This window comes from Bidens hawaiensis, unplaced genomic scaffold (assembly GCF_021521415.1).
Source record: "Bidens hawaiensis isolate Kalapana, Puna unplaced genomic scaffold, B.hawaiensis_p1.1 tig00018138_1, whole genome shotgun sequence".
Lineage (NCBI taxonomy): Eukaryota > Viridiplantae > Streptophyta > Magnoliopsida > Asterales > Asteraceae > Bidens > Bidens hawaiensis.
In genome coordinates, this window is record NW_027492743.1 from 348,272 (window position 1) to 420,360 (window position 72,089).

Below are 72,089 nucleotides of genomic sequence, written 5' to 3' on the forward strand. Positions count from 1 at the left end.
CTAATGTAACAACTCAGTTTTACAGTATATATAATCATGCTAGCATAACCCCTAAACTTAATTATATTATCGTGTCCGTTTGATTTTTGTTCTTGATCCCTCCTTGGCCGGCAACTTCAACGAGTAATTAAACGACCAACGATCGTTGTTACATGTAATCAGTTCACTCGTATTGTGAAAGTTTAAAGTAAAATAAAAGACAAGTAAAAATAAAGAAACAAAGTTTTGGGTTTAAAGTGAAATAAATCTTAAGTTAATGATATGACGGTTTAAAAGTAAGGTATCTCGAAATCCAGTCTCGGTGTTTTATCCATAAGTTTTACTTAACCATTGTTAAGTAAATGTGTATGGATTGGTTAATGCAATAGGTTCACCACCCTTTTTAGATAAATACCGAAACGGATCTAAAGATTGTCCGGCTTAGTCGGTTCGGGTCTTGATAATTGATCGAGTGTGAGTCCGATATTCCAAAATGAATAAATGTTATGGGATAACCCATTAAAACAGAAAAAATAACTAAGTTAGAAAGTTCTATTATGAAGAACGCCAAACGTCGATGTTAAGCGGGTGTTCGGTTTTATCGGTCCAAGCTTGTTATAAGATCAAGTTAGTTCTGACATACCAATTACTTTGAGAAAAACTTTATAATCAGTTTATAAAAAGATCTTTAAAGAAAATATGAGATTCAGTGGCCCGAAATGTTTTAAGCTAGTGAACTCGGTTTGGTTCGGTTTGTATCGTTTAGTCAAGACTTAGTATATGACCAAGTTTGGGTCCCAAATGACCATATAATAATAACAAATACAAACAGTAAATAAAAGAACTTAAACATTTGAATCTTATATGCAACTTGTTTTAAAACAATGAAATAAATAGTTAAACGAGAGTTCGGTTTCGGTTCGGTCCTTGACTTGGTATGAGACCGAGGTTGGTTTCAAAATACCCAAATTATAGAACTAATATAAACTCTTAAAACTCAGATATTAAACACAAACTGAAAGCTTAAATGAATCAAAACGTTAAAATGGACTAAAATAGCCTTTTCATGCATATTTGCCTTAAAATGGCATAAACACCTAATCCAACCATTGTCGAAGAAGGGAAAGTAAAGAAGAAAGAGTTAAAATATAAACAAACTGAAAATACTAGATTTAATTACCAAAAACGGATTCAAATCTAAGATTAGCTTCTGTTGCACTTTAGAAAGTCAAACTATCAAGAACATGGGAAAGAAGCTTATATAACTCAGATTTGAGAGAGTGTTAGGGTTGAGCAGCTGAAAACGGGTGAAAATGAGTTGGTATTTATAAGTAAAGGGTTAGGGAGTTGCCACCAAGTTCTACCAATAAGATTTCATGCATTTAAGATGGTTGGTTGGGGTTTAGATGAAGTTATAACATAAAAAAGAATAATGAAAATGTGCAGATAAGTGGCCGCCACCCGCGACCACCCTGCCCTTAATTACCGTGCGGTGTGGCGCCCAAAAGGGTGGGTTTGCCTCCAACTTTGGTTATTTGGCGAGTTAGGACCCTGAAGTTCGTTTTAAGTCATTTTTTATTATAAAAGGGTGTTTTAAAGTTTCGTAAAGGGGTTGATCCAACAATTGTATATCATAAAACCTAATATTTTATTAATAACGAAAGATCCGAAAGACAAAATGGGTCAGGTTTTTCAATACGAATTAAAATAAAAATGATGAATGTCACAGTCTTCCCTACTTTAGAAAATTTCTTCCCGAAATTAAGAAGAATCCATAACGAACAGGTGCAGGTACTTTTCCTTAATAGCATCTTCTCATTCCCAAGTAAATTCAGCGCCACGATGTGATTCCCAACGGACTTTAACTAAACAGATGTTACTACGTTTGGTTCGTCTCTCATCGTGGTCCACGATTTCAACGTGTTTTTTAATCATTTGCAAGGTTTCGTCGATACGCACTTTGTCGAGAGGTATATGGAGATTACCTTCGGCTAAGCACTTTTTGAGATTCGAGACATGAAAGGTTGGATGAACACCGGTAAGTTCTAGCGGTAATTCGAGTTTATAAGCCATTTTTTCAAACCTTTCGAGGATTTTGAATGGGCCTGCGAAACAGGGTGCATGTTTTCCCTTCTTTCCAAACCAGACTACCCCCTTCCAAGGGGATACTTTGAGAAGGACAAGGTCGTCAACAATGAACTCGAGAGGCTTTTGCTGTTTGTTGCCATAGCTCTTTTGACGACTTCTAACGGCGAGAAGAGTTTTGTGGATTTGATCGATACGATCGTTAGTGTCTTGGACCATTTAAAGACCGGTGATGTGGGCTTCACCAATCTCGTTCCAACAAATCGAGGAACGACACTTGCGACCATAAAGTGCTTCGAAAGGAGCCATACTAATACTAGAATGATAGCTATTGTTATATAAGAATTCGATAACCGAGATACGAGAATCCCAATTTCCATCAAAATCAAGAACACAAGATCGAAGAATACCTTCAAGGGTTTGGGTTGTACGCTCAGATTGGCCTTCGATTTGAGGGTGATAAGCGGTACTAAAATCTAGGCAAGTATCCAAAGCTTCTTGAAACGATTTCCAAAAATGGGAGTTGAAACACACATCAAGATCGGAGATAATGGTCAATGGTATACCATGGCAGCATACAATTTCACGAACATAGATTTGAGCGAGTTTTCCGACAGAGTACATCTCTCGGATCTAGATGAAGTGAGCCGATTTGGTTAATCGATCGATGATTACCCAAATACTATCATTTTTTCTTTTGAGTGGGGGGTAATTTGGTGATAAAGTCCATAGCAATGTATTCCCATTTCCAAACAGGAATAGGAGGTTGCTCGAGTAAGCCAAAAATGGTTTTGATGTTCAGCCTTGTCTTTTGCGTATGTAAGGCATTTTGAGACGTAAGGTGCCACATCCTTTTTCATACCCGGCCACCAATAAATAAATCAAAGATCGAAGTACATTTTATTCACACCGGGATGCATGGAATATTGCGACATATGAGCTTCTTCGAGAATGAAAGTATAAAATTCATCACCATCAGGAACCATTAACGGTTAAGGAAATAAATCAAGCCATCGAGTTTGGTCTCGAGTTGAAGTTCGGCTCCACATGACATTTCTTCATACGTGTTGCCTTCATTCATGGAGGTGCATTGGGCTCGATAGAGGCAGTCTTGAAGATCGGTTTGGATGATGATGCTATGAAGCAAAACGGATTTGACATTAACTTTGTGACTAAGGGCATCAGCCATGACATTCGCTTTACCGGGATGGTAGCGAATTTCGCAATCGTAATCACTAAGTAATTCGTCCCATCATCGTTGTCTCATTTTGAGATCTTTTTGGTCAAAGATGTGTTGATTTTAAGATCAATGAATACAACACATTTCGTGCCAAAAAGCTAATGTCTCCAGATTTTGAGAGCGAGAACAACGGCACCAAGTTTGAGATCATGATTCGTATAATTCATTTCGTTAACCTTAAGTTGCCTTGAGGCATATGCAATAACTTGACCTCGTCGCATGAGAACGCAACCGAGACCTTGCGATGCATCGCAAAATACCACAAAGTCATCGTTGTCATTTGAAGGGTTAAGACGTGAGCATTGCAAAACATATGCTTTAAGGTTTGGAAAGCTTCCTCTTGTTTCGGTCCACATTCATAGGGTTTTCCCTTATGAGTTAGTACGGTGAGGGGTAACACAATTTTGGAGAAGTTTCAAATGAATCGTCGATAATACCCAGCCAAACCAAGGAAAGATCGGACTTTCATAGTGTGGGTTGAGTTTTCCAATCTTTTACGGCCTCCATTTTGGCGTGATCAACAAGAATACCTTTATCATTGAGGATGTGACCCAAAAATTGAACTACTTTTAACCAGAATTCACATTTTGAGAACTTGTCATAAATTTGTTCTTTTCTTAGGAGGTCGACAATGGAACGTAAATAATGCCCATGCTCGGCTTGGGTCTTGGTGAAGATGAGGATGTCATCGATAAAGACAATTATAAATTTGTGTAAGAATGGTTTGGAAATGCGGTTAATGAGGTCCATGAATACCGCAGGTGCATTGGTTAAACCGAATGGCATAACCATGAACTCGTAATGTCCATACCCAGTGCGAAAAGCGGTTTTTGGAATGTCATTTTCATGAACGCGCAATTGATGATAACCCGATCAAAGATCGATTTTCGAAAAAAAAGTTGCGCTTTGAAGTTGATCGAAAAGGTCGTCGATTTAAGGTAAAGGATAACATTTTTTTATGGTGAGTTTATTGAGTTCACGGTAGTCGATACATATACGAAACGAGACATCTTTCTTTTTCCCGAAGAGAACGGGAGCACCCCAAGGGGAGAATCTTGGACGGAAAATCCCTTATCGGAGAGTTCTTGAAGTTGGTTCGATAACTCTTGCAATTTCGAAGGAGCTAAACGATATGGAGCCTTGGCTACGTGAGTCACGCAGGGCAGAAGGTCGATTCGAAATTCAACCGTACGAATGAGCGGGAGACCGGAGACGCCTTCGGGAAAAATGCCGCGAAATTCACAAACAATGGGAATGTCTTGAATTTTCTTTTCTTCGGGGTCTTTGGCCATCGCTTGGGCTAGAAAAGGAACATACCATTGGCGCAAGTACTTTTGGGATTGAGAGCATGTTATGAGTTTAAGTTTTTTTTGATTCGTTTTGCCAAATACTTTGAGGGTTTTGCCATTGACGAGCGGGATTTGAATGAACTTGTCATAACAAACGACTTCGGAATGGTGCAAAGCTAACCAATTCATACCTACTATGATGTCGAAACTTCCCATTTGCATTGGGATGAGGTAGACTGAGAATTCGTGCTTGCAAAGAGTGAGGATACAATCGCGACCAATTGAATCGATGGTGATGGAACTACCATTGGCTCCGGTATCAAATAAAATTGAAGCTAAATGCTCATTAACTAAAAACGTACCCTTCACCACGTCATTGGCAAGTTGAGCTTGGTTGGCGTTCATCATTAAAAGTACGCCCTTGGTTGTCATGGTTGACTTGTTGAGCTGGAGGAGGAGGAAGATCTTGCATTGCTTGTGGGAGTGGCAGAGGAGGAAGGGCTTGCATCGCTTGTAGCGGTTATGTTGGAGGAGCCAAGAGTTGCGGGACTTGAGGTTGATAAGTTTGAACTTGGTAGGCTTGGGTTTGGTAGTATGGTGTGGGCATGATTTGAGCTTGGTTAATAGACGCAAGTCGAGGACAAGCATTGCGGAAATGATTCGGATCTCCACGATTGACACAAGCTCTAGGTTGAGGGGGAGTTTGTGCAAAAGGCGTAGGACAGTTTTAGTTAGATGGAGAAAACCTTCGTTGAGCGGATTGCCGATGGGAGGTTTCCTGGCACACGTTGCTAAGGTGACTATAACGGTTACACTTCGTGCAATGGCGACAAGCGGAGTAAGCGGGATGATGGTGTTAGCAAGTGTTACACAAGTGATGCGAGCCGGAATACAGTTTTCGGTTTTGAGGTGCTTAGGATTGCGATTGAGGTTGAGATGGGTGAGTGACGGTATAGTATCGGTGGTTGGGTTTGCTTTTCTTCTCGGAGTGGTGGGATGAGTTGGAGTAATATATGGATTGAGGTTGAGGGTCAACTTTGGTAAGGGTCAATGGTTCAGGTGTACTCTTTTCGTTAGGCTTCTTGGAGCTCTTGATAGTGAGAGTACTGGCTTTGGCATGGTTCTCTCAAAAAGCACCAGCTAAGGTAATTGCATCATGGAGTGTTTGTGGTTTACTACTCATCATCGAGTCTCGAATTTTCATAGGCAAACCATCGACATACTTGTCAATCGTCCTTGTGAGGGGAGTGACCAAGTGAGGAACCAAGAAACTAAGCTCATGAAACGGTTGGAGTATGAGGAACCAAGAAACTAAGTTCCCAAAATTCGGATTCGAGTTTTTGGAGTTCATACTTTGGGCAAAATATCTTCATCTTGACTTCTTTGAGCTTGGTCCATGAGTATGCCATGGCTACTTCCGCCCCATTCGCGTATATTTCTCTATTCCACCAAGTGCGAGCGGTTTCCTCAACATGCTTGAGGCGTACGTGGTTTTCTTGGATTCGGGGCATTCACAAAGATTGAAAACACTTGCAAAAGGTAGTGGCACAATTCTTGCCGTAAAACGAATATGGGTTCGAACTGGTGAATTGTTTCAAGGAGAAAGGTGCGGGGTTAGGCATGGCTTGGGTAACTGCAGGTTAGGTGGCTTGAATTTAGGTTATCAGTCTGGGAATCAGAGCGGCGATCACTTTAGCAACCATAGCGGCCATCCGATGACCGGAGTTAGGCTTGCGAGTGTGGTGACGAAGGGGAGGCATTCTAAAATAATAAAAGATAAATGATATAAGTTTGGGGTAATTGGTACATGTATGAGGATAATGAGTAAACATGGGGTTTTTATGATTGTGCGTCCTAGAGTTATGAGGATGTTAGAAAAAAAATATTTTCTTTTGTTAATAAATCAAGTAAATAAATATAATGTTAAGTAATTTAAATCTTTGAAATTTGAAAATAATGTGTTAGGAATTAAAAGCGGGAAAACTTGCATGAACCACCATGACTTGTTGTCCCAATATTAAATCTTAAATAAAATGAGGTAAAGTGTGGAGTTGAACATATGCATGTATCATTGTGTTTTACACGTTTTGTCCAAAAAATCGTTACAAAAACAATAACAAATAAACAATGAGGAAGTTGAGATGTTGAAAACACTAGTCCACGTATCACGTGGCTTTTATGCTTCCAACAAAAAAAATATAAGGAGGAAACCGGAACGCTTGCATTCAATAACTTAAAGTGCTAACACGTATAACATGGTTTGTTTAGCCTAGAGGAAAACACTTTGATTCAATCATCCCTGGAAAGTAAATCACCTTCGATTCTTGGAATCTTTTTGTCAAATGTTCGTTTCAAAGTGTTTCGCCTCCTACTGTTTCTACAAACACGTTATAAATTCAACCTTTAAGGGATCTTAAATAAGGGGATCCAAATTAATTTTGTGATCCATAAAAACATCATAAACCTACTTTTTGTGGTAAAGTAAGGATACCTTGGAATACTATGACACTGTGTGGATGCGTATATTTTTGGGATTAAACGAAGTAAATAAGTAGATAAATATATAAGTGCAATGAACAATCAAGTAGGGAAAACACGTATAGGCAACACGTATAAGGACCCTAAAGCATAAACTATACTAAGCTGTTACGTCTAACTGCCTATCCTATAGTCATGGCTCTGATACCAATCTATCACACCCAGACCAAAGGCCGCGGAACATGCTGGGGCACGACGGATTGCTCAAGAACACAAGGCACTATTAAAGTGACAATATTTAAACAACTCATTCATTTAATTTAATAATCAAAAGTAACACAACTCGTCCATACAAAATTACACAAATACAAGAAATAAATTGTTCATTTCTCTAATAACCTAAACGATCTCAAAATAACATAACGTCTTCGAACTACAATCAACCAATAATCAAACCTGTAACAATGCATAAAATATATTTTTTTAACATGAATGTTCGTGAGCAATTTCATAGTTTTGAGTATATATAATATGAGGCAAAAATCCACCACTTGTATATGAAACTATAAATAGAAGCAACAAGTACGTTATATAAATCATAAATAAACGAGGATCCTTTCTAATTGGTAACAACCATCATACTCGGATAATGAGGCCCTATTCTACTAGCACAAGGCTAAAGTAGTTAGGGGTACGTATGATCATAGTTATTAAGGCTCAACAACAACAAAAATAAAAACTCGTGGACGTAAAACATATGAGGCGTATAACACACAATCGGGAAAATATTCAAAGTATCATACACCCTAGAGTTGTGGTTTAAGGATCTATTGTTGTGAATAGGTATGCATTTTACCCCCAAAGTATAAAAATGAAAACGGGGGATGAAATGTACTCACTTGGAATAAGTGACTTGAAGATGAACTTGTCAAAAAGATAGCTTGAGAAAAGGGCTCGACAAGTTAATGGACGAATCCTAGATTAAAAAGGTCCTTAAGTTAGTTGGATGTATTGTGAAAGCTTAAAGTAAAATAAAAGGCAAGTAAAAATAAATAAACAAAGTTTTGGGTTTAAAGTGAAATAAATCTTAAGTTAATGATATGACAGTTTAAAATAAATTATCTCGAAATAGAGTCTCGGTGTTTTATCCATGAGTTTTACTTAACCTTTGTTAAGTAATGTTTATGGATTGGTTAATGCAATAGGTGCACCACCCTTTTTTGATAAATACCAAAATAGATCTAACGATTGTTCGGCTTAGTGGGTTCGGGTCTTGATAATTGGTCGAGTCCGAATCCGATATTCCAAAATGAATAAATGTTATGAGATAACTCATTAAAACAGAAAACTTAACTAAGTTAGAAAGTTCTATTAGGAAGAACTCCAAACGTCGATGTTAAGCCGGTGTTCGGTTTTATCTATCCAAGCTTGTTATAAGATCAAGTTGGTTCCGACATACCAAGTACTTTGAGAAAAATTTATAATCAGTTTATAAAAAGATCTTAAAAAAATATGAGATTTGGTGGCCCGAAACACAACTAATGTGTTTTAAGCGAGTGAACTTGGTTTGGTTCGGTTTGTATGGTTTGGTTGGTTCAAGACTTAGTATATGACCAATTTTGGGTCCAACATTACCATATAATAATAACAAATACAAACCATAAATAATAGAACTTAAACATTTGAATCTTATATACAACTTGTTTTAAAACAATGAAATAAATAGTTAAATGAGAGTTCGGTTTCAGTTCGGTCCATGACTCGTTATGTGACCGAGGTTGGTTGCCACATACCCAAAACTGTAGAACTAATATAAACTCTTAAAACTCATATATTAAACACAAACAGAAAGCTTAAATGAATTAAAACGTTAAAATGGACTAAAATAGCCTTTTCATGCATATTTGCCTTAAAAAGCATAAACACCTAATCCAACCGTTGTTGAAGAAGGGAGAGTAAAGAAAAAAGAATTTATAATATTAACACACTGAAAATACAAGATTTAATTACCAAAACCGGATTCAAATTTAAGATTAGCTTCTGTTTGACTTCAGAAAGTCAAACTATCAAGAACATGGGAAAAAAGCTTATAACTCAGATTTGGGAGAGTGTTTGAGGGTTGATCAGCGGAAAATGGGAGAGAATGAGTTGGTATTTATAAGGAAAGGGTTAGGGTGTTGCCACCAAATTCTACCAATAAGATTTCATGCATTTAAGATGGTTGGTTGGGGTTAGATGAAAGTTATAACATAAAAACGAACTTTGAAACTGTGTAGATAGGTGGTCGCCACCTGCGACCACCATGCCCTTCATGGCCGCACTGCCCCAGAAGGGTGGGTTTGTCTCTAACTTTGGTTATTTGGCGGGTTAGATCCCTGAAGTTCGTTTTAATTCGTTTTTAATAATAAAAGGGTGTTTTAAGGTACCGTAAATGGTGTTTTTTTATCCAACAATTGTATAACATAAATGAAACATAAAATCCAATAGTTTATTAATAATGAAGGATCCGAAGGAAAAAATGGGTTAGGTTTTCAATACAAATACAAATACGAATTGAACCAAAAATGACAAATGTCACTGTTTTGGTTTTGGTTTTGGTTTTGGTTTTTTTCATCATTAAGCTTATATACAAGTTGTCCTAAAATTTGTATAAAAAATATGGTTTTGTTTCACAGTTTAAACACATTTTTGTAATCCTTTTTTTAGGAATTCCTCCGTCCATGCTTGCTATTAAACTTGTTTTATATTTTAGGTATTTGAACTAATCACACTCTTTTTGTTTTAACAAACTTTGATTGAGAGTGTAAGAAGCATGCTTGCAGATGCTTATTTGCTTGTGAGCAAATGAAGAAGTCAATAAAGATAAAGTTTAGTAAAAAACTAATAGTTTAAATCTAGTACAGGCAAAAGTTAGTTATTTTAAATTAATAGTCGGTTAAGGTTGTTATCTTTTGTTAAAAGTCAATAATTATATACTTGTGATATAAAACATATATAAAAATATGTGCTAATATTACGTCCAGTTCAGTTTTATAGGCCAGTTTCGGTAAAAATCATAAACCAAATTATTCGCTAGGGTTTTTTGGAACCGACCAACCAAAAATTTGATAAAAAAAAACAGACCATGAGACCAAACTGACGACAGGCCGATTTGTACGGTTTCACAGTTTTCAACTAAATTGTGTACACCCCTATGTGTGGTGAATCGAAACTAGGTAGTAAATGGTTTGGGTTGGACGTCGACCCGGACTCCTTACCGGGTCAAACGGCGGACCGACTAGAGAGGGCGAACGGGTGTTTGACCCGGATGATGTCATAAACAATTTAAATATGTACTTACACATATATATAATTCATATACATATAAAAAATAATAATAACCAACAATAATAACAAACTTTAATGTATATTTATGTTTTATACATTGTTTTTTAAATATATACGATTTATGTTGGATCAATGAGACATCAATGAAGTTTGATTGGTTGGCTCGTTTAATAATTTTTAAAGCTTCTATCACAAAAATGACCCAAGTTCGAATCTCGGAATGCAGATTTCATTTTGGATTTAATATAAAAATGGGTTTAACCGGTTTACCTGCCGGGTCAACCGGATCGGGTCGATCGCCACCAGCAAAACCCGGTCGGATTTTTAGAAACAGCCCGAATACACTGACCTGACCCGGTTTTGGGACTTGGTCCCGGTCGGACCAGTTCGACCGGCCGTGCCGGGTTTCAAAACATCGGATTTGAACTAATCACACCCTTTAAATAGTTGAATTGCAAATGAGGAAGTCAATAAAGATAAAATTTAGTCAACAACTAGTAGTTTAAATCTAGTACGGGCACATGTTATTTTTTTTATTAAAAGTTGGTTACGGTTGTTATATTTTGTTAAAAGTCAATAATTATATCAGTGTTGTAAAAATCGGATTCTAAAGTCCTTGGACATCAACCTTGTCGCCTTTTCCCAACTCGGCAAGTACTCGGGATTACTCGACCTCCAAGGTCAACTCGGCAAAAAAAATTTATTTTTTTTGTTTTTTTATTTTTTGGTAAAAAATTAAAAATAACAACAAAACATGAATTTTCTTAATTAGGTTTTTTTTTTCAAATGATTTATGCTTATTTTGACGTGAATTATGCTTATTTTAACATATATATAATTTCCAATAATTAGTTTATGTTATATTTATCATGTCTAAGTACAGGCCAAAAATATTACAAAAAAAAAAAAAAAACAGACCATGAGACCAAACTGACGACACGCTGGTTTGGACGGTTTCACAGTTTTCAACCGAATTATGTACACCCCTTAGTGTGGTGAATCAAAACGTGTTATTAAAGGGTTTGGATCGTTTTGACCAATTTAAACAAAAAGATAGATTTATTAAACACATCAAATGGGTTGATCGATCTTAAGTACAAGATTGATATACTAACTATACTAAAGTGGGTCCGGGTCTTTTTAAACCCATTCAAATGACCCGGGGCACTTTAATAGACTTAAAATATCCAACTTTTAAATTAAATGAGTCAAACAAATCCAAACTCACGTTAAATGACTTAATCTATGTAACTTCTAGTTTAAATGGGTCAAAAGGACCTGAACTCATTTTAATTTAATTACCAAATAGTGTCAATATTGTTTCAACACGATAGTTAACTATTTAACTAAAATAGTAGGCGGTCAAAACTAAGTAAAAAATTTAACATATGTTTACTTTTGTATGTAGGAAAGGATTCAAAATATGACCGGAAAATGCAACTCGACAAAACATATGTATGTCGCCGCTAAAGGTCTCTGCTGCTGCTCAAACCGTCGCCTCTAATGTTCAAACTATGGATGCCGTTGCCGGAGTTTGTGCCGGAAAATTTTTTACATATAGATTACCAGATTTTCTTATGAATAGAATCATAATTAACTAACTTGAACAAGAGTTTGAACCAACACACTATTAAATTAGCATTAAATCGGTCAAAACTTTACATAACTTTTACAAACAAATCGGTCTAATAACTAAACATAATTTGTAGAATATATATGAGAGAGAAACTAGCGTTGCCGGAAAAATGCAGGTGCGCCGGAGATGATGTTTATGTCGAGTTGCAGCTAAGCCAGAGCTAAAGTGGTCTTCGAGTTACTGATGCGCCGCTGTGTTGGCTGGTTGCAGGTGATGCCAAGGTGTTGTATGGTTGCGGCCGGTTACAGCTAGAAGAAGTTGGCGAGGAGATTAATTTGGAGGTGGGTTTTGGTGGGTGTGATTGTTTGTGAAGAAGTGTATTAATGTGGAGGAGATGGTAGTGTGTCTGTTTGGAAAGATTATGGCAATTAGATCTTGTGCTTATCAATGGTCAGGAGATTAGAAGATCTATAACCCGGATCAAGAGTTTTAGCGGCGACACCTGGCACTAGCGATGACGGTGTTGGTCGTCGTCGGTATTGACGTCACCGCTAAAACTTGAATTTCTTGTAGTGTACTCGATAATATAATTAAGAAAATATTTATGTAATAAGCATGACAACTTGATCTCGTGTAATGTTAGAATGCCTCAGTTGTTGTTCTTTTACGTTACTTGGTATGATAATTAAAAAAATACTTATGTAATTAGCTATTACTCTAGATGGCGGTTTTGTTTCACATAAGCTATGCGGATGACATGTCAGTCAGAAAAGTCACCATAAGAGCATCTGCAGCGGGCAACATTCCCCGATGTCCGGATCTACATGGCAAGCAAACAAACAGACTTGGGATAAATGACAAGCACTGTTGTGGGGCTGAAGTCTGATTGTACAGTTCGTGAAAGCAAACGACTGACAAACTTGCTGGGTGGGCCATAACCATCTTCCTTTCGTCCCAAATCATCATACTCGAAATTAAAATACCATCGCCGAATATATTCGTTCCCTCAAATTCCATTTCTTTGAAATCACTGATTCAACAAGATCCGTGTTTTCACCCAAATATCAAGTTTTGTATTTAACCCAGAAATTCGTTATCAATATAAGAATAAGAAAGAAGTTGAAACACTTACTTGATTTCCTCTAAACGAATCAAAAACGACAGTCTTCGATCAGATTGTAAATCAACTTTTGGTTGGAACGATAATCGCTAAAATAGTTGCAGGCACCGCTTTACAAAACCAAGGAGAAGATAAAGGGAATTAGATTTATAATAAATATAAATATTATTTTAGTTTTTGGAAGAAATAAACTAATAATAAAAAAATCATTTTATATGTTTTTAAGTCGTTAATTCTTCACAAATTTCTTATCTATTAATTTTTTAAATTATATTATATTATTTTAAATGTATTTAATTTTAAAATATCAACATATAAAAGTATTTATTTTTTAAAGAAAAAAGCATTAATATATTGTAAAAGTAATTAAGTTATATATAAATTAATTATAAAGGTAGGTGATGATGTGGTTGTTTGTGAAGGTTTGTTGTTGTGGAAGAAAGTTGAGGTGCTTAAGAAAAGTTTAGAATATGATGTGACGGTTTGCGAATGTTTGTTGTTGTGAATGCTGTAACGTTATAGTTTTAAAGAGTCTATGTCAACAATATATCATTGTTAAAAGGTGACCTAAGCCGCCAACTAGGTGTCGTTTATATGTATTAATGAAGTGTTGTTTGTTGTTAAAAAATTAATATTAATGGCACGTGCAGTACAATGATCTCTAGTCTCTTACTAGTCATTACAATGGTGTAATCTCTTTGATGTTTCAAATATAGGAAAAAAAATTTCCTCCGAATTGTGTACATCCGTATGTGTGGTGAATCAAAACCTGTTATTCAAGGGTTTGGGTCGTTTTGACCAATTTAAACAAAAAGTTGGATTTCATAAATACATCAAAATGGGTTTACCGATCTTAAGTACAAGAATGATATACTAACTATACTAAAGTGGGTTCGGGTCTTTTTAAAACCATTCAAATGACCCAGGGTACTTTAATAAACTTAAAATATCCAACTTTTAAACTAAATAAGTCAAACTAACCCAAAAACACATTAAATGACTTAATCTATGCAACTTTTAGCTTAAATAGGCCAAACGGACCTGCTAAATTTAATTTACTAAATGTTGATATTCGGTTATAATAGTGTCAATATTGTTTCAACACGATAGTTAACTATTTAATTACAATAGTTAGGCAGTCGAAACTAAGTAAAAAATTTAACATATGTTTACTTTTGTATGTAAGAAATGATTCGAAATATGACTCGGAAAATGCATGTCACACCCCAAACGAAGACGGAAATGTCGGGGCGTGAGCTGATTGCTCACAACTCTCAAGGTACTATTATGCAATAATTTAAACAGAGATAATATCTATTAAATTTAATTCATTATTCAAATAAATCAAATACAAGTACATAATTCATATAAACAAAATAATTCAAAATCTAAATTTATCTAAGTCTTGATAATCTCTTCTCTAACATAGCAACTCCTATGTTCTTCACCAAATCATGCAACTAAATCAAATGATAACATGTATATGCGTTCAAAATACAATAATTTTGTTAACACTAGGTTGAGTGAGTAAAACACCAGATTAAGACACTATACTAATAATATAAAAGAGCAAACTGTGCCAAGTGAGATAACCAATTTAACTAATGAGCAAGTAAATAATGCTGTCTGTAAGCTCAATGTCGATGAACTGAACGATGGCTAACACGATGGGCGTATGATCGTACTAGTCTGAAAATATGTTGGACCTCTTCGACGTGTATTCAAGTAAAACATATATAAAAATATGTACTAATATTACGTCCAGTTCAGTGTTTTACAGGCCAGTTTTGGTAAAACCATAAACCAAATTATTCGCTACGGTTTTTTTGAAAACGACCAACCAAATATTTGTTTAAAACAACAGACCATGATACCACACTGACGATTAGCCGGTTTGGATAGTTTCACGACTTTCAACTGAATTGTGTACACCCATCTGTGTGGTGAATCAAAACGTGTTATTAAAGGGTGGGTTTGGGTCATTTTGTCCAATTTAAACTAAGTTTGAATTATTAAATACATCAAGATGGGTTGATCGATCTTAAGTACAAGATTGATGTACTAACTTTACTAAAGTGGGTCCGGGTCTTTTTAAACTCATTCAAATGACCCGTGCCACGTTAATAAACTTAAAATATCCAAGTTTTAAATTAAATGAGTCAAACTAACTCAAACTCACATTAAATGACTTAATCTATGCAACTTTTAGTTTAAATTGGTCAAAAGAACCTGAACTCACTATAATTTACTAAATGTTGATATTCGTTTATTATAGTGTCAATATTGTTTCAACACGATAGTTAACTAATTGATAACAATAGTTAGGCGGTCGAAACTAAGTAAAAAAAAGTTAACATATGTTTACTTTTTTATGTAGGAAAGGATTCAAAATGAGACTCGGAAAATGCATAGCGTGTCCGATGAATCACCACCACCGAAGATACCGTAGTGAAGCATGAAACAATTGTTGCGTGAAAGGAATTACAAGATAAAGGGTGTTGTCGTATTGTGTAAAACCAACCCCCAATGTGTCCTTGAGGAAATGAAAGAACATCTTACAAAAGTACTTCAATGCCAAGTAAATGAACAATGTGACTGAATGTAACAAGACTTGCAAAGATAGTTTGACCAGCGAATGGCGCAAATGCACAAAGATTTTGAAAGAATTGTCGATGTGGTTATCATACTTGTGATTGTTGTAGTGACACTAAACATGATTAATTAGCTTTTTGTATTGGTTTGGTTTGGCTTATAGTTTGGTTTGCAATTCGGAATAGTTTGGTTTGCAAAGAAAGTTGAGGTGTTTAAGAAAAGTTTTAAAAGTTGACCTAAGCCGCCAACTAGGTGTCGTTTATATGTACTAATGAAGTGTTGTTTTCTGTTAAAAAAATTAATATTAATGGCGCGTGCAGTACTATGATTTCTAGTCTCTTGCCAGTCATTACAATGTTGTAATCTCTTCGATTGTATAAAATTTAAGCAAGCTTGTAAAATTGTTGCACTAATTACATTACTTGGATCCCAAGATACACATTTCAAATATAGGAAAAACAAATAAGTTAAAAACGTTAGATGATAAAAAGTTTGTTATTTGTCCTCATTAAGAACACCGATTTTATCTCGATCTTACAATTACTTCATCATCAAGTTTCTTTAAATATAATCATTCACATACACCACTACTCTCTATAACCAATTTCAAGTTTACAAAAACCCTTGGAAACTAAAAAACCTAATTCGATCGATGGAAGAAGAACTAACATCAGCAGCAGTGATGAACTACATTCGGAGTTCCAACATCAACGTCTTCGAGTTTGAAAAGAAGAGAGATATCATTATCTCCGGTGATGGTCGGTTTATGAATTCGGAAGACGAAACAACGGTGGTTGCTATGGTTTTCAAGTTGAAAGACGTTCTTGATAGCGGTGATGAGTCGGAAGCGGTGTTGTTCGAATCATTATTGAAGCTGCAACGTATGGTGATGTCGGTGAACGTACTGAAGTTAACGGGGGTTGGAATATCCGTTAACCGTCTCCGGAATCACGTGTCAAAACGCATTGCCGAGGCTTCAAGAAAACTTGTGAAAGAATGGAAAGGTATCGTTGATGAGTGGTTGAAAGATAGCAATAATAATAATAATAATAATGAAAACAATGTGCAACGACCGATCAAAGGTGAGTCTGTTCAAAACCCTCCACAAACCGAGAAGCCCCGGTCGTTGATCGTAAGAATAAAGCAGAAGAAAGATGTTCATCCGAAGAGTCCAGTTACTCCGGATCATGAAGGTGATGGGGTTTCGAAACCGGTTCCTGACGAAACGTTAAAGAAGGTTGAAAAGATAAGTTCATCTATGGAAACGCTAAAGGAAACGGGAACTGGAAGATCGGTTATTAGGGTTCCTGTCAAGAAGCTTGGTTCCCAAGAAACATGGTTGAAAGACGGAAGACGAAAGATGGATTCGGGTTTGAATACGGGAAGAAAGAAAAACCAGGTTCGTTCGGGAAACTTGAAGAAACGGCTGATTGATTATGCGGGTGATGGTGTTGAAGAAAAGCTTAACACAACGGTTACAAACTTGAAGAAATCTTATTTGGAAGATGAGAACATGAAGAAAAAGAGAAGAATCAAACTGTTATCGTGCGAGGAACAAATCAGTTTAGCGGTTTCACGTCAAGAGCTTAAGTCGCCACGCAAAAGGCAAATTAGAAGAAGATGGTAGAGTGCATGGAATGGTTTTAATTTGCTAGTTGACATGTTTTTGTGTAATCAAACATATATGATTCAAGTATTATAGTACTTTGTTAATTGAGATTTACATGTTTATTTTTTCAGAATGTTAATGTTTTAGGTCATTTGAAACCATGACAAATGTGGCTAACAAGTCCTGTTGGTATTTGTTTCTCTTTGAATCGATTGTTTGTAACTTCGTATGGTTTTTAGAACATGACCGACAAGCCCCAAACACACCCCGGTAAGACTAGACCCACTGGTCCGGTCCTTAGGTTTTCTAATATTTGAGAATTGGTTCCCGTTTCGAGCTGGCCTGGTTTTTCTACCAGAAGCCTGTTTACTTTCTATAAACACTTGTCTATCCAAGTTCCAGATCAGTTCGACACAAAAATACTCCAAACCTTTCACAAACCTTCGGTTCCAGCCAATCCCAAACAAGTTCCTACCAAACCGATATTGATATCGGTTACTGTTCCTATACTAGTTTTTGTTTACCTCCACCTAAAATACACATCGTATCATGTCAAATCAACCAACATTCATCATACAATTTAACTTATGATCACTTAGTTCACGAGACAGATTATAGCATTTTAAAACTGATTTTATTAACTAAAAAAAGATTAAGTATAAATTTTACAAAATTTACCACAATAGAATATATGAATTAGGTTTCTTAAACAATTTTTATTATATTTTTCTCATGCATAAAAAACTCATTATAATTCAACCATTACATATATGTACCAACAGTTAAGCACATTGCGCAACAAACACTTGTTTAATAGCTCTATCATCTCATTAATCCAAATTGTGCAAGACCAATTGGGTTGTCTTCAAAACGCAAAATACAAATTTTCAGAACTGGAACCAGTTTGGTTTTTTTATTAGGGAGTTATGGTGTCGGAAAGACAGACAAGAATATAACTCCCCGAATCAGCTTTGACCAGTGTTTTTATGAAATCATAAAAAATATTCAAAACTCGTCCAAAAATTACAAATTTTACCTTTCTAGAAACTAGACTCATATTAATATATCCTAGAATCAACAATAGTTCAATAATCATCGTTTAACATCAAGTTACATACCAATAAATAAACAAAAACGAATCTATCAGCAAACTATTGTCATCAAAACTCAAACACTAACATATTTATGACATCTCTAGGGGTCTAATTCATCAATTAACATCATAATTAACAATATTATAGAACTTTGAACATTTAGGGTTTATCAAGAACTCATGCAAATATTAAATTGATGCATAAAAACTTACCAATTAGTGTTATGAATGACGTGAATCGCTCATAGGCACCACCAATTTCAATAATCAAGCTTATATTGAAGATGAATTATAGTTGGGTTGGGGTTTGTGAAAGTAAGAGAGGGAGAGGGGAAGAAACGACAGTTATGGCTGGGAATTAGAGGAAGACGAAGATAAAAACCTGCTTGTGGTTAAGCCCTAAATAGTAACTGATGATTCATGAAAGGAAATGTTATAGTCAAATTAGATTTAAGAATGGGAGGGTAATTCAATAATTTTTTGAAGAAAATATGGGGTGAATTTAATTTGAAATTTTGAGTTAAGTGAAATTAATAGGAACTAAATAGAATTAAATATTTTTATTTTAAATAATTAAAATAAAGTGTTGTTAGTGTTATATATATATATATAACAACTAATTAAACCTTAAATAATATAAGAAATTGTATTTTAAATATGAAAAACATATAAAATAAATACAAGTGATATTTATAGTTGCTCTAAAAGAGTTGTATAAGAGTGTAGTAATCAGTGTTAACGCCCAATAAACCATACGTTCATTAGTGGGTCATACTAGTTCTTGATCGATGTTAGTGTCCCATTATAGCATCTATCATGTCACGGTTGCTCTAAAAGAGGTGTACATGAGTGTCATTAGTCATGGTTAGGTATTAACGCCTGAAACACACCATACTTTCATCAATATACCTTATTTGGCCTTGATTGGTGTCAATGGCCCATTATAGCCTTGGTTACATCATAGTTGCCTTAAGAAGTTTTTATAGGACTATCATTAGTCATATTTAGATGTTAACGCCCTATACATTCATCAATGGGCCTTGATTGATATTACTGGCCATTATAGCATCTATCATGTCCTCGTTGCTACAAGAGGGTTGTATATGAGTGTAGTGAGCCATAGGCATGTGTCAACGCCCAATAACATGTCGTACTTTTATTAATGGGCCATATTGGGCCTTGATTGTTGTTAATGGCTAGTATGGTCTCTATCATGTCATAGTTACGTTAACAGGTTGTATAGGAGTGTAGTGAGTCATAGTTGGTCGTCATAATTTGCATTAATGGGCCGTCTTGGGCCTTGATTGTTGTTAGTGACCCATTGTAGTTAGTCTCTATCATATCATAGTTGCTCTAAAAGGGTTGAATATGAGTTTAGTGAGTCATAGTTTGGTTAACGCCCAATAATATATCATACTTTTCATCAATGGGCCTTATTGGACCTTAACTGGTGTTTGTGGCCCATTATAGCCTTTATTACATCATAGTTGCCCTAAGAAGGTTGTATAGAAATGTCATTAGTCATAGTTAGATGTTAATGGCCGATAACATGTGATACTTTCATCAATAGGTCTTATTGGGCCTTGTTGGTGTTAGTGACCCATTATAGCATTTTTAATGTTATAATCACTCTAATGGGCCATATTAGGGCTTGAAATCTCTTAGTGGTCTATTATGGAATGTGATATGTAATATTAGATATTTAAGGGTTATATCGTGTTATAGGGAGTCATATTAGACCATAATAGACAAAAACAAGTCATACATGTCCAAATGAACCATATTGGGCTTTGAAACTCTAATGGCCCATTATGCATATAAAATTAAATTGTGTCTTAAGAGGTACAACTCGCCAAACCCATCGATATACATTGAACATAGGGGTGGCAAATGGGTTGGGTTGGGTCGAAAAGGGCTATGGTTCGGAACGGGTTATGGGTTGAAACGGGTCAGGGTAGGAACTAGTCAATTAAAAAAAGGGTTGTTATGGTTCGGGTCGGAACGGGTCAGGGTCATAACGGGTCCGGGTCAAAATGGGTCAAGGTCGGAACGGGTCAAAACGGGTTTCGGGTCGTTTTTTTTAACAAGGACAACGGAGGAAATGTTTTAGTTTTTTTACTTTTTCCGTTTTTTATTTATTTTTGACTTATAATTTTTTTTATTATTATTTTTGAATTTTTTTTAAGTTGTGTCTTAAGAGATACAACTCGCCTAACTCGTCGATATACATTAAATATAGAGGGTGCAAATGGGTTGGGTTGGGTCGAAACGGGTCAGGGTCGGAACGGGTCAATTAAAAAAGGGTTGTTATGGTTGGGGTCGGAACGGGTCAGGGTTAACTCAGGTCATAACGGGTCCGGGTCAAAATGAGTCAAGGTCGGAACGGGTCAAAACGGGTTTCGGGTCAATTTTTTTTTTGAACAAGTACAACGGATAAAATGTCATAGTTTTTTTACTTATTCTGTTTTTATTTATATTTTGACTTATGATTTTTTATTATTTTTTTGAATATTTTTTTAAAATTGTGTCTTAAGAGGTACAACTCGCCTAACCCGATATACATTAAACATATGGGTGACAAATAAGTTGAGTTGGGTCAAAACGGGTTATAGGCAAACCATCGACATACTTGTCAATCGTCCTTGTGAGGGGAGTGACCAAGTGAGGAACCAAGAAACTAAGCTCATGAAACGGTTGGAGTATGAGGAACCAAGAAACTAAGTTCCCAAAATTCGGATTCGAGTTTTTGGAGTTCATACTTTGGGCAAAATATCTTCATCTTGACTTCTTTGAGCTTGGTCCATGAGTATGCCATGGCTACTTCCGCCCCATTCGCGTATATTTCTCTATTCCACCAAGTGCGAGCGGTTTCCTCAACATGCTTGAGGCGTACGTGGTTTTCTTGGATTCGGGGCATTCACAAAGATTGAAAACACTTGCAAAAGGTAGTGGCACAATTCTTGCCGTAAAACGAATATGGGTTCGAACTGGTGAATTGTTTCAAGGAGAAAGGTGCGGGGTTAGGCATGGCTTGGGTAACTGCAGGTTAGGTGGCTTGAATTTGGGTTATCTGTCTGGGAATCAGAGCGGCGATCACTTTAGCAACCATAGCGGCCATCCGATGACCGGAGTTAGGCTTGCGAGTGTGGTGACGAAGGGGAGGCATTCTAAAATAATAAAAGATAAATGATATAAGTTTGGGGTAATTGGTACATGTATGAGGATAATGAGTAAACATGGGGTTTTTATGATTGTGCGTCCTAGAGTTATGAGGATGTTAGAAAAAAAATATTTTCTTTTGTTAATAAATCAAGTAAATAAATATAATGTTAAGTAATTTAAATCTTTGAAATTTGAAAATAATGTGTTAGGAATTAAAAGCGGGAAAACTTGCATGAACCACCATGACTTGTTGTCCCAATATTAAATCTTAAATAAAATGAGGTAAAGTGTGGAGTTGAACATATGCATGTATCATTGTGTTTTACACGTTTTGTCTAAAAAATCGTGACAAAAACAATAACAAATAAACAATGAGGAAGTTGAGATGTTGAAAACACTAGTCCACGTATCACGTGGCTTTTATGCTTCCAACAAAAAAAATATAAGGAGGAAACCGGAACGCTTGCATTCAATAACTTAAAGTGCTAACACGTATAACATGGTTTGTTTAGCCTAGAGGAAAACACTTTGATTCAATCATCCCTGGAAAGTAAATCACCTTCGATTCTTGGAATCTTTTTGTCAAATGATCGTTTCAAAGTGTTTCGCCTCCTACTGTTTCTACAAACACGTTATAAATTCAACCTTTAAGGGATCTTAAATAAGGGGATCCAAATTAATTTTGTGATCCATAAAAACATCATAAACCTACTTTTTGTGGTAAAGTAAGGATACCTTGGAATACTATGACACTGTGTGGATGCGTATATTTTTGGGATTAAACGAAGTAAATAAGTAGATAAATATATAAGTGCAATGAACAATCAAGTAGGGAAAACACGTATAGGCAACACGTATAAGGACCCTGAAGCATAAACTATACTAAGCTGTTACGTCTAACTGCCTATCCTATAGTCATGGCTCTGATACCAATCTATCACACCCAGACCAAAGGCCGCGGAACATGCCGGGGCACGACGGATTGCTCAAGAACACAAGGCACTATTAAAGTGACAATATTTAAACAACTCATTCATTTAATTTAATAATCAAAAGTAACACAACTCGTCCATACAAATAACACAAATACAAGAAATAAATTGTTCATTTCTCTAATAACCTAAACGATCTCAAAATAACATAACGTCTTCGAACTACAATCAACCAATAATCAAACCTGTAACAATGCATAAAATATATTTTTTTAACATGAATGTTCGTGAGCAATTTCATAGTTTTGAGTATATATAATATGAGGCAAAAATCCACCACTTGTATATGAAACTATAAATAGAAGCAACAAGTACGTTATATAAATCATAAATAAACGAGGATCCTTTCTAATTGGTAACAACCATCATACTCGGATAATGAGGCCCTATTCTACTAGCACAAGGCTAAAGTAGTTAGGGGTGCGTATGATCATAGTTATTAAGGCTCAACAACAACAAAAATAAAAACTCGTGCACGTAAAACATATGAGACGTATAACACACAATCGGGCAAATATTCAAAGTATCATACACCCTAGAGTTGTGGTTTAAGGATCTATTGTTGTAAATAGGTATGCATTTTACCCCCAAAGTATAAAAATGAAAACGGGGGATGAAATGTACTCACTTGGAATAAGTGACTTGAAGATGAACTTGTCAAAAAGATAGCTTGAGAAAAGGGCTCGACGAGTTAATGGACGAATCCTAGATTAAAAAGGTCCTTAAGTTAGTTGGATGTATTGTGAAAGCTTAAAGTAAAATAAAAGGCAAGTAAAAATAAATAAACAAAGTTTTGGGTTTAAAGTGAAATAAATCTTAAGTTAATGATATGACAGTTTAAAATAAATTATCTCGAAATAGAGTCTCGGTGTTTTATCCATGAGTTTTACTTAACCTTTGTTAAGTAATGTTTATGGATTGGTTAATGCAATAGGTGCACCACCCTTTTTTGATAAATACCAAAATAGATCTAACGATTGTTCGGCTTAGTGGGTTCGGGTCTTGATAATTGGTCGAGTCCGAATCCGATATTCCAAAATGAATAAATGTTATGAGATAACTCATTAAAACAAAAAACTTAACTAAGTTAGAAAGTTCTATTAGGAAGAACTCCAAACGTCGATGTTAAGCCGGTGTTCGGTTTTATCTATCCAAGCTTGTTATAAGATCAAGTTGGTTCCGACATACCAAGTACTTTGAGAAAAATTTATAATCAGTTTATAGAAAGATCTTAAAAAAATATGAGATTTGGTGGCCCGAAACACAACTAATGTGTTTTAAGCGAGTGAACTTGGTTTGGTTCGGTTTGTATGGTTTGGTTGGTTCAAGACTTAGTATATGACCAATTTTGGGTCCAACATTACTATATAATAATAACAAATACAAACCATAAATAATAGAACTTAAACATTTGAATCTTATATACAACTTGTTTTAAAATAATGAAATAAATAGTTAAATGAGAGTTCGGTTTCAGTTCGGTCCATGACTCGTTATGTGACTGAGGTTGGTTGCCACATACCCAAAACTGTAGAACTAATATAAACTCTTAAAACTCATATATTAAACACAAACAGAAAGCTTAAATGAATTAAAACGTTAAAATGGACTAAAATAGCCTTTTCATGCATATTTGCCTTAAAAAGCATAAACACCTAATCCAACCGTTGTTGAAGAAGGGAGAGTAAAGAAAAAAGAATTTATAATATAAACAAACTAAAAATACAAGATTTAATTACCAAAACCGGATTCAAATTTAAGATTAGCTTCTGTTTGACTTCAGAAAGTCAAACTATCAAGAACATGGGAAAAAAGCTTATAACTCATATTTGGGAGAGTGTTTGAGGGTTGATCAGCGGAAAATGGGAGAGAATGAGTTGGTATTTATAAGGAAAGGGTTAGGGTGTTGCCACCAAATTTTACCAATAAGATTTCATGCATTTAAGATGGTTGGTTGGGGTTAGATGAAAGTTATAACATAAAAACGAACTTTGAAACTGTGTAGATAGGTGGTTGCCACCTGCGACCACCATGCCCTTCATGGCCGCACTGCCCCAGAAGGGTGGGTTTGTCTCTAACTTTGGTTATTTGGCGGGTTAGGTCCCTGAAGTTCGTTTTAATTCGTTTTTAATAATAAAAGGGTGTTTTAAGGTACCGTAAATGGTGTTTTTTTATCCAACAATTGTATAACATAAATGAAACATAAAATCCAATAGTTTATTAATAATGAAGGATCCGAAGGAAAAAATGGGTTAGGTTTTCAATACAAATACAAATACGAATTGAACCAAAAATGACAAATGTCACTGTTTTGGTTTTGGTTTTTTTCATCATTAAGCTTATATACAAGTTGTCCTAAAATTTGTATAAAAAATATGGTTTTGTTTCATAGTTTAAACACATTTTTGTAATCCTTTTTTTAGGAATTCCTCCGTCCATGCTTGCTATTAAACTTGTTTTATATTTTAGGTATTTGAACTAATCACACTCTTTAAATAGTTGTTTTAACAAACTTTGATTGAGAGTGTAAGAAGCATGCTTGCAGATGCTTATTTGCTTGTGAGCAAATGAAGAAGTCAATAAAGATAAAGTTTAGTAAAAAACTAATAGTTTAAATCTAGTACAGGCAAAAGTTAGTTATTTTAAATTAATAGTCGGTTAAGGTTGTTATCTTTTGTTAAAAGTCAATAATTATATACTTGTGATATAAAACATATATAAAAATATGTGCTAATATTACGTCCAGTTCAGTTTTATAGGCCAGTTTCGGTAAAAATCATAAACCAAATTATTCGCTAGGGTTTTTTGGAACCTACCAACCAAAAATTTAATTAAAAAAAAAAACAGACCATGAGACCAAACTGACGACAGGCCGATTTGGACGGTTTCACAGTTTTCAACTAAATTGTGTACACCCCTATGTGTGGTGAATCGAAACTAGGTAGTAAATGGTTTGGGTTGGACGTCGACCCGGACTCCTTACCAGGTCAAACGGCGGACCGACTAGAGAGGGCGAACGGGTGTTTGACCCGGATGATGTCATAAACAATTTAAATATGTACTTACACATATATATAATTCATATACATATAAAAAATAATAATAACCAACAATAATAACAAACTTTAATGTATATTTATGTTTTATACATTGTTTTTTAAATATATACGATTTATGTTGGATCAATGAGACATCAATGAAGTTTGATTGGTTGGCTCGTTTAATAATTTTTAAAGCTTCTATCACAAAAATGACCCAAGTTCGAATCTCGGAATGCAGATTTCATTTTGGATTTAATATAAAAATGGGTTTAACCGGTTTACCTGCCGGGTCAACCGGATCGGGTCGATCGCCACCAGCAAAACCCGGTCGGATTTTTAGAAACAGCCCGAATACACTGACCTGACCCGGTTTTGGGACTTGGTCCCGGTCGGACCAGTTCGACCGGCCGTGCCGGGTTTCAAAACATCGGATTGTAAAAATCGGATTCTAAGGTCCTTGGACATCAACCTTGTCGCCTTTTCCCAACTCGGCCACCATTATTCGCCAAGGTCTGAGTCGGTCAAAAGTTGGAGTACTCGGGATTACTCGACCTCCAAGGTCAACTCGGCAAAAAAAATTTTATTTTTTTTGTTTTTTTATTTTTTGGTAAAAAATTAAAAATAACAACAAAACATGAATTTTCTTAATTAGGTTTTTTTTTTCAAATGATTTATGCTTATTTTGACGTGAATTATGCTTATTTTAACATATATATAATTTCCAATAATAGTTTATGTTATATTTATCATGTCTAAGTACAAGCCAAAAATATTACAAAAAAAAAAAAAAAAAAACAAACCATGAAACCAAACTGACGACACGCTGGTTTGGACGGTTTCACAGTTTTCAACCGAATTATGTACACCCCTTAGTGTGGTGAATCAAAACGTGTTATTAAAGGGTTTGGATCGTTTTGACCAATTTAAACAAAAAGATAGATTTATTAAACACATCAAATGGGTTGATCGATCTTAAGTACAAGATTGATATACTAACTATACTAAAGTGGGTCCGGGTCTTTTTAAACCCATTCAAATGACCCGGGGCACTTTAATAGACTTAAAATATCCAACTTTTAAATTAAATGAGTCAAACAAATCCAAACTCACGTTAAATGACTTAATCTATGTAACTTCTAGTTTAAATGGGTCAAAAGGACCTGAACTCATTTTAATTTAATTACCAAATAGTGTCAATATTGTTTCAACACGATAGTTAACTATTTAACTACAATAGTAGGCGGTCAAAACTAAGTAAAAAATTTAACATATGTTTACTTTTGTATGTAGGAAAGGATTCAAAATATGACCGGAAAATGCAACTCGACAAAACATATGTATGTCGCCGCTAAAGGTCTCTGCTGCTGCTCAAACCGTCGCCTCTAATGTTCAAACTATGGATGCCGTTGCCGGAGTTTGTGCCGGAAAATTTTTTACATATAGATTACCAGATTTTCTTATGAATAGAATCATAATTAACTAACTTGAACAAGAGTTTGAACCAACACACTATTAAATTAGCACTAAATCGGTCAAAACTTTACATAACTTTTACAAACAAATCGGTCTAATAACTAAACATAATTTGTACAATATATATGAGAGAGAAACTAGCGTTGCCGGAAAAATGCAGGTGCGCCGGAGATGATGTTTATGTCGAGTTGCAGCTAAGCCAGAGCTAAAGTGGTCTTCGAGTAACTGATGCGCCGCTGTGTTGGCTGGTTGCAGGTGATGCCAAGCTGTTGTATGGTTGCGGCCGGTTACAGCTAGAAGAAGTTGGCGAGGAGATTAATTTGGAGGTGGGTTTTGGTGGGTGTGATTGTTTGTGAAGAAGTGTATTAATGTGGAGGAGATGGTAGTGTGTCTGTTTGGAAAGATTATGGCAATTAGATCTTGTGCTTATCAATGGTCAGGAGATTAGAAGATCTATAACCCGGATCAAGAGTTTTAGCGGCGACACCTGGCACTAGCGATGACGGTGTTGGTCGTCGTCGCTAATTCCGGGCGTCGTCGGTATTGACGTCACCGCTAAAACTTGAATTTCTTGTAGTGTACTCCATTGATCTCGTGTAATGTTAGAATGCCTCAGTTGTTGTTCTTTTACGTTACTTGGTATGATAATTAAAAAAATACTTATGTAATTAGCTATTACTCTAGATGGCGGTTTTGTTTCACATAAGCTATGCGGATGACATGTCAGTCAGAAAAGTCACCATAAGAGCATCTGCAGCGGGCAACATTCCCCGATGTTGTGGGGCTGAAGTCTGAATGTACAGTTCGTGAAAGCAAACGACTGACAAACTTGCTGGGTGGGCCATAACCATCTTCCTTTCGTCCCAAATCATCATACTCGAAATTAAAATACCATCGCCGAATATATTCGTTCCCTCAAATTCCATTTCTTTGAAATCACTGATTCAACAAGATCCGTGTTTTCACCCAAATATCAAGTTTTGTATTTAACCCAGAAATTCGTTATCAATATAAGAATAAGAAAGAAGTTGAAACACTTACTTGATTTCCTCTAAACGAATCATAAACGACAGTCTTCGATCAGATTGTAAATCAACTTTTGGTTGGAACGATAATCGCTAAAATAGTTGCAGGCACCGCTTTACAAAACCAAGGAGAAGATAAAGGGAATTAGATTTATAATAAATATAAATATTATTTTAGTTTTTGGAAGAAATAAACTAATAATAAAAAAATCATTTTATATGTTTTTAAGTCGTTAATTCTTCACAAATTTCTTATCTATTAATTTTTTAAATTATATTATATTATTTTAAATGTATTTAATTTTAAAATATCAACGTATAAAAGTATTTATTTTTTAAAGAAAAAAGCACTAATATATTGTAAAAGTAATTAAGTTATATATAAATTAATTATAAAGGTAGGTGATGATGTGGTTGTTTGTGAAGGTTTGTTGTTGTGGAAGAAAGTTGAGGTGCTTAAGAAAAGTTTAGAATATGATGTGACGGTTTGCGAATGTTTGTTGTTGTGAATGCTGTAACGTTATAGTTTTAAAGAGTCTATGTCAACAACATATCATTGTTAAAAGGTGACCTAAGCCGCCAACTAGGTGTCGTTTATATGTATTAATGAAGTGTTGTTTGTTGTTAAAAAATTAATATTAATGGCACGTGCAGTACAATGATCTCTAGTCTCTTACTAGTCATTACAATGGTGTAATCTCTTTGATGTTTCAAATATAGGAAAAAAAAAATTTCCTCCGAATTGTGTACATGAGGGTCACACAAATGGGTTAACGACCAGACTTAACAAAGTTAATAAATTCGGGTTTAATTGCAAGTGAAATAAAACCATAGGGAAGAAATTACAAATTTGAAACTACTGGACTACAACTGCAGATTTTGACAAACCAGAAGGACAAAAACCGCACTTCACTGAAATAAGTATTATAATAAAGAAATAGTGAAAAGACATGTCTACCCCTGACTTAACGATAAAATTTAACAGGGTTAGTGATTTGGATGTAATTGGCAAAAACTGGGAAACGTGGAGGGTCCATACGCAAAAAATAAATATTTTAGACTAATTTCGCATTATTTGTCAAACCATAAGAACGAAAATAGCACTTTACTCTATTATTTATGAATATTTTTTTTTAAATTGTGTCTTAAGAGGTACAATTCGCCTAACCCTTCGATATACATTAAACATAGGGGTGGCAAATTGGTCGAAACAGGTTATGGGTCAGAACGGGTTAGGGTCGAAACGGGTCAAGGTCGGAACGCGTCAATTAAAAAAAAGGGTTTTTATGGTTCGGGTCGGAACGGGTCAGGGTCAAAACGTTCGGGTCATAACAGGTCCGGGTCAAATGGGTCAAGGTCGGAACGGGTTAAAACGGGTTTCGGGTCATTTTTTTAACAAGGACAACGGAGGAAATGTTTTAGTATTTTTTTTACTTTTTCTGTTTTTTATTTATATTTTGATTTCTGATTTTTTTCATTATTATTTTTGAATATTTTTTTATTGTGTCTTAAGAGATACAACTCGCCTAACCCGTCGATATACATTAAACATAGGGGTGACAAAATGGTTTGGGTTAGGTTGAAACGGGTTATGGGTCGGAATGGGTTAGGGTCTAAACGGGTCAATTAAAAAAAGGGTTGTTATGCTTCGGGTCGGAACAGGTCAGCGTCAAAAGGTTCGGGTCATAACGGGTCCGGTCAAAATGGGTCAAGGTTGGAACGGGTCAAAAGGGGGATTCGGTTCGTTTTTTTTTTCTTTGAACAAGAACAACGGAGGAAATATTTTAGTTTTTTTTTACTTTTTCTGTTTTTTATTTATATTTTGATTTATGATTTTTTTTATTATTATTTTTGAAAATTTTTTAAGGATTTTTAATTTTAATTAAAAACACCTTAGAAAAAAAATTCAAAAAAACTAATAAAAAAACCATAAGTTAAAAACAAAAAAACTAAAACGTTTTCTCCCATGTCAACGTTCAGCAAAAAAAAACTAAGAAATGAGCCTAAACCGAAACCCAACTCGTCGAGTGCGAACACTCGTGTTGGCTTGTTTCAGCAAATTTTCAGATCGTTTCAACATTAACAACTCATTTTAACAACAAACAACATGTTAAACAGCTCGTTTCAACGAGTTTTCAGTTCGTTTCAGCACTTAACAGCTCGTTTTTACAGCAAACAACATGTTAACCAGCTCGTTTTAGTGATTTTTCAGTCCGTTTCAACACTTAACAGCTCGTTTCAGCACTTAACAGATCGTTTCAACGTGTTTTGACCAGTTTTGCAGCAATTTAGCAATAAAAAAATCAGTAATTCAGCTCGTTTTTTCCCGTTTCAAAAGGTTACATAACCAATACTTCAAAAAGTTTTGTGTTTTCAATCCAGAAAACAAGCATAAGCAAACGTTTAGTGTTTTCAAATCCAATATGTTAGTATATCCGTGTTTTCAATCCAAAAACCTCTGTCGCGTGTAATAAAGTTTTCTCGAAACCAAATGAATGCATTTGACTCGCTAACTATTACCTAGTACAAGTGTTTTAAGTTATGAGAGTATGTTCAATAACACATGACTCTAAGACCCACGTATGAACTCACACACAAGCACAAACTTGACTCGACGAATCGTTGGTGATAATAAGTAATGTCAACAGTATCAAAATTCCTAACATGTATCCACACATCAAATCATGGCAAAGCAACCAAATATTCATCATACTACTTAACTTATGATCATTTAGTTCACGAGACAGATTTTGACATGTACAAACTGATTTTATTCACAAAGAAAAGATTAAGGATAAATTCTACAACATTTACTGCCATAGGATATATGAATTAGGTTTCTCAAACAATATTTATTATACTTTTCTCATGCATAGAAAATTCAAAATAATTCAACAATTACAGATAGGTACTAACAGTTCAGTAGATTACGCGACAAAAACTAGTTTAATAGTTCTATCAACTCATTAAACCAAATTGTGTAAGACCAGTTGAATTATTTTTTAAACTCATAATACTAAGTTCCTGAAGTGGAACCAACCCGTTTGGGTATGTCATTAGGGAGTTATGGTGTTCGAAAAATGGTCAAGAATATAACTCCCCGAATTAGCTTTGACATATGTTTTTGTAAAATCATAAAAGGTATTCAACACTCATCTTAGAATTTAAAAAATTACCTTTCTGGAAACTAGACTCAGAATACTATATCCAAAAATCAAGAATCAATAAATAATCATTGTTTAACATCGAGTTACAAACGAATCAATAAACGAGAACGAATCTGTCAGCCAACTGTTATCAACAAAACTCAAACCCTAACATGTTTATGACATCTCTAGAGTTCTAATTAATCATGTTAAAACCCCCCGTTAGATTTGATATCAGGCTGGTTGATGAATTTTGGAGCAAGAAGAAAATTATGAAGAAGAGTAATGAGCTTCAATCGATGTTTATGGATTAGGTTTGTAATTGGGAGGAGATGAAGGTGATGGTCACATGAAGCATAAAGTGTGACCATTAACTAATAATAGTCATATTTGTTGTTTTGCTGTCACTATTAGCTTTTAGCCACATATCAAATATTATAAGTGACTATCAAATAATGCGGTATGGTCACATAAACACGTAAGCGTGACCATAGCTCAGAAAACACTAAGTAAAATACACGTGTCAATATCTAAATTATTCATTCATATATCAAATTTCAAAACACAAACATTGTCTCAAAAATACTGTTACAAATAAATATTCATATCATAAATAACTTAAATTAAATGTATTCTTCATTCATCATGGCAATCTAAGGTATCAACTAAGTTTCAATACTTGATTCATCCAATAAAGCTACATGCGTCATGCGTGAAAATATATATATATGTCAACATATAGTTGAGCAAGTAAACCACAATTTTGTGTATATATAATATTTAAAAAGACAATTCCATGCGATAATTGTAAATCACTACAACTAGTATAACAATAAGTAAAAGTTGTCTTTTCACCTGAATCATATTGATAACGAGTTATTTTGACGGCGTATGATCATACTATTGAAGATGAGGATGGGAATGAGATACCAACCACCACAAAAAAAAGTAAACACATAGTCACATTCACACGTATCAACTAATCGAGCAATCTCAATAAACGCATATATTGGAATCGTAGTGAAAATCTATAATAAGTTTGATTGTGAACGCATAACGCCCCCAAAAATGTAAAACGGTAAAAGGGGGATGTGAATTTACTTACCTTTAATGAGTAGATTTGTGAGGATGAGACGACGATAAAGATTAAGTTAAATGTGATCGAGCTCCCTGGGATGTGTCGAATAAAGGCCCTATTTGTTAACGATAATATAATAAAAAAGTTATAAACATATATTGGATTGAAATTACAAGGCTTATGACGGATCTTGGGTTTCGATAAGGTTATTAATATGTAATTAGTCTTATGTTCATACGGTTGTGTGATTATTAACGTTATTATTATTATTATTATTACTACTACTACTACTACTATTGCTATTATTATTATTATTATTATTATTTAATTACCATAATTATTGATTTGTATTTAAGTTTGAATAGTAGAATAACAATACATATTAGCAGAAATTTAAACGAAATATTTGAAAATCTAATAATATAATTTGGTTTGTTAACGAGACTCGTAAAAAGAATATACATATATATCTTATTTATGTATGAGTATAAAGTAAATAGTTATATATGCACACACATCATTATGAAAAGAAAAGTGTTGTTTCGGGGTTCAGTTCATCAAAACAATGTTTATTCGTTGTTGTATATATAAAAACATAAAATAAAATTAATTAAAAGGATTTAACAAAAATAAATAACAAAAACCGGGCCAGGGGGCTCGAACTCGCTTGGACTGGTTCCAGAGTTTTAACAGCACACGCACCAGCCATTGGGAATGGCTGGTGTGTTTATTTGTTAGAAATATCAGTTGCTTATATATAAGCAGTTAATCACAAAACCCAATTTCATCCATAAACCCTAGAATTTGAAATGTCCAATTCGTTCATAGATTGATTAAAATAAGTTGGGGTTATCCTTAATTGGCTAAAGGCGATCATGAAGCATGCTTTAATTACCTATTATGGTGAAGAATTGACGGGGAACGAAGAACAAGAGGCGCGGCTCTGTTTTGATCTTAAACGAGTATTGACGGCTTTGTTTACTGCAATTAGCTTAGGGGTTTAGGTCGCAATGTGTTTATACAGTGTTTTAGAAACCATATAGGCCGCGGTTTGTTTTACTCACGATTACAAATCAATTAGTTGTCTTAGCTAACCAATTACCATGTATAGGTTGTCGGTAGACGCGTTTTAGGTTGTCAACGATTTGATTCTATCAATTTGCCCGAAAATTGAGGAACAAGCAAATGGGGGGGTCTTATGGCCATCGGTGGTGAGAGGGAGAGAGAGGAGGAAAATATTTTTTTGTTTATTTTGCTAGTTGGTCCTTGATCTTCGAGGTTGGATGCAAAAGTGAATTAAAGTTGGTTAAGGGTTGTTTTTGTACATGTCTTATAGTTATAATCAATTATAAAAAGAGAACAAATAAAAATATTAAACAAATACCGAACTTTATTGATAAAATACCCGAATCCGGGTCAGGTAATGATTACAAATACAAAAAGAAACGGAAACCCGAAATGTTACACCAGAAGTGGTGAGGAGAGGCAGTGGAGACAAATGATATGTGAAAAGGAGACTCGTTCAGAAAAAGAAAATAAAAATAGCTAGAACAAAGAGACGTAGCACCGGACAAAGACACATGACAAACCAACTTGACGAAGTCATATACTTGATGAATACGTACAAGTCACTCTGCATAGGTGCAACCTTTATAAGCCCTCCCGAAATTGTAGTTAAATAAAATATAAATTTACCTACATTTTCTCTTGATTTAATTAAATACCGCATAAAAACACTTTAATTTATTTAAATGTTGTCTACGAATTAAAAAAATGTAAGGAAAAAACCGGGGGGGGGGGGGGGGGGGGTAGGAGAGACAAGGATTACGCAAGAAAGATATTAAAATATGAAATTATTGTAAGATTGTTATTAGTCATCATTAAACTACCCTATTGTTTTCTCGATCATACATTATTTAACTACCATATAGCAACAACCTTTATAGCAATGATATAATGTGACCTATCGTGTACATAGACGAGACATGTATGGTGATAACATGTTGTTGCTAGTTTTATATATATATATACACACACGAGAAAAAGCGAAACATAACCACATCAGTTATGAAATTTAAGGCTCCTTAAAGTTGTCGCCATAGGATAGGCCAAACGATGTCATTTTGTTTATTTATGCTACTCCATAATATAACTAATTAAGAAAATATTTATGTAATTAGCATGTGACGATGACAATCGTTAGGCTATCGTCAAATTAATGGCTTCGTTCTGGTTACCAATCAATGAGGAATAAAAGAAAAGGAGAGAAATTAGCATATGTCAACGACGTGTTATGAGGTAGCTACCACGCCGATTTTGGGCACGTGCGGCTGAACAAGGCCCATTAACCGGTAGGGGCTCATATTTAGCCTCACAGACAAACCCAGATAAAAATTATACTTTTGAGTTGACCCAAATGTGAAATTCTTGAAGGAGAAGGTTTTAAAACGACTTTATTATTTTTGTTTTACCCTTTTAAAACCCTGATCAAACCTTTCATACTATTTTGTTGTTTCAGTTTTTTTTTTTTAATAAATTACATGTATTGTTTAAGTTATTAATTGTGAACTATATTTTCTAAAAAAAATATATATTTTGCTATAATGAAAGATTTTTAATCTAACGATATCAAAATCTTATAAATTCTATATACGGTTAGTAGTATAAATTTGTGTTTTATAAATTGAATAATAAAGATAATTAATTTTGTGAACGTCTCTTATGTTATCTCCTAAATTTTATAAATCCTAATATCACACACACATACATACATACATACATACATATGAGTTTATAGTAGGCTTATTTATTTTTTTTACTCGCATTGGGGTCTATAAAGGTTTACGCATTCTCAGAGACGGCCCAGATATTTTCGAATTCCCGCCTAATTAAACTATGCTGACTATCATCATACTCAGTAAATCTCACCAATAGCAAAGCCATTGTAAGGTCTTAGGGGGGTAAGATGTAGACAATCTTACCTCTACCCCATAGGAATAGAGAGGTTGCTTTCGGTCAGTCCCCCGGCTCAAATAAGCTATGCTGACTGTGTTGTTAGAAAAAGTCACCATAACGTTAAAATTTTTTAAAAGTCTACGCCAACGACATCTCATCGCTGAAAGGTGATCTACGCCACTGAGTAGGCGTTGTCCGTGTATATACTTTGTCGTTTTAGTGTCAATCTCTCTTATTTTAAGGAGAATCTCGTGTAGTATTAGAATGCCCCAGTCGTTGTTCTTTTATTAAGAAAGTCTTGTTAGTTCATTTTTGGATTGACGTTTTCATTATAATTGGTGTATGTAATCTCGTGTAGTGTTAGAGTGTCCCAATTTAATGTTCTTAGTGGCAGATAATCTCTTCGTTGTCAAAAAAATTTTTCTCATAAAATTGTTTGGCATGAAAATAAACTTTTAAAAATATATGATATTTCATTTAAAGAGTTTAGTCCATTAATATTCATACAACTTATATTCTTTACTTTTTTAATAATTGGAAGATACATATTTAAAGTTTACCGCATTTTCTTTTATCCTAAGATAAAATCGGAAAAACAAATTTTTAAACGTTAGATCATAAAAGGTTTGTTATTTTTCATCATTAAACTCTCAGATTTACTCTCGATCTTACAATTACTTCATCATCAAGTTTCTTAATTGAAATATATATATTCACATACACCACTAGTCTCTAACAAATTAATTCAAGTCCACAAAAACCCTTGAAACAACCTTAATACTTGGATGGATGGAAGAACAAACATCAGCAGCAGTGATGAACTACCTACGGTGTTCCAACGTTAACGTCTTCTTCGACTTCATCAGGAACGCGCATGAGTTCGAAAAGAAGAGAGGCATCATTATCTCTAAAACCCTCATCTCCGGTGATGATCGGTTTAAGAATTCGGAAGACGAACCAACTATGGTTGCTAAAGTCTTGAAGTTGAAAGACGTTCTTGATAGCAATCGGAAGCGGTTTTGTTGGCGGCATTATCGAAACTTCAACGTATGGTGATATCGGTGAAAGTATTGAAGTTAACGGGATCACGCGTCAAAACATGTCTCCCAGATTTCAAGAAAACTTGTGAAGGAATGGAAAGGTGTGGTTGCAAGATAACAATGAAAATAATACGCAGATCAAAGGTGCAGCCGAGTCTGTTCAAAACCCTCCACAAACCGAGAAGCCCCGATCGCTGATCATAAGAATAAAGTTGAAGAAAGATGAGGTTTCTAAACCGGTGCTTGAGGTTTCCGATGAAACAGTAAAGAAGGTTGAAAATATATGCTCATATGTGGAAACTCAAACGGGAATGGGAAGATCGGGTAGTGCTCGTGACAAGAAACTTGGTCCCCAAGAAACAAGATTGAAAACTGAAAGAAAGATCGGTTCAGGAAACTTGATTGATTATGAATGTGATATATTTGATGAATCTGTGAAAGCAACAGGAATTGGAAAATCGGTTAGGGTTCTTGACGAGAAACATGGGTCGGGTTTGAAAACGGGAAGAAAGATCAACCAGGTTCATTCGGGAAACTTTAAGAAACGGGTGATTGATGATGCGGGTGATGCTATTGAAGAAAAGTTTAAAACAGCAGTTACAAACTTGAAGAAATCTTATTTGGAAGATGAGAACATGAAGAAAAAGAGAAGAATTCAACTGTTATCGCGTGAGGAACAAATCAGTTTAGCGGTTTCACGTCAAGAATTTAAGCCACCATTCAAACGGCAAATTAGAAGAAGACGGTAGAGTGCATGGATTGATTTTAATTAGCTTGTTGACATGTTTTTGTGTAATCAAACATATATGATTCAAGTATTATATTACTTTGTTAATTGAGATTTACATGTTTATTTTTTCAGAATGTTTGTTAATGTAGTAGGTCATCTGAAACCATGACAAATGTGGCTAACAAGTCCTGTTGGTATTTGTTTCTCTTTGAATCGATTGTTTGTAACCATGTATGGTTTTTAGAGCATGACCGACAACTCCTAACCACACCCTGTAAAACGGGACCCATGAGTCCGGTCCTTAGGTTTAATAATATGTAAAACTCGGTTGCCAGTTCGGGCATGGTTTTCCTACTGCCGGAAGCACACCCCTGGCCACACTTGATTGAAACATGTAGGATAGATGTTAAAATTTTGTTTTAAGAAATTTGTCAATAATTAGTTTTATATTTATGGTTACAAGAATACATTTTGGTGGAAGATTTGAACAGGAAGTTAATGCAAGATAGAGTGATAACAGTTAATCCAATGTGTCAACAACGACATTTATTGATACATTAATAAAAGTTTGCATTAAAATTTGGAGGGAGTTGGTAATTACACTCCTTGTGGCCTATATTGCAAATTTGGTTTCTAATTTAGGGAAAGTACATCCATGGTACCATACCCAATAGTTTAAAATCTTTAATCTATTCGACTTGGGTGAATTTTAGAACGGTAACAGTATAAGTTACAATGGTAAAAACGACGACTATTTACTTTTTTTTTAAAACGTCTAAAACCAGTTCTTAAATCCATCCAAGTTCCAAATCAGTTCCTCATACAAACACTCCAAACCAATCCCAAACAGTCAGTTTCAGCAAATTCGAAACGAGTTCCTACGAAACGATATCGGTTCCTGTTCCTATACGGTTTTTGTTTACCTCTACCTAAAATACACCATTTATATAGCAAGTTGATGCAAGAAGTGTGCTTAACCAAGTTCACCGTAATTCAACCAACAGTTATCCTTCGCCAACAAGAATCTAACCAAGGACCCAACACCCGCGCTCCTTGAAAACCGCACGATACCACCATAAAACAGTCACCAATGTTTGACAGATCAAAAACCTTTATAATACAAATACAGATACAATTCACTTTTCCATTTACTTCCATTTTCAAACTACTTTCTAACCTTACTTCCATGTACACATACAAGAATTTCACTTTTTTGGTTCTTTTTTTCATGAAAATATTCTTCTTTTAAAACGAGTTATGGTTTCAAAAAACGCGTATACCACCTTGGTTTTTATTAATAAAGCACAACGCGTAGTAGGCCAGGCTGGGGCTCAGAGTAGTCCAGGCCTTCTTCCTCCAAGAGGTATCTTTGGACCGCAACTGGAAGTCGAGCAGGAGTGCGGATCCCTTTGGTGTGGTGGCCCGTTCCAACACAAATGTAGACTTGCACCCGCTGATCGGTTGACCTGGCTATGTTTCTAAGTGTCATGAGGTCTCGCTTTAAGATGTGAATGGCTTCGTTCACGTGCAACCCGTGAAGATCGATTATCCTTTCTTGTCCTCTTCCATTGCCTTGCATATCTAAACTTGTAGAATTCCTGTAGAAACAAATTGAAGCCCAAGAAAATTAGAGATGGCAAGATGGACAGGTCACGCATATAAAATGTCAAAAACTGTCACGCTTTGATCTATGATTTGAACAAAAAAACCAACAGAACGAACCCTGAACACCCCAAATGACAGGTAAAAAGGTCAACGGGTTAGGCTTGAAAATGTGAAAATAAGCCAAGCCATGCGTGAGTTACTCGAACTTGGTTCGCTAGAAGCTGAAATTGATTCAAGCATAAAAAAGCCAAGTTGTTTAATAATCGAACCAGCTGGCTCACAAGCCTATTATTTTTATAGTTTTGATTTAATATATTAAATAATGTACTTTAGTTAACCAATAAATTATATATGAGTCGCCCCAGACAAGCTCGAGCTTAAAAAAAAACTACTCAAAAGCCAAGTTTGAGCTCTAGTAACTTAAAAGAGCTGATCTCAACCTGGACGATCTTGGGCTCGACTCAACTCGGCTCGTTTACACCCCTACTTAAAACCAAACATCTTTTACCGGTTAGGATGACATACAAAACAACTATTTGCCCACTTTAAAAACTAAAAAATTACAAAAATATTGATAATGAATTCAAAATAATAATCTAATTTTTGTTATGGATACACCTTTGTTGGCTATTTTACTAAGACTGTCGGTTGTGGCCTTTAAAGTGGGCGGCAAGGGGGGCTTTAAAGCCCCAACCACCATGCCGGGGCTGCATGGATAAGACGGCAAGAGGAAATCCGGCAAACTGTTGCCAGGGAAGCAAGGAGAAATGGTGGGGGCAGCTTCTTTAATACTCTCTCTCTCTCTCTCTCTCTCTCACACACACATATATATAAAACATGATAAGGGCTTTAAACCACAACGAAACATTATGGAGAGAGGCTTTAAAGCCCCGTTTCCTAAGTGGCGATGACGTGGAGGGGCGGTATTCAACAACGCATAGTCTAAGTAACTCTTTTAAAAACCATTCAAAAGGTCACATGAATTAAAAATGGACTCCATGCAACTTTCAAAATGTTTGACCTATCTGAGTTGTGACATAAAAGCCCATTGACATGACGTGTGCCTCGATTTTTGTTAAAAAGCATATAAATTTCTAGAAATATTCTAAATGATACATTTACACGCAGAAATAAAACTAACCTCTGATAGTAAATAGATTCTTGAGCCTTTTCATGAGCAGCCTTCATTTGCATGTTATGTAACTGTCCTTTTGCACTCAGTTCCTTAGCTAAAGCCTTTTGGCCAACAAGGTACGCCTGACGTGCCTATATCATTGCAAAAATGCAAATCACTCAAAAACTTATACATAAGAAATCATATATAAAAGTCTATATTCCGCCTTAAAAACACTATACCTGTTCAAAATATGTGTTGCGTATGCGAGCATGATCACGAGCTTCACCGCGCATTTCCGAGTACATATTTGCTGCGATCTCAACAAAGTTAAATTGCATAGACACAGTCCATTAAATTAAAAAAATGTTTATTTAATTACATGTATGTTTCATCAAAGACATTACCAACTGCATCACCAGTTTCAAGCCAGACAGGAGCAGAGCCGAAACGGTTTGAACTTCGGTGAACCAACCGATCCCCATAACCATAACCGCTGGCTAAGTTATGAGAACTTCTACTTGATCCAGTGGAGTTTGGTGAACGGTTATTATCATACTTCCATATGCTTGAGTCATGTGCTGCCATTTTTTTAACTGCAGATGCAAAATCTGTAGCACCCAAAGATGGAGAAAATGAGGAAGATTTGAACATGAGTAATTCTTTTTCCAAAGAACGATAAGAGTTATTATTATTATTATTCTGCTGATGATCATGAACCGAAAATGTTGGTATGTTATTCTGGTTGTCCGTAGGAGAAAGAGCGGGAAAATCTAGAGAACTGAGATTTGGAGCAGATAAGGTTTTGGAGTTTAGATTCGGGTTCAGTTTCAGTCCATTATCTACCTGAAGCTGCAATTATAAAAAAACAGAGTTAAATGAGTTAATATCCAAAACATATTAGCCATGATTTTTAATATCAAACTAATTTAATTATGGATGTGAGTAAAATTCCATATAAAAATGCAAGAAAACAGGAGCTCGTGACATATGCTCTTTTTAGTTGAAGTATGACGTTATGAAATATATCTGTGATTTTCAATTACTTGTCTGGAAGTATTTATCAAGAGTGCCAAAGGCACAGCAGACAGCCATTCTGAGTAGGGGTGTGAACGAGCTTAAGCGAGCTCGAGTCGGCTTAAACGAGCTTTAGGCTAAAAATAAGCTTGTTTAACAAACGAGCCAGGGCCTGAAATTTACTTATCAAGCTAGCTCACGAGCCTAAACAAGCCTATTATTTAAAAAAATTTATTTGATAAATTAAATATATACTACATAATAACTACTATTATGTATAAAAATATATATTGTTATTATATATAAAAACTATAATTAAAATATATATGCGCAAAAATAATTGTAAATGTCTATAAATAGCTACAGAAACGGCCTAGAATATAAATTAAGTAATTAAGAAATTAATACGAGCCATAGAAATGGCTACAACAACAACCTAGTAAAAACTAATCAACTAATAACGAAAAATAAACGAGCCAAACCCAAGCTTCAGAAAAATAATATCTAGAATTATTTTATCCAAATCAACTGGGCCTAAACGAGCCTATTATTTAAAAAAATTTATTTGATAAATTAAATATATACTACATAATAACTACTATTATGTACAAAAATATATATTGTTATTATATATAAAAACTATAATTAAAATATATATGCGCAAAAATAATTGTAAATGTCTATAAATAGCTACAGAAACGGCCTAGAATATAAATTAAGTAATTAAGAAATTAATACGAGCCATAGAAATGGCTACAACAACAACCTAGTAAAAACTAATCAACTAATAACGAAAATTAAACGAGCCAAACCCAAGCTTCAGAAAAATAATATCTAGAATTATTTTATCCAAATCAACTGGGCCAAACCCACAAGATCTAAAAGAAAGGTACACCTCAAGCTGCATAAGCATCTCAACTGTCAAATTCAAGTCGCACCCAATAGCATAATAAACCTCAGCAAGACTTTCAGCTGCAAAACCAGGAAACTGAGAAGCCAAAAACTGAAGTGAATTTACTTCTGTGCCCTCTATCTGCTGTTCGTTAAGCAACTCATCTAAATACTCTTGTCCAGCATCACCATTGTACAAAGGCTCATCAATAATATCCCACGGCTTAGAAGCCACTGGTTGAAAACTAGCTGCAGACTGATATCTCATCTTCTCAGTAAAACCACTACCATTAATATGAGGAACCGATAACCTTGAAGCTCCACTAGCATCTGATATTGACAAATTGGAAAACGTAACATTATTGATTCCTTGAGATTCTTCTCCCAAAACGTTGAAATCAGGAATGATGTCATCAGGTAACTGGTGCTTCCAGAACTGGTGTGCCTCGTCATCAGAATTATTGGACACGGACGACTCTGATCTGTTGAGTATTGATTTCCCTGATCTTGAAGCACTTGTGGTTCCAGATGGTGATCTTAGAGCAAACGGGACGAATTCTGCAGCATCGGGATTTAAGGTTTTGGCTTTTCCTGTTGGTGAGCTAAGCGTTTTCTCAATAACAGAACCTCCTTTATTGAGTAGGCTCATTCTTGTTCACAATAAAAAATTAAAACGAATCTAAGGGCGTATGAGAGAACTCTAAAACTAAGCGTATCAATTACAGTTGGTGTTAGCCATATCCTGCAAACAGATATAAATATTAGTGAACTGAAAGATATCAAGAGAGAGAACTAAAAGTGGTAAAAGTAAAAGTGAAGATCTAAAACAGAAACGTATTAAGGATAACGAAGAAAGAATAATTCATACTGTAACAAGAAATAATAGCATTGGAATAGTTTCATACATTTCAATTTTAGTAGAGTTGCAAATGAGCCGAGCCAAGTAGAGCCTGAATACGCTCAAGCTCGGCTCGTTTGACTTACAAGAGCTCGAGCTCGACTCGTTTTGACTTACAAGAGCTCGAGCTCGACTCGTTTTGACTTACAAGAGCTCGAGCTCGGCTAGTTTATTATTTGTTAAACAAATTATATACAGTTTTAACCATATTATATTAGAAAACTTCAAAATTCAGCATAACTTTGATATATAACATAATATATACTACTTAGTTATTTTTATCATAATTTTATATATAATATATATTATTATATATATATGCATTTATTACACTTAATACATACAATAAAAATTATATAAATAATAAACATGTTTAGGCTGGCGAGCCAGCTCCGGCTTGTTTATTAAACAAGCTTATTTTGAAACTCGATCCCGAGCTCAAGCTCATTTAAAATCGACTCGATTTGAGCATTTGACGAGCCAATCTTGAGTAGCTCACGAGCTAACTTGGCTCGATTACACCCCTACAATGCTATGCTTACTTTTGCACTTAGATCTTGAAGATGAGAAGATAACTAGCTAGTACCACTTAAAGATAACTAAATAAATTGCCCTGTGTTCGCTTGAATCTTTCAACTTAAAGTAACCACAATTTGCTTAAGGTCTTTGTAAACTAAATTCATCATCTACGATATGTTAAATATGGGAACGCCGTAGGCAAGAAAGGATCAAAGCAAAGTATATGCGGTCAAATTGTAATTTATGAAATCTAGGTAAGGCTCAAACCAAGCTTATTTCCTAAATCCAAATTCCAACGCTATGGTGTAGTCTTCCTTTGAGCGATCGTCTGTCGCAGGTAATCTTAAGTTCAAAATCCTTAAATTTGATACAGTTATATTATCAAAGTACAATTCAACATTTCTTAAACTTATATAGGCTACTTTAAGATCTAAATGCAAGTCGAAGTATTCCTATGTGTGGCTATTGCATACTTTGAAATACTTGATTTGCATTTATACCTTATAGCTGGCCATATATGTTTCATAAGTGTTGAAATGCACTTAGATTGAGCTGAAGCTGACTAGCAACATACTACTGTCCAAAGGTAATAAAACTCCCATAGAGTGTTGAGTTTAAGAAAAAATAAGCTAGTTTGAACTGCTCATCCGCTCCTAGATATCATACAATTACAACTTTGACCACATAATATTCCTAAATAGTCACGCCACGAATGCAAATACGTGCGAAAATAACCACTTCAAATTTGTGTTGTTACGAGTCCTTAGAACTAACTATACTATGATTATAACACATATAGTACATAACAATAACGATAAGACCTAAATGAACAAGTTTATAATTCATACAAATTTATTATATCATCTAAATTATTAACAAAAACAATCACAAGCAAACAATAAATCAACAATTTAACAATTACCGATTCATCGATAGTACTAGATCTAAGAAATTAGGGCAAAAACAAAGCAATCGAGGAGAATTCATAAGATCTGAAGGTTGATTACCTTTACGAAAGCATACGGAATCGATCCATTGGCGATGAGATTGTATCTGAACGCAAGAAAGAAGAAGATGATTAATTAAAAGTGAAATGAGAAGTGGTAAGAGAGTGGATGATACGAAGATTGTTGTGTGTGAATCTGAAGGTGTGAGAGAGAGGTGTTGGAAGGAACAAAAACAAAGGGTTACGAACGAACCCACAAATAATAATATTAATAAAGAAAGAGACAACCGGATCTATCTATCATCTCTCCCATGTAATTGTACTATCGGTTTGGTTGGGCTTGCACACGTACCACTTCCACTTAGAACTCATTTTATGACAACCTCATAAGGCATATCTCATATCCTTCATTGTCATAATCCAACAAAAGTGACACAATTGGAGATCAAACTTAGGTCTTCACTAGAGAACCCAAACATCTTACCACTATACCACGATTGGGGATATATCACCCACCGACTTTTACTTTTATTTTTAGTTAGAATGACAATCTAATCTACCTCTCATGATAATACTATATAAATTAGGGATGTGTACGATTTGGTTTCGTTTGATTCTATTCGGTTATTACTTGTTAGCCTAAACCAAAAGTGAAGTTACGGTTATTTAAATCAATTTTATTAACCAATCGGTGACATTAGACTAGTATGATAGGATGTCTCATGAAGGGCATGTCGACAAATGCTAAGTTTGCACAAGCTACCTTGGGTAACTTGTGGCATTCGTCAAATTTTGGTTTATTTTTTTTGTATCCATTTAAAGTTCCCGTTTGTTATCGGATCTTCATATTTAATAAAGACGTCAATTTATTATCTATGTTATTCCGTTTTATCTTCATCGTATTTACGCGTGGCTCGTATTAATGTATTCATAAATCGTTTAATGTATAAATTATGTGCATTTGGACCCCCTAAACTGTAGTTTTACCCACTCTTGATCCTGAACTAAACCCAAGGGACCATTTTGCAAAATAACAAAACTTCTTCCCACCATTTCCTCTTACTCGTCGCTACCACCAACAACCAGAAAAACAGGGAATTCACATAATAGTTTGATCCTTAGCTTTCACGTACTAATGTATAAGGTAACAACGAGTAATTACAACTAATGACAACCAATTTTGCTAACTAATGAACCGTGGTCTGGCTCAACGCCATTACCCTATAAATACTTTATTATAATGCAATTAATCAGTCCCACACCATCCTTGCTTCATTGCGAACCAAAGCCCTAACTCAAATTTCACTTAGAAGTCGTCCAAGATAGTGTTTGTATTCGTGTTCTTGAATTCGAACCCTAGCATCCCGTTTTCCCTCATTTTAAACTGAAATATGGTAATTGTCACATGGTTTTGATTCGGTTTTAATCAAGGAACAAAACCAAATGTCAATTTCAATTGACAAGGGCAAACAATCCTCAATTGTTGATTGAATGAATCTAGAGTTTATTTCAATTTCGGATCAATTTCATTTTCTCTATATGTAAACTATGTTGTATGCCATTTACAAATTGAAGCACCAACCCAGTTGGCTGGTGCATGTTGAGGTAAGCCTCAAGACCAGGGGAGACCCGGGTTCAAGTGCCTCTCATGGCCAGTTTTATTTTTTTTTTCATTTATTATATATTTTAATTTATTTTGCTATAACTATTGTATTAAAACAATTATTGTTACTCACTCGGTCAGTCGCAAAGCTTGTTTAGATAATTTTAGTGAACATGCGGTTCATTGCAAAGAACTCCCAGGGTTTAAATATAGACATTATTTGATTAGGGATGTTATTTGTGATGTGTTAAAACGGGCGGGAATGTCGGCAAAAAAGAGGCTCCTGTGAATTTCTTGTTGGATCCACGTGAATGAAAGTCTATGGTTATGACTATAAAACGATTGTTGCGAGAGAGGCATGACTATAAAAAGGGTGTTTGTCGTATTGTGAATAACCAACACCCAATGTGTCCTTGAGGAAATGAAATAACTTCAAAGTCAAGTGAATGAATAATGTGACTGAATGTAACATGACTTGCAATGATAGTTTGACTAGCGAATGAAGCAAATGCATAGAGATTTTGATAGAAATTGTGGATGTGGTTATCATAATTGTGATTGTAGTAGTGACACTAAATATGATTATAGCTTTTTTTATTGGTTTGGTTTGGCTTATAGTTTGGTTTGTAGATTGACTTATATGTTTTAACAAGATTAATTTTTTCTGATTGTTGGGATTTTATGGTTTAAAAACCTTCAACTTTTGTATATATAATTGATATATAACGACCAAATGAAGGTTCCCAGCCGGATCTACACAGGAGTATCTCGTAACACGAGGGTGCGGAATCCCATACGTATACGATATGAGTGCTAACACGAGGAACACGTAAATCACACGCAAACACACAAACACAAAGGAATACTTGTTGTATTGAGATATCGATAACCAAAGACACCAAACAATGAACACCAAATGTCACAAAACACAGCCGTCCAAAATTCTAATGAAAAAGCCAAAGTTAGGGTAATATATATTACGACAACTTCGCCTAACATGCTAGGCGAAGTTGTCCCTAACTTCGCTACCCCACAAGTTCGCATAATACCAAAAGCCAACTAACACGTTCAAAAAGATAAGAACATTGTAACGATTACCGACACAATAAACACGAGATAAATGAACTACAGGCATCATGGACCAACAGACTCCCCCTTGGCAGTAGCTTCATATCTCTAACACCTTTTCCGTGTCTTGTAATCCAAAAAGCACGTACCCTTCGTCTTCAAGCATGAACGCCCTGTCTCACATAAACTGAGACCACTCTATGGTATTTCTTCGCTTCGTTTTTCCACGCAGGTATATAGAAAATCTTCTTATCATTAAGTACCTGCAAATCAGCTTGAGACAAGTTAACCAAGTGCATTGTATCATACACTCTTAGGATCTCCTGTTCGTCTTCGTCTTCCATCATGGCTTCAGCAGTCTGGCAATCAACATACCACCACTTGAGATCCTTCAACACATCCTGGGGTATAAGCTTCATAGGAACCTCTTTCAAACAACGAATTGGCTTGTACTTCATCACCATCTAGGGCTTGCCATCAGCCTGCATACCTCGTTCCTTATCTTCAATCAGCTCCCCCTTTTGAGGCTTCAATAGCTCAAACTTTTTCTCCTTAACACTCTCCTTCCACGCGATCTTTCCAACCCATCTCGCAAAATCATCATCACTTCTATTTATTAATCTCAACCGAGCCAAATCTTTCACCTCACACTCAGGCAACGTGTTGAACGAATTCAATCTCTTAGCAAAGTATTGAATCCCATCATATCTTTTCACCACAAACAACTTTAACTGTTCATCATACAACCAGCAAATAATCCCTTTCTTCGATTCAGCATAACCCTTGATATTGTAACTTTTCTTGAACATTGCGGGTACCACTGGCTTATTTGTCTTGAAGAACCATTAAGCACAACCTTCTTTCCACCTTGGCTGCTCTTCCCACTCAGAATCACCCGACACATTTTCATCTTGAACTAAATTCTCTTGATCAACACTTGCTAAGAACTGTTTAAGAGCATCAAAGAGTTTACCGTGTTCGATAAGAAGAGATGACTGAATCTGGTTCTCAGCCACAAGCCGTTGAATAGCTTGTGTCTGAATGAGATTAATCCGTGACTGCTCAGCAACAACTCTTTCAAGTGCCGCAATCCGCTCAGAATCAGACATGGTAGCATCAAAATCAAATCGCATGTGGGATATATCTTGAGCATAAGGCGGTGGAATTCCTAGGATTGTTAGAATATCAGATGCATACTGAATAGTAACTGAGGGTGGCATAGAGAAGGATAGCCCGACAGTCGCTACCAGTGTGGATTCAACAAATCTGGCAACCACCTCCGATGGAGTAATCGAAGGAGGTGGTAAGGAAACAATCTCTGGGGCTGACATCTGTGCCGTGGAGGGAACAATAGACGGTGCAGACACTGCCACCGTAGCTTTACTAGAGATTACTGGTAACGGATCATCAAAATATGGAGGTAGCATAGACATACCGATTAATGATGGTGGGGAAAAGTGAACTACACTCGAACTTTCACCAACTCTGGCCTTCTTTGATCTTCGTACCAAATGATACATATCCTCCTCATAATCCGATTCACTATCATCTGAATCTTTCTTCCGTTTACCGTGAATTCTTTCTTGCTTGGAGAGAACTCTCCGCGCTTCCACAATGTCATCATTGGAGGAATCAGATAAGGTGTCCTCAGAATCCTCCATAGAGGCAACAGACGGACCCACAGATGGACCAACCATAGACACATGCACACCAGAAACTTCAACAACTGAGGCTTGAACTTCAACAGCAGGATCAACTCTTTCCATATCAAAGAAACCTTGCCCTCCAAAGGCAACCTCGAGATCAACTTGTTTTGCGGGAGCTGCAACAGGGTCAACATTTGGTTGTTGAACCACATGAGGTGGTTGAGGAATATTAACTTGTTGCGGAGCCGGATCATTGAACTCATCTTCTGGTGAAGCAACGTAAGCAGGGTTCACAAGATACCCAAATAAGGCAGTGTGCCTCGGACGAAGTTCACGCCTGCTTCGTGCACTGGATGACCTACATTGTGCAAAAATCCTCTTGTTTATACTTTCCACATAAGAGATAGGACGACGTTGTCGCAGATTGGGAGCAACATGATTAAGAATCATCTGTAAGAATCTAGGATACATCAAGAACCATTCCCGTGCCACTGCTCGTCACTGACGATCAATCTCATAAAATACCATCTGACTGAAACTATAAGGCTTGTTGTAAGTCAATGCAGTCATGGCAGATTGCATCATCGCACCCATACCATCAGATCCAGCCTTGCGACCAGACATGCACACAATCATCACGTGCATCAAGAAACGCCACTGATCTAACAGAAACCCCTTTCGTCTTTGTGAATCTTCCAACGGACCTGAATACCGCATATGAAGAAAAGCTCCGTTTCTGAAAGTAGCTGAAAACTTAGTGGGATCCTGAGTGGTTTCAACCCCGAACTGTAAAGCTTCCCTGATCTGATTGGCCGATAACTGCACCACTTGATTGTTCACTGTAGCACGTATAACTGGAGGTTCAACACAATAGTCATACTCCACCGTTCTCTTGAAGTCTTCAATGTTTGGAAGAGATATCAGTAGAGTAGTTGTAATAGCATGAAAAATACGGGAACGAATGAGAAATGAGATGATCTCACGAAAGTCGTCAGCTCCACGACTATCTGGGTCCAAAGTAATGTATATATTGTGACCTGGAAAGAATTGTCTCTTATCACCTCCGCCTTCATCACCACCTGCACCACCAGCACCAGCCACAGCAGCCATACCTGAATAAACAAACGAGCTAAGTTAGATAACTGGTGCATACAGCTTATAACTTCGCTAAAATAACTGGGGCGAAGTTGTGGCTATGGCGAAGTTGGTATCTTCGCTTGGGATATAACTTCGCTTAGATGCAACTCAGCATAATATGCAGGTAACAGATAATAAGGGAATTACAGCCTTAACACACAAGCGAAGTAGTGAAGATAGAATAGAGGATAGTGGACAATGTAGCAAAGTTATCATATAGGCGAAGTTAGAGTTAACTTCGCCAGACCTAACTTCGCTGCTGAAACGGCTTAATCCCAGGCCCTGTTAGGTGAAAATATGGACAATCAGAGATTTACCGCATGTATAGGATAGTGCGATTAAGGTTCCGAACATCCATTTATCCACAAATTAATCTTAAACCAATCAGAAATAGTGTCCATAGGGTTTGTTAATAAGATGGATTAAAAACAGACATTGTGGAACAGATTAACAAACAAATGATATGAATTATGACACAACAGAGACCGACGAACCTTAATTGCAGACGAGAAACTGATAATAAGAAGTTTGGATCAAAGGGTAAGTTCGCCGAGGGTTTAAGATGAAAAAGGTTTGACCGAATTTGACCATGTGTTCGCCTTTTATAGTGTTTGGAAAAAAAACCCAGTGGCGAAGTTAAGATAACTTCGCCCTTTAATTAAGTTCGCTTGGGCTTAAGTTCGCCACAGTGGAGAAAAAATTTTCAATGGACCAAAAACAAGTAACAAGGAATTTTATGAGGAAAACCATAAGACAAACTACATAACAAAGGAATTTTATGTGGAAAAACCACAAGATCCTCTTCACTCCCTTCATGTGCGATTCCTTGGGGTTGGCCTGAAAACGAGCACAAAGACAAACTGCAAACATAATGTCAGGTCTAGAAGCAGTTAAATACATTAATGAACCTATGATTGCTCGATACTGAGTGGGATCCACATCTTCATCACTTTCTGAATCAGCACCTAGTTTGTGGTTGACACATATTGGAGTGTCAAACGGGGTGGAATCATCCATCTTAAAACGCTTGAGCACATCGTGAACATATTTAGTCTGATGAATGAACATGCCATCCTCCTTCTGATCTACCTGTAAACCCAAAAAGAAAGTTAATTCGCCCATGGAGCTCATCTCAAACCATTTCTTCATGACTGCTTCAAACTCCTGACACATAGAAATTTTTGAGGCAGCAAAGATGATGTCGTCCACATAGACCTGGACGAGAAGAAAATCACTCCCATTCCTCTTTACAAACAAAGTACTGTCGATCTTTCCTCTCTCAAACCCATTCTCCAGCAAGTAATCTGACAGAGTCGCGTACCAAGCTCGTGGGGCCTGATGTAGGCCATATAATGCTTTGCTGAGGTTGTACACATGATCAGGAAAGTCTGGGTCAGGGAAAACCGGAGGTTGCTCTACATATAACACTTCATCGACTTTTCCATTTAGAAACGCACTTTTAACATCCAACTGAAACACTTTCATCTCTTTGTGTGCAGCAAAGGCCAGGAATAGTCGAATTGCCTCCAATCTTGCCACAGGAGCAAATACTTCGTTGTAGTCGATTCCTTCGTGTTGATTAAACCCTTTGACTACTAATCTTGCCTTGTTGCGAATGATTACTCCTTTCTCATCTCTCTTGCATTTAAATACCCACTTCGTACCGATTGCATTCACATCTTGTGGTTTTTCAACTAAACTCCATACTTCCATTTTGTCAAACTGAGCCAGTTCTTCCTGCATGGCCTCTACCCACGAGCTATCCTTCAGTGCTATTTGATAGTTCTTTGGTTCAATCTGACTGATGAAACAGGCATATAAACATTCATTCATAATACCAGTGTCTTTAATGCTTGCATACACACATGTGTTTTCCTCCAAACTTCTTCTGGTACGCACACCATCAGAAGGATTACCGATCACATTCTTCAAAGGATGATTCTTGTGGATTCTAGTTGTTTGAACGGGACCAACTTCTAGATCATTTTCAAGATTTGAAGAGAGTTCATCTGAGTTGTGTTGAGTGTGAAACGGATTGAAAAAGTCATCGTCGCTCAAGACTGCTGGAGTTTCAACCGCACTTGACGTGGTAGGTTGGTTTTCATTACACTGGGGACGATGCACAATGGCCTCTTCTTCATCGAATAGCATCTGAGTGGCCATTCTCTCATCTATGTCTGCAAAATCCAAGTAAGGTATATTAAAAGATTTAAATAGTTTATCATTGTCGAAAGCCTCACCTGGTCCCATGCTAGGCTTTGGTGATTTGTAACTAGTAATGTCAGTGTTACAGACCACCTCAACCTTGTTGTTCGATAAATTAAAGACTCTTCTGTTGGGTGTCCCAACAACGTAGCCAACCAAAATACTATCGTCAGCTTTCTCACCAAATTTTCAGTTAGTCTTTAATATCGAACATGGGGACCCGAAAGGTTCAAGACCTTTCAGATTTGGCTTTCTACCATGCATAAGTTCATAACAGGTTTTATTTAATTTTTTAACAGTTAAAACACGATTAAGGATATAACAGCCCGTGGCAACAGCCTCGGCCCATAACACCACGGGAAGTTTAGCGTCTGCCAGCATAGTCCTGGCGCCTTCGATTAGAGTTGTGTTCTTCCTTTCAGCTACTCCATTTTGTTGCGGAGTATATGGTGCGCTAAACTGATGTTCAATCCCTTTCTGCAAACAAACATCTTGGTAGTTCTTGAATTCCGTGCCATTATCGCTTCTGATGAACTTAAACTTTCTTCCAACAATATTTTCCACCTTGGTAATCAAGTTAATTACCAACTGAATCGTTTCATCTTTTGCCTTCAGAAAATAAACCCATGAGTAACGCGAGTAATCATCGGTCACAACCAAGCAATATGACGTTCCTCCTAGACTCTTGACATTTATGGGACCAAAAAGATCCATGTGGAGCAAATCCAAAGTGGTGACAATGAGTTAACCCCCTTGGAGTGATGTGGTTTCTTGTGCTGCTTTCCTTTCTTGCATGACAAACATTGGTCTTCAAAGTTGAAGTTCTTTAAGGGAACCCCAAGTACCAGCCCATTCTTGACAATGTAGTTCATCTTACGAAGATGAATATGACCCATTATTCGGTGCCACAATTCTGACTCAGACTCCGTTGCTTTTGACAGAAGACATGACTCTTCCGTCGCCATCTCGGTTGACCGCATGTCCATTACATATGTGTTCTTTTCTCTTGGAGCTTTCATCACAACCCAGGTTTCAGGAATCTTGAAACCAGGATAAAGCACGAGTGCCTCATCTTTGTAAAATGCATGGTATATTCTTTGTCACAGATCTGAGAGACACTCAAAAGATTGTGCTTTAACTCTTCTACAAAATTAACTTTCTCCAACTTGATTCTCCCATTAGAAACAGTACCAATACCAGTAATTCTTCCTCCACTTCCACCTGCAAAACTAACCCTTCCTCCTTGAATAGTCTTCTAATCACGTAACAATTTCTTGTTACTTGCGATGTGCCGGGAACAGCCACTGTCTACAACCCACATGTTGTTTACCGTCCCGCTCGACTGCTCCTGCACAATTAAAGAGATGAATTAGAAGCGGAGACCAAAGACCTTCTGGTCTTGGGTTGGTCAAACCTGTTAACCGGCATCCAACACCTTGGTTGCCCAAAGTTCCTTTGAGGAAAGTTTCCATTTGATCTGAAAGGAAAATTTCTAGATGACTGGCTATGAGGCCGTCCAAACCTCCTTGAGTTTCTAGCATTAATGGATTCATAATTTCTCGTTCTGTGGTTAATTGGGAAAAAACAAGACTGGTTTCTTTGAAATCTTGGATTAGTCCAATGATTGAAGTTGGATGTGTTAGTATTCTTACCAGCATCAGATTTAGAGTTCGTTTTATTCTCAGTTTTAGTTGGCCTCATATTTCTAGATTTTCTCCGTTTTAGAGGACAGTCATTTACAAAGTGTCCTATCCTGTTGCATCTAAAACAACTCTGGTTTGAATTATTTGTGTTCCTTTGAACGTTCGAATCGAAAGTTGCTGTAGACGATGAGGTTGTGTTGCTATTAGTTTGTCTCACATATGGGGGAACAAACGGGTTTAAAGAAGATTTCTTTTCATCAAATGTGTAATTCTTCCCCCGTTTGAGTAACACAACGTCATCATTCATCTTAATAGAGTCAAAGACTTTGTCAGAGTTTGAACAGGTCGACACTGGACTGCTGACATGAGAAGATGTGTGACTAGATTGAACTCCTTCATTCAGATTAACATTGGTAATGTTAACTTGGACCTTAATTGGTACTGTCTGACCAGTTTCAACACAAACGGATGGCTGATTACTGGGATTATAAGTATAATTATGGTTGAAAGGTGGTGGAACTTCAGTGTATCCGATTCCCCCTTTGTTTCTTGGGGAACGTTGAACACTTAGTATGTGATCAAGAACCATAGACGAATTTCTAAAATGTTCAATTTTCCTGTTTGTCCTTTTCAGCTATCAGTTTGGTCTTTTCTTCTACGAATTCATAGCTAAGATCAATAACTTGTATTTTTTCAGCTACGGTAGCCTTAAGGCTTCTTATATCTTTTTCACTAGCTTTTATTTTTACCGAGTAGCTATTTTCTTTATTTTTGGAGTAATGATGTTCCTCTTTTAATTTTTTTAATTCAATATCCAAACTAACAAATTGACCGGTTAAAGCTTTCAATTGATCAGACAGTTTTTCACATTGTTCACAATGAGATTCAGAACATACCTCTGAGAGCTGATCGTTTACTTCTGCCATGTATGCTTGATTCTCCACTGACTCTTTGTCACATCTTCCAGTCTCGATGTTTACCAGATTTGCTTGTTCAATCACCTCCTCAACTTGTATACTCCAGTTATACCCACAGTCCTGTTGAGACACCATAGCCTTGATTTCATTTCCACTTCTATTCTGTTGAGTAGGCATGTTCTGACTTCGTTTGACTCTCTCATTTGTACACTCTCTAGCAAAGTGGCCCTTTTGTTGACAGTTGTAGCAGTGAACCTTTGACTTGTCGAACCCCGGTCTCTCTCCAACGAACTGTCTACCAGTTTTCTTCATAAACCTCTTTACCCTTCTTACAATCATTGTCATTTGCCACTGTAGATCCATTTCTTCCACGTCATCAGCATCTATCTGATCATAGTCCTCATCCAAGGTTGCAGGGTCAACTATCTTTCCTTTGATGTAGTTCTCATAAGAGGTAATGAAAGAGGCATAAAGAGCAAATTGTTGTTTAGCTGATTTCACACTCATAGGCATCTGTGAGTAATTCTTGCTATAGGTATTCGCTGAGGAGTTACTAGCTGAAGACTGAGGTTTTGACGAACTACTTCCACCCGCTACAAAGCATATGTCTCCATCCATATTCATCACCACATGGCCATCTTGAGTTGAATTTGGTTCGCCTCCTGAGTAATACGCAGTCGATTCTGATTTAGAGCTTGAGTTTGGAGACCCATACATTCCCGGATCCTGAACCTGATCAGCAGGAGTCTCTTTCCTTATCATATTTAGCTCATAATTACGTAACTTATTGACCACCGTTTCCAACTCAAAAGTTCAAAATCTTTATCATCTCTTATCAAGATTGTGTATATTTCCCATTTGGGTGGTAGAGCATCCAGTAGTTTTTCTACAATTCTTGCCTCTGTGTACTTTATGGTGTAGTTGTTCAATTATGTCATCAGGTGATAGTATCTTGTGATGATGTCATCAAGTGATTCATTCTTAAAATGTTTGAACACCGAGAATTGAGTTTTCAACAGTTTTGACTTTGAATTCCGAATCCCAACATTTCCTTCATAGCGATTTTCTAGTGCTTCCCACAGTTATCTAGCAGTCTTGTACTTTTTGAACGTATGAAGAATCTCTTGAGGTAATGCCATTGTTATGGCTGCTAGTGCTTTACTTTCTGCTTCGTACATTTTCTTGTCATCATCCTCCATCTTATTGTACTTCTTAAGTTTCTCACGACCTTCGAAATCAGTAGTCGGTGGAATGTACCCATCTTGAATGCAGACCCACATTTTGCATCTTGATATTTCACATACTGTTCAAACCTATCCTTCCATGCAATGAAATCAGTTCCTTTAAGTAGTTTTGGAGCTTTAGTTACTGAACCAGCTTCAACTTCCATCTTTACCAGTTCGGTGATGTTTATCGAAGTCATACTTAAACGAAACGAGACCTAGAATCCAAATAAATTATTCTGTGAACAGTGAACAGCGAAGTTATTAGAACTTCGCTACAGGCCAACTTCGCTTGACCCCCAACTTAACAATATCAATAACTTCACCAGGGACAACTTCGCTGTATTACTAACTTCGCGAAAGCTTAACTTCGCCTAATAGTAACTTCGCTGAGTTGTATCTTCGCTAAAACCATACATTCGATGAAGGTAACTTTGCTAGAACAGAAAGGAGTGATTAAGGTGTAATGGTGAGAAACGAACAAACGAACGGTGTTTCAACGTAAAACGATTCCGTGAACGGTCCAACGGAACAATTTTAACACTAGTGTGATAATCCCAAACCACACAATCACGAGCAAAAGCTCTGATACCAATTGAAGGTTCCCAGTCGGATCTACACAGGAGTATATTGTAACACAAGGGCGCGAAATCCCCTACGTATACGATACGAGTGCTAACACGAGGAACACAGAAAGCACACGCAAACACATAAACACAAAGGAATACTTGTTGTATTAAGATATCGATAACCAAAGACACCAAACACGTAACACTAAATGTCACAAAACACCGCCGTCCAAAATTCTAACGAAAAAGCCGAAGTTAGGGTAATATATATTACGACAACTTCACTTAACATGCTAGGAGAAGTTGTCCCTAACTTCGCTACCCTACAAGTTCGCTAATACCAAAAACAAACTAACACGTTCAACAAGATAAGAACATTGTAACGATTACAGACACAATAAACACGAGATAAATGAACTACTGGCATCATGCACCAACACCAAAATATTAAATTTATTTGCTTATAGCAATGCTAGTCATCTCGTGTTTGGATGGGCGGGGGGAAGCATGCTTGTGTGGATCTTACTAGGGTGACCCTCTTTTCGGGCTTAGGGACACCGGGTTTGTTGCTAGGCAGATTGTGTTAAAGGCAAAATCAGGAAAACTTACGAAGCAGGAGAAGGCATGTGTTAAGAATCAACACGCCTTCATTCCTTTTGCTTTCAATATATTTAGGTCTCTTGCCCCCGATACGGTTACGTTTTTGAAAAGAGTTCAGCGGGTTGTGCACAGTAACTCAACGACACCAAAGAACGATTACTTTGTTTTAAGTAGGATCCGTTTTGCTATTCAAAAGGGGGTAGCGGCGCAGCTTGTTGCCCGCTTACCTGCCTCTCTATTGTAATTGAATCCTTTTTTTATAATATTCTATATGTTTTAATTGAATACACCAAACCCCATTGAACTATTTCATTCAACGTTTTCGTGTGTGTGTCTATATATATATATATATACACACACACTAGCTTTTGTTTCCCGTATTACGGGGTGGTTTTACATTATTCGTTTATAATATTTATATATTTGTTTGAATTTTTTTTAATTTTATTTATTGTAAGAAAGTTAATAATATAATTAAGATTTTATGAAAATGTTTCACAAATAAATGAGATGTTACAACCCGGTTTAAAACCTATATGGGTTTGGTGAGATCCAAGACCCGTTTATTTTTTTACCATAAAAATGTTTCTTAATTATAATAATATATTTTAAAAAAAATTCATATCTTGATTTTTAGTATATCCCTATTTTATAGGATTTGCATATCAAATATTTGATGAGATTAATGAGATGTTATAATCCGTTTAAGGAATATATGGGCTTGGTGAGACCCATACCCGTGAATTCGGGTCAAATGTATGAGACGTCTCTATTTACAAATAATGCAATCTGGTGGCTTGAGAGAATGTATGGAGCAACCAAAGAGTTTTTAAAGCTTTCGTTTCTATATATATATATATATATATAAACAGTATAAGATTCGGTATTTATATTTTTTAATGGTTAAACTTATAGATTTTTTATAATAATCAAATACGAATTTTAAGAATAACTAAACAAATAAAGTTTTTAATATAAAGTATATTTAATACATTAATGATCCCAAATTCGTTATAAACCTATTATATCATGGTTCATTTTTTTCTTTTCTCTCGTTTGATATTTATCCTGTTTATACTTTAATAATTAGGACAAATTGTCGAAACTTCTTACGGGACCGACTAGTTCGCTTTAACCGTTACATACTTCTCATTATCGTATACTTTAAGGGTGTGCGTGGTGCGGTTTCAGGCTAAAACCAAATCGAAAACCAAAACTTCGGTTTTTGGAGTTTTTGAAACCGTTCGGTTTTGATTTTTTGGTTTTCGTTTTGGTTTCGGTTATTTCATTTTTTCCCAATTGAGCTTGAAAATTTTTAAGCCGAAAAAAGTTGGCAACAAAATAATGAATTTAGGTATAAATACTTTAATTAATTGTAAAATAATAGACTATTATATATTTGATATAAATATTGGAGTTACATATTTATTAAATTCTTATAAATTACTTAATATAAAATATAAAAAAAATGTTGGAATTCGCCCGGTTCGGTTTTTTCGGTTTTTTTACATGCAAAACCAAAACGGAACCGTTACTACGGTTTTTACATAAACATATCACCAAACCGTCGGTTTTTGTTTCGGTTCAGTTTTTTCGGTTTGGATTTTTCGATTTTCGGATCGTTTTTTTGGTTTCTTGCACACCCAATATTCTTCATTTCACATGATTTTTAATAAACCCATTTTAACGCTTTTAATAATTTTGGGGTGTAGCACGTCACAAATTTTTATTTCGTTAGTTATGTATTTGTTTATAAACCGATTCACATTTATCATACATGTCAATACTATTCTTGCATCTTGTTTACGATTATACATGAGCTTGCTTGCAACGTGTTTACTGTTTTTATGGTAGAAGTTACGCAAACTGATGTGGTGAATGTAATTAATAAATAGTGCACAATTAATACACGCAATTCACAAAAAGCTTTAAATTTATAAAACCAAACAATCCTAACTAAGCTTTCCACAAACAGGAAGTGTACCGATCACGTAGCAGCACAATCTAATGGAAGTCTAGATGTCGAACACAAAGACACGTGAGAACGACTCAGACAGTTAACCCTAATCTAAGTTCTACCTAACAATATTTACTAATTTTTATATTTATTTTAACTAGTTTAACTTAACTCACAAAATTAACTATAATGGGAAAAACGAATCACCTAGGTAGGTTGACTTAATAGGTATAGGATGGTTCATGTTCTATCAAGACTTTGAAACCGGCTTCTAAAGATGAACTAAGATAGATGCAATAAAAGCAACTCGGTCCCCACGATCAGTTTTACCAGAAAAACCTAACGACGTCTAAGCTTTTAATTCGCGGTTGTTTATTTATGTACCCTAATGATTTATTATTTGGTCCGTATCAAAATCACAATCCTCAATAAGGCTCGAGCTAATTACAAACCTAGGAAGAAAGGGATAATTCACTAATAAGGACAAAATAACTTAATTTACAAACTATTATAGTCGAAAGCTAGAAAACCGCGTGTGGTCTCGTAACAGGTAACTAAATCAACTAAAGCAGAGAGATAAGCTAACCCCTAAGGTCTTGGTCCAACTCAAAGAGGATGATCCTACTTACCTAAATGGTTCAAAAAACACAAACCCTAATGGCACGGGCCTACCACAATCAATCAACACCCTCAATATTAACCGAACTAGCAACTAATGACTACACGAAACAAATTTATGCAATAATCAACTCCCGGGGCTCAATTAACCTAAAATACATCTAATGGCAGCAAGGTTCATGGAATAATATAACAAATTATGAACTTTACAATAACTAAACAATCAAACACAAGATTAGCACCCGAAAACTAATAAATCAACTGTTAAACAGCAAACCTATGTGATTTAAACAAGTTTAGACAAGCATAATGAATGAACTTTAAATAAAATGTAACGTCTCGAAAATTTTGGTCCAAAAATGTCAAGTATTCAAAGTCAGGGACCAAACTTGAAATTCTAATTTTCTTGACCCATCGCGATACGCGATGGATCAAAAGACAACCCATCGCGTATCGCGATGGTTGTGTCACAGAAACCCAAAATGGGCGGTTTCGGGTTACGAGATCACCAAGGACACTACGTCATCGCGTATCGCGATGACGTGGTCTGATAGGCGATGGCTCGTGCCCCGCCATGTGGCACCATGTGGCACACGTGGCCAAGCTTGTTATGACGCGACGAAGCTAGTCGTAATACGCGATGAACTACGAACGGTCTATCGCGTATTGCCTTTCAATATTATATTAATTAAATCTGTCAATGACCTATGGCGATACGCAATGGATCCTCTCCAAGATTCACCGCGTATCGCGATGGGTCAGCTGATTAGCTCTATAAATAGGGCTTCAAGCCCGTCCGTTTCATCACAACTCAATCTCTCTCTCTCACTAGAAATCTCTCTATACCTCGTTTTACGTGCCACCGACCCGTCAATTATACATCATTTTCCATGCCTAAAAACCCGACTTTGCCTTGAAGTTCGTGACGTCACGAGGTGAACCGAAGTCTCGCCTTGAAGTGCATACCGACGAGTCACGACTACCGACGATCCTCAATTTACGTGAAAGAGATTGTTGATCAAGATTTCCTCTATAAATGTGCAAGCGTGGAAGTGTTGCGAGAGAGTCTAGGAAATTATAAACTAATCAAGGTAAGGGTTATGCTCAAATAAAATATTATTATATTTAAAAGGCTTAGACCCTAGTCGAGGGTATACTCGATACCTCGAGAATAAACAAAGAAAATATAAATAAGAGATATTGTTATAATGAAAATATTATTTTAGATTCTTGAATAATAAGTAAAGATTGCAAATCCGTGAACGACTTAAGACGGCTCGAGATCGACAAAAGAGTTACGTTGATATCCGTCGTAAGCCATTAGAATTCAATGTAGGCGATAAAGTCTTATTGAAAGTTTCGCCTTGGAAAGGCGTTGTTCACTTCGGTAAGAAAGGAAAGTTAAGTCCACGCTTCGTTGGACTATTCGAAGTACTCGAGCGAATCGAAACTATCGCTTACCGTCTGTGACTACCTTAAGAAATGAAAGGGATACACGATGTATTCCATGTCTCTAGTGTGCGTAAATGTTTAGCCGACGAATCCTTGTCAATGCCCTTGAGAGATGTCGAAATAAATGAAAATATCAAATTTGTAGAACGACCCTTACAAATTAAAGATTCTAAAATAAAGAAACTTAAGAGGCGTAATCTAAAATTGGTCAAAGTAAAATGGGACTCTCGAAGAGGCCTAGAGTATACATGGGATTTAGAATCCGTAATAAAAAATGAAGTACCCCCCACTTATTCTAGAAAACGAATCTCATGGACGTGATTCATTCCAAGGTGGGGAGGACATAACGTCTCGAAGATTTTGGTCCAAAAACAGTCAAGTATTCAAAGTCAGGTACCAAACTTGAAATTCTAATTTTCTTGAACAATCGTGATACGTGATGGATCAAAAGGCACGCGTATCGCGATGGGTATGTCACAAAAACCCAAAATGGGCGGTGTCGCGTTACACGATCACCAAGGACACTACGTGATCGCGTATCGCGATGATGTGGTCTGACAGGCGATGATACACGCCACGCCACGTGGTACCACGTGGCGTACGTGGCCAAGCTAGTTATGACGCGTCGAAGATAGTCGCGATAAGCGATGACCTACGAATGGTCCATCGCGTATCGCCTTACAATAATAAATTAATTAAATATGTCGAGTATCACGATGAATCGTCTCCAAGATCCCTCGTGTAACGCGATGGGTCAGCTGATCAGCTCTATAAATAGGGCTTCAAGCCCATCCATTTCATCGCAACTCAATCTCTCTCACTAGAAACCTCTCTCTACCCCGTTTTGCGTGCCACCGACCCGTCAATCATACCTAGTTTTTCGTGCCTAAGAACCCGACTTTTCCTCAAAGTTCATGCCATCAGAAGGTGAACCGAAGTCCCGCCACGAAGTGCGTGCCGACAAGTCTCGACTATCGACGAACGTCAATTTGCGTGCAAGAAAGTGTTGATCAAGATTTCCTTGATAAATATGCAAGCGTGGAACTGCTGCCCGAATAAACCAATTAAGGTAGGGGTTATGCCCAAATAAAATATTATTATATTAAAAAGGCTTAGACCCTAGTCGAGGGTATACTCGATGCCTCGAGAATAAACAAAAAAAATATAAGCAAAGAAAATATAAATAAGAGATATTGTTATAAAATAATACTTTGTTATTAATGAAAATATTATTTAAGATTCTTAAATAATAAGTAAAGAAATAAAAAGATACATTTCTTAGAGAAAAAGAAACATAGTGTTTAGAAATATAAATAATCGAACTAGAGGTTTGAATGTATTTAATAAAGAAAAGATATTTTGAACTAACGGTTCGAAAAGAAAATATAATCGAGTTAAAGATTATACAAGATGGACTAAAGGTCTAAAGCTAGATTATTGATCTAGTAATTAGAAAAGGTTATACTTGTACTATAGGTCCGAGATAGCAAGAAAAGACAACCGATCAGTGAAGTGAAGCTGATCATTCTAAAAGGTGAATACGCCCCAAACTTTTATAACTAAGTTTAATTGAGTCAATTTGAATTGATTACGTGAGATTATGTATCTCTAAAACGTTATGAAAAAAAGTAATCGTTGGCCCTCAGGCTGTCGTGTACGTTTGTCTGGATCCTTTCATATGTGGTTAGACAGTGGGCACACCGCGCCACAACTGGTTATATGCCTCCGCCATGACGGGGCGGACCTAAGTTATGCCCGAGAGAGGGTAATCATGTGTATACTGATTGTAGCAAAGTAATCTCGAACGATGCGGTGTTTGTTGAGTGGTTTTGAGTTGAGCTTAAATTGTAATAGTGTTTTAAGTTTTTACTTGATTATTCCTAAGCCACGATGGGCCGAGACCTAAGTTATGTCTTGAAGGGTAATTAAGTAAATAAAATATTATGCGTCAGCTTATTCACCAGCATGTATTGCTGACGTATTCTCAAACTGTTTTACAGGTAACGAAGACTAGACGCTTGGGATCAAAGTGTCCATTAGGCGATCTGATGGGTCTGATAAATCTTTTGATAAACATATGTAAATAGGGGTTTTAACAATGAATCTTTTGTAAACATTAAATGGGCATTTTATTCCCATATTTTGATATGTAAGTATTATTAATTTAATCCACACTAAAATTTACGCATTAACTCGTAACTATGATTTATTTACAAAAATGGTACCAACTGCGCGCCACACACCTGCGCCTAAGACGGGGGTGTGACATGTTGGTATCAGAGTCATCGATCTTAGCGAATTAGGTATTAATTAATAATACCTAAGCTTCGATCCAAGTGAATAATTATTTTTATTACTTGTTTTATTTAATTAGGGATAAGATAGGTTAGTAACCCTTTCTATCCTTCCTCAATCTAAACCACCCACAGATGTCATTCAAGAAAGTAATAGACGGCTTTATGCGCGACGCAAGGAGAGCTGGTTGCCCCGAACCGATAATCCTGGAAGACAATATGAGTTAAGATTACTATGAAGACTTCTTTAGCCAAGATCATCCGATTGTCCGACCCACACCGGTATTCTTTTCCGGAACTAAATAACTACCAATAAACATACCAAGCAATCCTCTGACACAACATATACCAAGCATGCAAAAGTATCATCCTTAAAATATCCCAAGTTAGTATCCGTCGAACATTACGGATTATCACCTTCTGACATCCCGACGTATCATCCGTCCAATGAGATGCTAGCAAACAAGCAAATCAAGGTTGAACCCGAGTCCGATTCATCAAGTTGGATACAATGTCATTTTGATCAAGGACGATGGCATTTCGGAGCACTCGTCTATAACTCCAACTCATATGACGGTCCTTCCTGAAGGCCAAATATAAGAGTTATTATGTCGTATGAAAAATACCACCTCGTCCCTGAAGTAACTAATAAAGCGATGGACATGGAAGAAGAGGAAGACCCAGAGGAAGAGGACCCAAAAGAAGATGAGGAGATTTCCGAGGAAGAAAGCACTATAAGGGAAGAACCTTCATTCGATTCAAAATGTGATTGTCCACCCAATGAGGGTTGTCAACATACCTTCTTTCATAGGAACCCATGCTATGATCCCGAAGACCCATATGTGCAGTATATCCAAGGGAGAAAAATCAGATTTCCACCCGACTTTCCTCCTATTCAAGGTATGATCCCGACAATCTCTGAGCAACCTAATGAAATCCGGCAACAATAAGTAGCAGCTGAAGCCTTCTTTAATCATCCATTTGAGGAAAAATCATCTCCACATTCAAAAAATCATTACGACATCGTGATGATGGGTTATCGTGACCCACCGCCGCAATATGGATATCCAAACATTATGCCGAAATCCCAGGAAGAACACCTTGACCGAGCTCTACATGAGACTGATGAATTAAGGAAGAAAGTTGCTATGGAGAAAAGTCAGAAGAAGAAGATATGAGACAAGTTACTCCACAAATGCATCAAGATGAAGAAAATGATCAAAGGCTACATGAAAATGCGTATTTTAAGAAAAGAATAAATTTATTTCATAATGTCAAACCAAGAAAACTCCCAGAATTCGGAAGTTTCTCAAAGAAAAGGCAATCGTGCACAAACTGGACCTGCTCAACAAATTCCCGAGCAATATATGAAACAAATCCAAGAAATGATAACAAAAGCCGTAAGGGCATAATCTAATCGAAGAAGTGAATCTAGGCAAACTCACCACACTGATCACACTCAAAAATCAATAAAATCTAAATCACGCTCTAACCCATCTCATCCCGAAGAAAGCGTTCATGAATCAAACGTAGATGGTGAATTCAATCGTAAGTTTAAGAAACTGAAAATCAAGGGTTGTTCATTCAAAGACTTCAAGAACTTCAGCCCCAAGGAATTCTTTGGCGACAAGGGCGCCATTGCGACACTTAGGTGGCTAGAGGAGATGAAATCAATAGTAATAATTAGCAAATGTGCCGAGCAAGAAAAGATCCAATACACAACGCAAATGTTTAAAGGAGAAGCTTTGGAGTGGTGGAACACTCTAATTATGAGCAAGGGGAGAGAACTGTTATACCAACTTAAGTGGGAGGAATTTAAGGAAATGGTGCTGGCAAAGTTTTGCCCAATGCACGAAAGTGATCTAATACAATCAAATTTCCTTATACACAAGGTTTTTGGAACCAATTCGAGAGAATACAATACCAAATTCCAAGAGTATTGTAGACTAATGCCCCACCTGGTAACGCCAGAATCCAGCAAGGTAACCCGATACATATGGGGACTTCCGCGAGAAATTCGCGACATGGTAAGGTCTCACTTACCGCAAACCGCTGATTCCGTCATGGAATTAGTTGGATACTTGATGAACGGTTTAATCCGTAATAAGGAGGAAGATAAGGTGGTTCCCACAAGTGACCACAAGAAGGTAGGAAGCACCATATACAAGGGCAAAGGTGTTGAACAAAGAAATGGCGGAACCAACTCCAACTACACTCAGTGCAAGAATTGCAAGAAATATCACAAGGGTCGTTGCCACCTCGTTACGTCCGCAACAACTGTTTGCGATTCATGTCATAAACCCGGAAACGTGACTGCCGACTGTTGGAAGAAGTCGATGACCTTCTATACCTGCAAAGAAATGGGACATCTCAGTTTCGAGTGCCCCAAGAACAAACCCGCTGCTGGAGGCACGTGAGGAAGTGGTCATAAGAACGAGCCGAAGTAGGGGAACACAAGAGTCTTCGTTCTTAACACCAAGAAAGCGGCTGACATGCCAGATACCATTACTGGTTCACTCCTAGTTAAAGACATTTATGCTAGAGTTTTATTCAATTCAGGTGTTTATATAAGTTTTATAGATTATAACTTTTATTGTCTATTAAACAAACCTCTAAAAAAAATTAAATAAAACTTTAAACGTCGAGACCGCTAGTGGTGAAGTAGTTAAAATTTCCGAAGCCTTAGAAAACGGAAAAATCTTATTAGCTGGTTACGTTTTTACCTATCCAACTGTTACCCATGACTCTTGAAGGTTTTGATATAGTACTTGGTATGGACTGGTTATTCGATAATCATGCCCGTGTCATTTGCAATAAAAAAACCATAGAACTTCGAGCACCAGACAAACGAACCTTTCGAATCGAAGGGAACAAGGACGATGGACAAGTTAGCCTAATCTCCATGATTAGAGCTAACACATGTTTGAACGAAGGATGCTTAGCATTCATGGCCTACATCACCAAAGAATCAAAACCAAAGGTGATAAAGGGCATGCATACTGTCTCTGAATTTTCCAACGTCTTTCTCGACGAGCTGCCAGATATTCCACCCGATCAAGAAGTAGAATTCAGAGTTGACCTCATGCCTGGAATCTCTCCAATAGCCAAGGCCATGTATTGTTTAGCACCTACCGAGATGAAGGAGTTAAAGAAGCAACTAGACGAGCTACTCAAGAAAGGATTCATCCGTCCAAGTTCATCACCATGGGGAGCGTCGATTCTCTTCTTCAAAAAGAAGGATGGATCTGAGAACAACTAAGAGCTTCAATCGATTGATCCGTTCATATTGATCAATCACATAATCTAGTTATATGATATATTTATATGTATAATAGGTTTGATAATGCTAATAAAGTGTTGAGTGAAAAATTGGACAGAGTAACGACAAGGGAGAAATACTGTTAAAAACACTTAAATTAATCTGTAGGCTAAACAACCTATATATAGAAGACGAATGCCATTCTTACGCATTCTATAACGAATGGCCTTCATTCATCTTCATTACATAAGTAACAAAATGGTATAGCGAATGACTCATTCGCTATACCTCATTCGTCAATATTCCATGACGAATGGATACAATACATAATGATTAATGTCCATTCGTTAAACATCCTTAACGAATGGACAATGATAAATACGATTGGTCTCATTCGTCAAATATCCTTAATGAATGAACCATAACATTAACAAGTGGGACTTATATAATACTAAAATGCCCTTACATTAAAATAATATTTAATTACAAATGATTACAAAGACTCGAGACGGCCAAAATCGTGCACTAACAAACACCCACTGTCTCATGCTCTTTGTCTTTACTTTATTTAAATATCTTAGTCTTCCAATCACGACAACTATGAATTCCAAACACGTGACATACACGAACAACGCGTTGAAATTGCATAGCTCGATCATAATTTTCATGTCTTGCAAACAAAATCTTGTTCTCGAACAGAACGTCGTTGTCGGTCTCTGATAGATTAACGAGCCGCATTGGGTCTATGACTTTAATAAAGTTAGTCTTCAGCCCTTTGCCCAACACGATGACCACCTCACCTGCTTTGTTGTCGTAGTACCATCGATTAAACGATATATGAAGATCTTACGGAAAGGTCTTCACCGGTACTCTTTTCATAGTCCTAGGCGGCTTTAATTTAAGAACGAGCTTTCTCCAACAAGTACGAGGATCAATCTCATCAATATATTTTCCAGGTTTGCACTTATGGTTTAAAAAATTTAAACCCGTGGTTGACCTCAAAGAGTAGTTGCTGATGAAACCATCCTGCTAATTGCTTTCCACCACGGTTGATGAAAGGTCGATTGGTGAGCGTCCCCATTTCCCACCTCGGAAGTGAGAGCATCAGTAATATATTGAAAATACTAGACGCTGTTCTCCCACCTAATGATACAAAGACTCGAGATGACCAAAACCATGCACTAACAAACACCCCCTCGTCTCATGCTCTTTGTCTTTACTTTACTTAAATCTCTTAGTCTTCCAATCACGACAACTATAAATTCCAAACACGTGACATACACGAACAACGCGTTGAAATTGCATAGCTCGATCATAATCTTCATGTCTTGCAAACAAAATCTTGTTCTCGAACAGAACGTCGTTGTCGGTCTCTGATAGATTAAAGAGCCGCATTGGGTCTATGACTCTAATAAAGTTAGTCTACAGCCCTTTGCCCAACACAATGACCGCCTCACCTGCTTTGTTTCCATAGTACCATCGATTAAACGATGGATGAAGATCTTACGGAAAGGTCTTCACCGGTACTCTTTTCATAGTCCTAGGCGGCTTTACTTTAAGAACGAGCTTTCTCCAACCAGTACGAGGATCAATCTCATCAATATATTTCATTGTTGGTACCCGTGGTTTAAAAAATTTAAACCCGTGGTTGACCTCAAAGGGTAGATGCTGATGAAACCATCCTGCTAATTGCTTTCCACCACGGTTGATGAAAGTTCGATTGGTGAGCATCCCCACGTCCCACCTCGGCAGTGAGAGCATCAGTAATATATTGAAAATACTGGACGTCGTTCTCCCACTTAATGATACAAACCCTTAACTTCGAATCGTATAACCAAGAAACAATGTCCCTTTGACTGTTTGCATGGCTTTGAATGTAGTCTTATGATTTGCTTTGGCACATGCACTGGCATCCAGCTGGTGTTCTTGATCAACTTATCGATAGGCTTCAATGATCTTCGAAGTCAGGGACTTGTTATTTCAAAACCAACCCTCAGCATCAGGATCCAACGAGCATGATCCCTTTACCGATACTTTCTCTTTCCTCTTCGTTATCTTCTCAAGATGATCCTCGACAGCTTTAGCATGTTCTTATGTGAACGATGGAACACCCTGATCAACATTTGATCGTGTATACCAATCTGGGTACTCATCTTCCGTCACAACATCCAATCAGGACCCTTACCAGCAGGAGGACTTGTGTATTTTTAACAATCAACATGGTACCACTCTTCAACACAACCTGAAGTGAAATTGAAGACCCGTTTCTTAGGCGATGCATAACCCAAGAAATAACCTTCAATAGCCTTTTCTTCGAATTTTCCCGCATCTCTTTTCAACATAGTGAAAGGACACCCGAATGGTTCAAAAAACTATAAATTAGGTTTTTGATTGTTCAGAAGCTCATAACTTGTCTTTTGCAGCTTCTTCACAGTCAGAACACGATTAAGTGTGTAGCAAGCAGTGTTCACCGCCTCATTCCAGAATTGGAAAGGAAGCTTTGAATATGCCAACATAGTTCTTGCAGCTTCAATCAGTGTTCGGTTCCTCCGTTCAGCAACACCATTCTGTTGAGGTACATATGGAGCACTATGTTCTCGATAAATTCCTTTTTAGATACATAAGAAATCCAGTATAATATTTTTGAACTCCATACCATTATCACTCCGAATACGAATCACGTTGTGTTTGTACAGTGATTCGATCTTTGTGATTAGATTTTTCACAAGAACAAGTGTATGATATTTAGAACTCATAAATAACACCAACGAATATTTTGAGTAGTCATCAGTGACAACTAAACAATACCAATCTCCAGCAAACTCGCACGATTCACTTGACCAAACAAATCCATATGAAGTCATTCCAAAGGAGTATCAATGGAATTAATTACTTAGACTGGTGTGACTTCTTTTTCTGTCTTCCCTTTTTACATGCAACACAATGATCGGTCAGTTTGAAGTGTTTCAGGGAAACCCCATCCACCAAATTATTTGCCATCAAATAATTCATCTTTCTGACATGAATGTGACCCATACGCATATGCCACATAATCGATTCTTTCTCAGTTACTTTCGAGACAAAACATGTTTCAACAGAAGTGAATACCTTAGTACTCATATTCAGTATTATTTGATCTTGGAGACCTCATAACCACCATGTCCTCTGGAATCACAAAACCCGGTTTGAGTATGATGCACTCCTTGTCATTAAATACAGTGGTATACTTTTTATCACATATCTGAGAAACACTCAATAGATTATGATCCACTTTATCACAACAATTAAAATTTTCAACTGTAATAATACCATTCAATATTTCTCCTTCTTTTGTAATCATTCCCCCCGAATTACCCGCAAAAGCTACATAACCCCCTGAATATTCTTGACATTGGTTAGAAGGTTGATGTTGCCGGTAATATGATGAGAGCATCCACTGTCCATAATCCATTTTTCACCAGATATAGTCTTGGATATACTCTGCGCATATAGGTAAAATGATTAGTTCAAAAAGGCAGCCCAGGCCTTAGTCTTTGGCACCTCTTTAATTTCACTTGAAAAGTTAATTTTGACCGAATCCAAATGTGGTTTAGCTGCTTGTGAATAAGTCACATGCCTTTTTGACTTTCGTCTCAAATATGTAGCTTGAAGTACATTTGTGTTCACATTTTTACAAATTGGTTCCGTAGGAACAAATTTGGGTTTTAACTTGACATTGCTTTCATGAACATGAATCACCTTTCGTGAATTCACATTGGAAAACATGATGTTTGTTTTATCATCACAAGACATTGGTTTTTTTAGAATTTCTTTAATCAACGGAACTGGTTTTGATTGTTCTTTGATATACGAATGAATATTCTGTGATTTCTTCATTCCACAGTTTCTTACAACATGACCTTGTTCGCCTCATAAAAAACATGTTCCCATCTCAACAAAATCACGTTGTGGTTTAGCAAGAACTGGTGCAATAGAAGGTTGATGAAAAACACCAGGAACATGCCCTTTGTTCAAATCATCAAACATAACATATTTCTTTTTGATGTAAAAATCGAGATTTGAACAATTAGAAAAACTCTATAAATTGTCAGTTCCAATTGAATTAACAAATTGAACTTTCTTGGCAGATTTTAATAAATGTTTGGCTTTAACCAAAGGATCTGTTGTGTTTGATACTTTGGAATTAACAAATGCATGTCCAAGATCTTGTATCTTTGAAGTTTCATTTTAAAAGACGCTTTCTATCAATTTAGGTTTGATAAGATTAAGCGGAATGTCTTTCTCAGTGAACACTTTGCTAATACCTTTTAACTTAAACACTCGACCAGTGTTTAATTTAGAAGGAACATGATTGATGAAACACATCAAATCCTCATCAGAAGTCTTTGGTTTTTCTGATTTCTTAGCCTTAATCTTAGCAAATTTTTCCTTTTTCACTTTAGATGTGTTTGAACCATACACAGCCTTCTCAAATTCTTGAGGTTCACACAGAATGTGATTTTAACGTGGAATATTTTGGTCTTTGTGCACAATTTCAGGTTCAACTACATCTTCAATGATTACATTCTCAACAAAGACCTTGTTACTTTGAATATGAGGTTTTTGAGTTGAAGATTGAACAATGATGTTGTCCTTTTTAACCAGTTTGGTTTTCTCCTCAATGATGACTGGTTCAATAACAATTTCTTTCTATCCCGCAAACGGATTTGGGGAATAGGCATCATGAAACTGTGGAGGAACTTCAACAAAACCCAAACCATTATTTGAACCTTTTTGTTTACCAGACACATCAATAATTTCATTCAACAAAAATGAAGAGTTTCGAAACTTGTCTAATTTACTTACTCAAATCTAGAACCTCATTTTTAAGATCAGTTATCTTAGTACTTTGTTTGATAATTTATTGAAAGTTTTTATCCTTAATGGTAATATTCACTGACAATTCTGCTTTAAAATCATGATTACTTATAGAAAAACCCTTGGTTGAAGCAAGTTCTTTCATTAATTTCTTGAAAGTTTTTATCATTAATGTTTGATAATTTCTTGAAAGTTTTTATCATTAATTGTGATTCTAGTGATTGTCTATATGTATCCTTGGTTGAAGCAAGTTCTTTCATTAATGAATCATTATGAGAATTAAGTAAATCAATTCTTGACTTAACAGTTTCACACTCAAAACATGACACATTTTAGATAATTTAACAGAAGAAGTACTAACTTCATCAATCTTAGCCATGCAAGCACATGACGTTGATTGCATATTGCATGAATCATGTGAATCCGATTCTGTCTCATTTTTAGAAGACAATTCGTTCCCACTAGCACCTTGCAAACTTTCAGTTAACTCGAACATTACAAGATTTGCTTGATTATAATTATACAACAGTCTTTGAGTCCAGTCAATTCCTTCAGCAGTGAGAAGAGCTTGTGATCCTGAAGCTTTAGAAGAACTACTTCGAGAATTCTTTTCAGGAGAATCATTGACTTTCTTTCCAGAATTTCTATCTTGGTTTCGAGGTCCATTATGCTCCTTCTTTGGCTTGTCACACTCCTTGGCAAAATGACCAAGTTCTGGGCATAACATTTAACCTTCAATTTATCAAAACCAACTCTTTTGTTCAAGGATGGTAAGTCTTTACTAGTTCGTTGCATAAACTTCTTCACCTTTCTTACAATCATGGCCATATTCCATTTAAGATCCATTAACTCTAGATCATCTGGATCAATCTGATCATAATCTTCATCAGTCAATTCACTTGTAGCAATCTTACTACCCACCAAGTTTTCATAGGATGTCATGAAAGCACTAAGGAAAGAAAAGTTATGTTCAGCTTCCTTCATGTTTACATTAGGTGGTGCAGTGAAGACATTAGTAGTT

The 72,089-nt window shown here is 36.2% G+C and overlaps 3 protein-coding genes across 3 annotated transcripts; 2 read left to right on the plus strand and 1 right to left on the minus strand.

The window, feature by feature from the left end:
- The first annotated feature begins 16,338 nt into the window (after positions 1 to 16,338).
- LOC143555511 (uncharacterized) lies at positions 16,339 to 37,924 on the plus strand. Its single transcript, XM_077045042.1, has 2 exons — positions 16,339 to 17,596; positions 37,336 to 37,924. The coding sequence occupies exon 1, from the start codon at positions 16,339 to 16,341 to the stop codon at positions 17,311 to 17,313; it is 975 nt and encodes a 324-aa protein (XP_076901157.1). The 3' UTR covers positions 17,314 to 17,596; positions 37,336 to 37,924.
- Positions 37,925 to 37,990: 66 nt separating this feature from the next.
- LOC143555509 (polyadenylate-binding protein-interacting protein 7-like) lies at positions 37,991 to 42,418 on the minus strand. Its single transcript, XM_077045039.1, has 5 exons — positions 41,662 to 42,418; positions 40,157 to 40,601; positions 39,992 to 40,062; positions 39,777 to 39,901; positions 37,991 to 38,628 (listed from the first exon to the last, which is right to left on the minus strand). The coding sequence occupies exons 1-5, from the start codon at positions 42,304 to 42,306 to the stop codon at positions 38,325 to 38,327; spliced, it is 1,590 nt and encodes a 529-aa protein (XP_076901154.1). The 5' UTR covers positions 42,307 to 42,418; the 3' UTR covers positions 37,991 to 38,324.
- Positions 42,419 to 65,692: 23,274 nt separating this feature from the next.
- Positions 65,693 to 66,313, plus strand: LOC143555512 (uncharacterized). The gene is made up of 2 exons (XM_077045043.1): positions 65,693 to 66,146; positions 66,288 to 66,313. Exons 1-2 carry the CDS (start codon positions 65,693 to 65,695, stop codon positions 66,311 to 66,313), a joined length of 480 nt encoding a protein of 159 aa, XP_076901158.1.
- Positions 66,314 to 72,089: the final 5,776 nt, after the last annotated feature.

Excerpts from the sequence above, each read along its gene's own strand:
- LOC143555511 (XM_077045042.1), top strand. The coding sequence starts at position 16,339 with ATGGAAGAAGAACTAACATCAGCAGCAGTGATGAACTACATTCGGAGT.
- LOC143555509 (XM_077045039.1), bottom strand. The coding sequence starts at position 42,306 with ATGAGCCTACTCAATAAAGGAGGTTCTGTTATTGAGAAAACGCTTAGC. Across the intron at positions 40,602-41,661 it reads AGATGCTTATGCAGCTTGAG|CTTCAGGTAGATAATGGACT; the intron begins GTGTACCTTTCT and ends TTATAATTGCAG. Across the intron at positions 39,902-39,991 it reads GCAACACATATTTTGAACAG|GCACGTCAGGCGTACCTTGT; the intron begins GTATAGTGTTTT and ends GCAATGATATAG.
- LOC143555512 (XM_077045043.1), top strand. The coding sequence starts at position 65,693 with ATGACTCTTGAAGGTTTTGATATAGTACTTGGTATGGACTGGTTATTC. Across the intron at positions 66,147-66,287 it reads GAAAGGATTCATCCGTCCAA|GTTTGATAATGCTAATAAAG; the intron begins GTTCATCACCAT and ends TATGTATAATAG.